Source organism: Bidens hawaiensis, unplaced genomic scaffold, assembly GCF_021521415.1.
Source record: "Bidens hawaiensis isolate Kalapana, Puna unplaced genomic scaffold, B.hawaiensis_p1.1 tig00019079_1, whole genome shotgun sequence".
Lineage (NCBI taxonomy): Eukaryota > Viridiplantae > Streptophyta > Magnoliopsida > Asterales > Asteraceae > Bidens > Bidens hawaiensis.
Genome location: NW_027492896.1, coordinates 315,475 through 387,563, shown reverse-complemented (window position 1 = coordinate 387,563; position 72,089 = coordinate 315,475). Strand labels below are relative to the sequence as shown.

Sequence of the window (72,089 nt, the reverse complement as noted above, 5' to 3'; positions counted from 1 at the left end):
TATTTATAGTTGATCCATATTATCTTCTTTCTTTTGTTTTAAGTATCAAACAAACCAATTGATCAAGTTAAGCGTTTGTCTGTTTGAAGGGCATATTTTTAATCCAATCATTCAAAAGTGATGATAGATACACTTGATACATACGCCCCCACCAGGATGACTATAAGTTAAAGAAAGATTTTCTTGGAAAAAACTTATATTAGTATGTTTTCGAAGATGGTGCATGAATGGAATAATTTCATATCTTTATATTTCGTTTTCAGAGTCTCAAAAGTTATCCTTTTGTTTCACTAATTGGAGACAAAAGGGCGTAGTTATCTACAAATCTTTGGAGTGAGGGTTAGGGTTACTAGATAGAAAATTTGGCTTTCACGTTACACGTTATAGCATCGATCAAGATTGATTTAAGACAGACTGTTAGGACCTCATGATCTTTATATATATTTGTCTTCTAGCACAACCAAGACACATGCACACACTTTGTTTTATTTATGTGCATGTGTATGTGTTTTTTTCCAAATTACGTTTTGTTCATTATAACCTAATTATGTTACACACCATAAATTATATCCGAGGAAGGTAATGTACAAAATAATCTTAATATGATAACGTAGGAAACACTACCAATCTATCAAAAATGAGAACGTAGAAAACAATATCAACTACGATACCAATCTATATAAGTAATTCTTTATAATTACAAAGAAAAAAACATAACAAAAGAAATTTTATAATATATAATAAAATATAAATCAACAAATACTTATAACGTCTCATAATTGGAAATCATCAAATACGAACAAAAGGTAACAGCAAACAATTATAAAAACAAACCTACTAATAACAACAAATTAGTTCTCCCTATTTTCATGTTAAGAATAAAATGTGTTTGATCCGAAAACTATATATAATAGCACAAGGAAAAAAAACATATTGTAACACTCTCATGAATATTTATAAAATGTGATATTAGGTATTTCTTGCAGAGATTCCTAGATATATGCTAATATATATAATGTTCAAGCAGATCTTATTATATAAAGTGATTTCCAGTCTTTCTAGGCAAATAACTATAATAATATTCTCTATGATCAAGACATGATCTTGACAGTATTGGAAAATCAAGACCCATGTTATCAAAACCGATATAAAATGGTACATATATATAGTTTTTAACCGGTAAGATACCAATAATCTTGATAATATCTAAGAATTAGATTTATGCATATTTCGGTTTCTGTTCATCTCTGTATTAACATGGATTTGCTTTTAGGCACATAAGCATATTCACCGACTACCGTTATATATATGCATATGAAGTTATTCGGTTGGTGAGCGTCTGTGAGAGACAAATTCAAATGGTTTATAAAAAATTTGTCAAAAAGCTAAAAAATATTGGGAATCTTGTGGTGTCTTTAGATAAATTGTATTTGTTTGAATGAGTACTTTAATTATAGTGTTATTATATTGTTAATCATTTTTCGTAACCACAAATAAATAAACGACTTTTTTTATGTTTTTCAATGTTAAAAAGACTTACAATACAATACTCACATACATGTAATTTCAACTTATTTTATTTTATTTTTAAAATAATGTTCAACAATTATTATTTTGGCATGTCCGTATTAAACACCCAAAGACAAGAACTCATGGGAAGTAAAATAAAATTGTTTTTAAATAAAATTAAATGTATATATCCAATTATTGTTGGTAAAATAGTCGTTATGGTTCAGAAACATAGTGTATTTAAAATCTATGACAGATATTTCAAACAATTTAAAAATATTTACAATCTCTATGAAATAAAATGAATGATATCTCATGTGTGTCCAAAAAATAAATTTATATAGTGAATAATTATTAGCCGACAATTTTAGTCGCTTTTGTTGGGGCCAAAAGATGGAACCCTCAAGTTTTGGTTAGCAAATCAAGAACACGGGATCAATCATTCGTTTATCTGATTGGAAAAACATGTACATAACTAATTAATAAAGAAGATAACTATACGTGTATATTATACAGGTATATACGTAAGGTGTGTTCTATATAGAAATCATATATAAAACACAATCGACATTTATTCGCACTTTTTGTTATATATGATCAAAGAAAGAATGAAAGTGAATTATGCGGTTACATAACCACAGTACAACATGTACAAATATTTATATAATTCTTACCATATCTTACCATAGTTTATTTAAAACTAGTTTTTAATCACTAGCATATTTGAAGAATTAATTGTAGACAATTAATTTAGTTAAAAAGGGAAATAAAAGGTGCTAACCGAAATTGTTTGCTATGAGGCAACTTCTGCTTGTTCTTTTTGTTGTCAACTCCTGTAATTTCAACATCATCCACATTGAACAACAAGGAAGGATCGGATGGAAGCTCCATGTGTCTCTTGGTCCATGCTGCCACAAAAACCGACGCGATTTGGGTTAACGGGCTACCCACCAGCTTCTTGAACCGATATCTTTTTGTGCCGGACAAGAAGACCAACCACCCGATAACAATGGCACACGCAATGATCCCATACCCCCAAGGCCTACCCAAATGGTCCTGGATATAAACCAGGATCGTAACCGCCCCAAGTGACCCAATACTTATGAAGAAAAAAAACCAAGTGAAAAATGCGGCCATTTGGGTTTTTTCTTCCTTATCTGTCTCGTCAAACTGGTCTGACCCGAAACCCGAAACACTAGATTTGAGTCCACCCGTCCCAAGTGCTGTCAGGTAGAGTGCAAGATAAAGAAAGGTCACTTGTGTCATGGTGGCCTCGGCGCAGCTATCGCTGTCGGGCGTGCACTTTGGTGGTTTTAGGCTTGGAATCGCGGTTGAGATGGCCAAGATCATCACACCCTGATAATTTTTACAAAATGATTAAAGTTTAAAACTTCTTTTTTTATTTGTAACCAAGAAACATGTTACCGAAAAACTCATGGGGCCCACCAATACCATGCTAACCAATAGGATCAAATGAACCAGTGGAAACAATATTCGAACCTAAGACTTCTCACAAATAGAGAGGAATCAGGTGTTTACGACTGTGCTACCCTTTAAAACTTAATTAAAGGTCAAAGCTAAGAACACCGTGGACCTAATTCAACCAATTAGCCTTTTATATTATTCTTTTAATTAACAAGATACTAAGTAACTAGTTAAGGAAAGATATTGTAATATATTTTTATTTTAATATCCAACAATGTACAAAATATACTACTTACTGTTGCTTGAACAGCAGCGAATAAGGCAATGGTTAGATACCTATAGAAATCATAAGAAAAGAATTGTATTTACAAAGAATTCAACACATAAAAAAAAAGAATACATAAATACATGAGATTAGATTATTACCGGCCAAGGAAAGTATCGGCAACAAAACCGCCAAGAAGGCATAACATGAAAGAGGTACCCATAAAATTGGTGACAGTATTCGCGGAACTAGCATTTCCAAAATGCATAGTTCCAGTCAGATACGTCACCAAATTCACAGCGATACCCAAAGTCGCTAGCCTTTCACATGCTTCCACTCCTAAAATTAGATTCACGTATACTTCGAATGAGATTATCTAATCCTTAATTATACGAAACCACAAGACACCGTTTAAAGTGTTTATAATGCAAGTAATGAATACATAATTTGATAAAGATAGGAAGGGTGATGAACCTAAAATCATGGCGGCAGTGATCCAGCCGCCGGTGGTCGCACAGTGAACAGGCTGACCCTTGTAGTCCCAGGCATCCGGTAGAGTTTTTTGCACTTGTAATTCAGGGAGAGCCATATATGTTGTGATATATAAAATAAAAGAAGAAGCAAAGAGTAGTTTATTAAGCCTAGATGGGGGGACAGATCAAAGACTTTGGGTGGTATGGATATATGCTTAAGATTCCATGGATTTTAGACAAGGCCTTGGTGCCTTTTATAGCCGTTACTATGTGATACCGTGATTAGTTATTTTCTCAATAATTATGATAACACGTACTCTTAACTTACTTTTAGGGCGCGTTCGTTTCACGAACTCTTTTTAAAAGATTTGGATTTGGATTTAGAATTAGAATTGGAATTGAATGGAATGTTTGAGAATCCCTATCATGTGTTTGGTTGGTTAATATATATTGGAATTGGAATCTTCTTCATTCTCGAGGATTTTTTTTTTTTGAAGAACGAGGGCAACGAAGGAAACGTTTTAGTTTTTTTACATTTTTCGTTTTTGATTTATATTTTGAGTTGAGTTTTGATTTTTTTTATTTATTTTTTTGATTTTTTTTTTGAAAAACCCCTCAAAAAAAATTCAAAAAAATAAATAAATCAATCAAAACTCAAAATATAAATCAAAAACGAAAAATGTAAAAAAACTAAAACGTTTCCTTCGTTGCCCTCGTTCTTCAAAAAAAAAAAAAAAAACCGGCCCTAAACCTGTTTTGACCCGTTCCAACCTTGACCCATTCCGTACCGGACCCGTTCTGACCCGAACATTTTAACCGTAACCCATTCCGACCGAACCAAAACAACCCTTTTTTTAGTTGGCCCATTCTGACCCTAACCCGTTTCGACCCATAACCCATTTCGACCCAACCCAACCCATTTGCCACTCCTAGTGATTAGGGTTAATAAAACAATCCTTTATTTTCCATAACAATCCTCATAAAATAGGTGGGATTTTAAAATCTCATGAAATATGGGATTTGATGGGATTTAGTTTACATTCTCATTCTTTCATTTAATGTAACGAGCATATCAATTCATGGGATTTAAAATCTCATTCTTTAGAATTCCTTTCAAATTCCTGAAACAAACGGGACCTTAAAATTAACAAACTCCTACACGACAGGAAAATTGTATTTTGCAAGGAGAGAGTGTATGTCCATCTTAATATTCAACATCAAAGAAAATGAGAATTAAAGAAATACTAATCGCTTTTATAATTAAATCTCAAATGCGAATACAAAAAATAAAAAGAATTAATTAACTATCTCTTTGTTTAAACCTAAGGTTATAGAAGCATGTGTATTACAAAGGTTAAATAAATGCTTTTTTTAAAATATTTATTTTAAATAACATATCATATAATACTCAAAGACGTTTTTTAAAAAGTTAAAGAATAGGACTTATGGTGTGATAATATGATATACCAAAGTAAAGAAAAAATAATTATTATTAATAGAAAATAGATGCGGGAAATTAAAATATAAAAGTCGACACGTGCCATCCAATATTTAGTAGAAAAGAGAAACGGGAATGCCAAATTTTAGGTGGCCTATAAAGCTTAAACGTGTCCATCATAATTTCTATTTATTAGAAATAGAATTAGATATCTCTCATTACTCTATGTTTCCACTTATTATCAACCATAGTTCAAAGAATTTTCACATATCCTTTACGGTAGAAACCATTAGTAATCCGTCGATGAAGATTTATTAAGAAATTGAGAATGATTTATCGATGAATCAACGTATTATATTACTGATGGATCACCAATAAATTATTCATCAACGGATCGCCAACAACTAACACAGGCTTGATATTGAACAGGTCTTTCACTGACGAGTTAGTCCGTCAGCAACAACTGTTTTTATTAATAAAAATGTTGATTTCTTAAATCTAAAATAAAATGTTCTAAATATATATATAAAATTCAGTAAGTTAAAAGAAATGGTTTCAATAATCATAATATGTAATAATATACAAAATATGTTCATAGAATCTAAACATGTCTCGCTAATTAAAGAGAGAGAACGAAGAAGGTGCTCGGTTGATGGTAGTCCTGAGTCTTGACAGATGTTGGCGTATAAAAACGTTAAACCACTCATTTAGGTGGCCTCAAATGGCCTTTTTTTTCTCAAAATGATTCCACTTGGCTTTTAGCTCACGTTCATGTGCCTATTGATCCTTGTGTATCACCATAGTTTTCTCTATAAAGGCATAATTTTTCAAACAACAAACATTATGCAAATAATTAGTAACATTTTATTTTCAAGATAATTCCACTTAGCTTCTAGCTTGTGTTCAAGTGCCTACTGATCCTTGTGCCTCACCGTATTTCTCCATAGAGACATTAAACCTGAAACAACAAACATTGTGCAAATAATTAGTAGTTTGATGGAGATAAGCGATTGTACTTACCTTTTCTAAAATATACCGCGACCATCGTGAGTGTAAGATCTCATAGTATTGCAACTTGCACAATCACCGGTATTGACATATGGGGATAATGAGTTGTCCCAAAACCAAACAGGTGGAAGTTCAACAGCTTCCCTCCCGCAACGATGGATTGTTGCATGTGCGTGTTCAGCTCAATATCAGTGTAGGTTTCTTCAAGTAGTTGGACATACAAAACTGAGTTCGAGACAAGATAAGCTCGCTTGTTACCTGGCTCAATTAATTTAACGCCTAAATTTAATTTTAATATATTTTATAATATATTAATTATAGTTTTGTAGTTAATAAGTTTTAAAAACAAATGATTTGACTCTAACCATTTTAGCTCGTTGAGATAAATGAGTAGAGCCAAGTTGGCTTGTTTAAATTCGAGCATCATCTTGAGCTCAACCTGGCTCAACCCGACTTGTATTACATCCCTAACTATCACGTGCTATTTTGGCTACACCGGCCAAGCCAGGCTTTATGAACCATCACCTTGAGTTGTGGTGACCATAATCTATTCCAGATGAAAATCTTCCTCATTTTGGCTCTCATCCACACAATCATCAATGTACAGAGGATCGGAGTCGTTGTCACTACGCGCATGAAAGATGGGAGTCCTGCCGTCGGTGCTAACTCTTTATGACCGACATTTGAATACATGGCCCGCTATTACGATGAACTTACATAAAGTGAATCAAATTATAGTAAAAGGTGTGATAACTTTATGCCAAAACTCTTTTTAGAATTATTGTAGCATTGTTTTTATGTGACATCAACAATGCACCTAAAAATAATGCATGTTGAAGGACAAAATCAGTTGACTTATAGCGTGTTTCAGTGTTTGTATGCTTGCTTTTAAATGCATAAATGTCCTAAGTGGGTCTAAAAACGCATCCATGGGCCTGCCTATGAATTTTGATATTTGACTTTGTTGTCAATTTGATTCCTACAACCCTTTTGCTGTCCCACACATTTTAAAGGAAGATAGTAGGATATACTATTATAAGAATATTGAATACATATAATTGATGAAGAAAGATCTTTTAATTGGGGTTTTCTAGAGATATCGGGAGGTTTTGCTAATGCAAAAAACCCTTCTTATACGGGATGTATAGGGCTATACGGGGCCCTATACGCCCGGTATAGCGCTATACGGAGGCCTACACGGGTGGGGTATAGCACTATACGGACGTATAGGTGTGTTTGGTGTCCCTAGTGAGACCCTTTTTATGTTGTACAATTTCAATTTGTACACAAGTTACTGGATTAAAGTATCAACAAATACAAAAAGTAAAGTTAAAATAAAGATATTTATAGGTTCATTTGGGTTGACTCAAATTAGACAACGGGTTAATTTGGTTCTGCTAAAATTAAACGCCGTGTCAATTTTGGTTTATCTAAGTTAGACAAGGGTCAAAACGGGCTACTATTATAATTTATAAATGTAGTTCACTTCTATTAAATGAGTCCAAATGGGTTATCATTACTCATGATCGTTATTTGTACAAAAGGGTACCTCCATTGCGGTCAACGGTGACACCAACGCAACCGCCATTGCTTCCGCTCCACATCCAATGACGTCCACCATCCGTACCATTGTTGCCACCTCCACCACCACTGCTACCCCTGAAATATATAGCTAGTTAGATATGTTGACTTCGTGGCAACCACCCCGGCTTCCACCATCACTGCTACCCCCTGAAACTATTTTATAATATAAATTGTTTCTTTTGCTACATATATGATGTGCAAGACTAACGGAACTAGCTACTTGAGCATGAGGTTTAACTGCTTTAAGAAGCCTGGACTTAATTAGGCTTCTATACACTCATAGAGGATATGAACATGGCTTGTGTCAAGTAAGAACAATAGAGTATGCTCTTACTATAATTAATTAAAAAGGTTTTAGGGACACCGACACATAATGCATTAAGATGTAAATTCATTCTTTAAAGCCTTTTCATTCATGCATAAGTTAATTTTTATGTTTATGACTAGATTAAGTAAGTCAAGGATTGATAAAGTTGGTGTTTTAGCATCGTCATGCAATTTTAGTTAATTGCTTAAGACCAAAGGAAAATCCGATTATACAATGATTCGAGTTAGAAAGGTTCAGAGTACACACCTATGAACCTCAAGGTTTCTAAGGGGTGAAAGTTCCCTAGGCCATGCACGGGGGCATCGCCTTGTCGTATCAGGGCAACACCCATGTGTAAGGGGCAAAGCCCAGTCAACATGGAAGAAAATTGTTTACCTTATTCAAAAGTTATTAAAAGGATGCTTGTGGCTTGCATGGTTGATAAAAGGTTGCATGAAAATAATTAATAGTTGAACTAATTATTAATATTGGTCGCCAGTGATAACCGAGGTCACCAAAAAACAGAATCTAACCAAGTGATAAATTTTGATATCAGAATCTAATGACTTACAAAACATCTATTAACCGTCACAGTTTAACCTAAATAACAAATTTTGGTATCAGAATCTAATGACTTACAAATCCACCACATAATCAACCAAGTGCTTCGTACAGAAAACACACATAACATCAAAACACTTCAACATAAACACAAAGTTCCCAACACAGCCCAAATGTTACCTTTGCAACCGTGGCGGCAATGCGATCAATACAAGGTTCATGAAATGTAGTTGCGTGATCCAGTCAGATTCTTCGAACGGGTAGATGAAATGCCACTAGAATACGAGCCGTTTTGAGATGGGCTTAGCCGCTTATATTTGAGTTCAGTTGTTCTGATACAAGAGTGATAGGTTCACATCATGAAAATGGACCTTGTTAACGTACCAACCCACACAACATAGCCCACTTTCGGATACTCTTCTTTGGTTAATATCGGATTGATTATAACCTTTTTAAACGTTGGTATAATTTGTGGCCTATAAAATGAAGATATGATAGATATGTGGCCATGTGGGTAGTACGAATGAAATCTAATTCAAACGATGAAAACACATAGATGATAACGCTAGGAATCTTTGTTTATCGCGTCTAATAAAATATACCTTTTAATTTAATTTTGTTTTCATGCGTGCTTGTATGTTCTTGTCTTTTGATATAATCCAATTTTAACTAACCTTTGATCTCATTCGTCAGTGTCTGTGTAGCATAGATTAATTTCTAACAGCCCCGTTTTTACCCTTCGCGCACCCAAATCATAACCTTATCATCCATCAAGCATAAACAAAACACATTGCTGCCCTTAAATTCTAAATCGTAACCTTAATAATTTGCTTGAATTTGTAGACTATACTTTGATTAAAACAATATACAAATCGGAATAAAATCAAACAAAATGCATGAAACCTTAACAAAATAAAAACCCTAACGAAAATTACAATGTTTGTTTTGAGTGCCAATTTAGATACGAGGTTGGGAATTCACATGAGATGAGGGGACTAAAGGGTAAATTTATGAGATGGGAATTCATTGTGTGACGATATTGATGTTACTTTCATGGAAGCTCGCGAGAGAAGATGAACAAGCGGCATTGTTGTAAAAGTAGGTATTCAAGGTCGAGTACTCCCCGAGTACTCGCTACAAGGTATGACGTCGAAGAGAGTTTCTTCAAGTCCGTCTAGTCACTGAGAATCGATCAAATGTGGTCAATCCCAGCCAGAATCACATCTAGTTGATTAACTTGGGCCAATTTTGACTTAAAAAAGAATATATAATTCATAGTTCTATAATGTTATAAAAAAATATCACTTTTTTCGGTTAATGATTAGCAAATTTTAGAATAATTTAGTATTTAAAAATATATATTCACTTATTTATATCGATATTCACTTATTTTGTTATAAATATTAGCATACTTATGATATTTAACATATATTTAATATCCAAAAATTAATTTCTTTATATTCACCATTTCCGAGTACCCTCCGAGTACTTCCTGAGTACTCCGAGTACACCCAACTCCCTAGCCGGCTACCTAGGGTCCGCCTAACGACTTTTACAACCTTAACAAGCGGTGTTGGATTTAGTCTGTCGATGGATTTAGTCTGTCGATGGTTTGAAGCCTGACCAAAGGAGGGGATTTTAGCCACTACTTGTAGTCTATCATAAAAATTTAATCTAGCATCTATACTTATATCAAAATCACATAATAAATATATAAATAAAACACATGTCACATAGTACATCAGACATATCAACTCATATGCCCAATTGGGCTTGCACTTCCAAAATAGTCTTAGCAGACTCTTGAAGCTGTTTTGCCTCTTCATCAGTAAGATGCACATTGGTCACTCCCAACACACCACTCCTCCCTAACTGTGAGGGCAGGCTAAGAAACAGCTCGCCACCATCAATGCCATGGAACCCTTTAGCCAACACCGAAATTGGGTGGATGCTACGTTGGTCCCTTAGAATGGCTCGAGCCAAGCTAGCCACCGAGTACCCAATGGCCCAAGACGTGTAACCTTTCAAGCCTATTACCTCATAGGCACCGTCCACAACTTCTTTGTGAATTTTCTCGAGTGTTTGCTTCTCGTATGCAATTTGTTGCCTCTCTAAGAAGCTAAGTATCGGAACACCTCCAACACTTATGCTTGACCACAATGCCACCGATGAGTCACCGTGTTCCCCAACAATGTAGGCCTAAAACCATAAGTTACGTAAACAAATACATCAAGTAAAATATCAGTCATTACAAGAGTTAGAAAGGATAACATAAGGACAAACTAGAGGTGCACAAACTGGGTGTTTTCAGGAACCGCAACCGGATATGAACCGGTTCCGGGTATAGTCGCGTATTTGACCGGGTTTTCCGGGTTTTTTCGGTTAGGGTTGGGTCAGGTTTTGACCGAGTATTGATGGAACCGGTTCTAGCATGTCCCGTTCCGGGTAGAGTTCCAGGTTGAGGGGTACAAAACCAGTTTTAAACCCAAACCGGTTGACCGGTTTGGTCAATGGCTGGTCAAAACCGGTTTGACTCAAACAGGTTCGGGTTATAAACTGGTTTAGACACAAGATAGGCTGGCCTGGCCACGTCAGTTCCGTCCGGTTTAAAAACCAATTTGGTATATCTTAAAGGGAACCGCCTAAAACTGGCGGTTTGGGTCGGTTTGGGTGAAACCGGTTTTAAACCCAAACCGGTTTTATTACACACCTCTAGTTCCGGGGAGAAACCCAAAACCTAGTCTATATCCGCAGGTAGGGTCGGGTCGAGTTTTCACCTCCTGGATAAACTTTTTCTCTATCCTGTGCTATGATATGACTGCATTATCAATATCTTTTATTTTTGTTTCAAAATCTCAATTTCTTAATTTTTTTCATTAAAATTATAAATTCATTTTGAACATAAAATATTTTCATATATTAAATATTTTATTTGATTATTCCTAATATATTATTTTATTTATGACATCACAGTTCAATCTAACCAATCCCATCCGTTCACTGACTAATAATAATAGCAATTATTAATTAACAAAATGAGAGACCAATTGACTAACCTGCACATCCTGAGCATTCAGATCAAGATGATCCGCAATAAGAAACCTAAACCTTGACGAATCCAAGTTCGTACCCGACCCAATAACCCGATTCGATGGAAACCCAGACAGCTTCCACGCAACATACGTCAACACATCAACCGGGTTCGACACAACCAGCAATATCCCCTCCGGCGACTTCTCCGCCAAGGGTGGGACCACCTTCTTAAACAGAGCCAGGTTCCTATGCAGCAGGTTCAGCCTGGACTCCCCTGGGATCTGGCGGGCCCCAGCAGTCACAATGACGAGATCAGATCCCACGGTGTTGGAGTAGTCAACGGACGCGCTGATCTTGGTACGAGGGAGGAAGGCGGCGGCGTGTTGGAGGTCGAGCATCTCGCCTCGGAGCTTGTCGGCGTTGACGTCGACGAGTGCGATCTCGTCGGCGATGGCTTGGGTGAGGATGGTCTGGGCGATGGCCATGCCGACGTTGCCGACGCCGACCACTGTGATCTTGGTGTTCCGGCTGGTGAGTGGCGGTGGGGTGGAGCCTTGGATGGGCTTGAAGAAGGATTTGGATATGTCGAGGCCGTCTGGGCCTAAGGTTGAAGATGAAGAGGTTTTATGCATTTTCTCTTGTCTTGAAATTGTTTGATTTCTGTACTGTAATTTGTTGGGTTGAATGGTTGATGGACTCCATTTATACCGTTGGATAATTATTTGGGTTTTCTAGAGACACTCCACTTTTACTAAAAACACCCTTCAATACGGGGCGTGTAAGGCCAGTATAATCCCTATACAGCTCTATACGGGATGTATTGGGGGTTGTATGGGTGTCTGTAGAACTTAAATTAAAAGTGGTTTTTAAACTTATAATAATAGTAAACTTGTAAAAGTTTAATTGAAGAATAAGTTAGGTGTTGTTTGTTTTTTAAGACAAAAACTGTCTGTAATCTGATTTCATATCTGCAACTAAAGATGTGGTCTGAAGGTCTGCAATATGAAAATATAATATTGTTTGTTTTATAAACTGAGTATCGTCTGCATAAGCTGAAAATTAATTACCTATCATACATATCGCATTAGATAGAAGTCATTTAATGTCTGTTGACTAGTAAAATAGTTGGTGGTGGGCGGTGGACGGTGGTGGCGGCGGATGGTAGGTGGTAGTGGGTGGTGGTTGTGGACGATGGTTGTGGCCAACGGGTGGGTGGTGTTGGTGATGGACGGTGGTGGCGGGTGGTGGTGGTGGCGGACGATGGGTGGTGGCGGTGGACGGTGGGTGGTGGCGGTGGACGGTGGTGGTGGCGGACGGTGGGTGGTGGTGGTGGTGGTGGATGGTGGTGGTGGCGGACGGTGGGTGGTGGTGGTGTTGGACATTAGGTGTTGGTAGGATGTTAAGAAGTGTGAAGATGTGTGAAGAAGTTAAACAATAGCTTTTTTTTAACACCATAAAAGCAGTTTGCAGTTCTTATTTTAAAAAAAACACAAACAGTCTTCAGAAGCTTATGTCTGCGCGCCCGCAGACATAAGCCTCCTGCAGATGTTTTAAGTAAAAACAAACACCACCTTAGTGTATAGACCAGGACGAATGATTAGGTAAAATGGAGACATGAGAATACGGGGCACTCGTGACTATTGCATGGTGATATGTAAAGAAAGTACGACCAGATATGCATATGGTACAAATCTATTATATATATAAACGAATCCTTTAAAAACCTTTCTGGTTGGTCTTTAAATTTTCTCAAGACATCATATTACTATAATTGTAAATTGAGGGTTCTCATGCATTTGACCCGAATTCATGGGTATAGGTCTCACCAAACTCAGATAGCTCTTAAACGGGTTGTAACATCTTATTAAATTAAAAATTAATCTTACCAAATATTTGATATGAAAATCTTATGAAATAGGAATATACTAAAAATTAATGTCTGATTTTTTTAAAAGTTATTATTTATGATTAAGAAACAACTTTATAGTAAAAAAAATAAGCGGGTCACGGGTCACTAAATCCAAATAGCTTTTAAACGGGTTATTACATATCATTTATTTGTGAAACATTTTCATCATCAAACCCTAAGTATATTATTAACTTTCTTACAATAAAGAAAATTAAAATCCAAAACATAAATATTAGAAAACGAAAAATGTAAACAACCCTCGTAATACGGGGCGGATCATGGGTCTCACCAAACCCATATATCTTTTAAACGGGTTATAACATCTCATTTATTTGTGAAATTCTTTCATCATCAAACCCTAAGTGTATTATTAACTTCCTTATAATAAATAAAATTTAAATAAAAAACATATAAATACTAGAAACGAACGATAAAAACAACTCTGTAATACGAGGGATTAAATCTAGTGACTATTATATTTGTACAAGAAGGTTATTCTATAGGGAAAATCCCCAAAATAGCCCATCTACAAAATGAGATTCCAACATTGTCTCATAAACTTAATATTTCCAAAAATGGCTCTGTCTAACTCATCTTTGACCATGTATTAGGAAATCTAATGTATCTTTGACGACATGTTAGCATACCACGTCGTCAAAGACGCGTTGTCCTAACACATGGTTAAAGACGCTAACACGTCGTCAAAAACGCGTTAGATTTCCTAACACATGGTTAAAGATGAGTTAGACCTCCAAACACATAGTCAAAGATATGCTAGCATCAAACGCGTAGTCGAAGATATGTTAGCTTTTTTTTTATTTTTTTAATATTATATTTTTATAACTAGTTTTGCTTATTTTGTTTTTCTTTTATAACTTTTAATATATAAAATTTTATATTATTTCGAATATACCGACGAGAAATGTTTACTTTTATCTACGGACCGACATAAATTTTATTTAAAACCGAGCGGGGTCAAATTTTAGTGAATATTTCGATATTAATTTGGCACGGCTCGAGTTTGAGTTAGTTTATGTCGGTCAGTAGGTAAAGGTAAGCATGTCTCGTCGGTATATTCGAAATAATATAAAACTTTTATATATTAAAAGTTATAAAAGAAAAACAAATATAAGTTAAACTAGTTATAAAAATATAATATTAAAAATAAACAAACAAAAAAAAGCTAACATATCTTCGACTTCGCGTTTGATGCTAACATATATTTGACTACGTGTTTGGAAGCCTAACTATTCTTTAACCATGTATTAGGAAATCTAACGTGCATTTGACGACGTGTTAGCATCTTTAACCATGTGTTAGGAAATCCAACGCGTCTTTGACGACGTGTTATGCTAACATGTCGTCAAAGACGCGTTAGATTTTCTAATACATGGTCAAAGATGAGTTAGAGCATTCTCAGCCCATTCCCATAAAATATGTGAGGAGGATTTGTAAATTATATGGTATGGTTATGAGTGGTTGTGAGTAGAGGACAGATAAATGTTATATGAGAAAGTTAAATTTGAGGATTCACTATTCATACCCTATAATTTTTTAATATTTTTGAAAAGTGAATGTGAGTGGAGGAAAGAGAAAAGATAATGATAAAGATATAAAAGTTACTGTATTATTTAATTAAACAGAAGTGAGAAAAAAAGTAATTTGTAGTGTAATTATATGATATATATGGATATAGGGTAGGGAATGGGTTGGGAATGCTCTTAGAAAGTGCCATTTTTAAAAATATTAAGTTTATAGGATAAAGTTGGAATCTCATTTTGTAGATGAGCTATTTTTGGGATATTCCCCATTCTATAACCTGTGCTGCTATGCATTATCGAATAGAATAGAACATGTGTGCTTGGGAATAGAATTTGCGTTGGATTGCCACCCAGTGAGTGTTTCCTTTTTAAACAAGTGAGTGTTTCCTTTTTAAACAAGCTAATTATTTGTATTTGTTGATAATAAATTTAGTCTTTTGGGTTTTGTTTTGGAGCCGTAACCCGATACCGATCGAATTCATATCCATTTGTAGCCGCACCACTTATGTTTTAGCAATCAACTAAATGTCATTTTAAATATGTATTTTTTATCATAAGATATATAATAATACGAATATCAATGCCATTAGCCCAACATAACAAGCCGTGTGTGTCTACCTAGTTTAAATATAAGAATCACATGTATAAGAATCACATATATGACATAGAATCAGAGATTAATGACGAAAAACTTTATTAACAAACTAGAACTTTAATAAAGTCTATGGGTTCGGGTTGAAATATATTATTGCTAGATCATAAAAGCCGGCCCAAAAGTCTACATAGACCCACATTTTTTAAGCTGTTTTGAGAATACCAATTTCTTGTTAGGAATACACGAAACAAGCATCCTTTATTCCTTAACCAAAACAATGTGCGCCCAAATACCATTTCACAAAACCAATTATAATAATAAAAAAATTATAAATAATAGAAGTTATGAACAGATTCACTGATATTGCTTGAGCTAATCAAATTAAATTTGAGTTGCATATTGAAAGAACAAGATGCAATCTTACCTAGTTTAATGATGATTATGTTTAGGCATTTAAACGGTGTTAATCATATGCATGTAATTTTTACTCATTTTTGTGCGTTAAATACACATTTTATTGTGCGTTAAATACACATTTTATGGTTTATTGTGCATCACCCGATCGTGTCCAGTACAATCTCCGGTCAAAATGTTTGCATCTTTCATAACCAAATAAAACATATAAAGACTAACTTCATACTCTTAGTGGATACAATACCATACTTATCCTAGTTAATTAACTATCTTGGTTATTTCGGTTTTTGCGTGACTTAATGACGGTCATCATTGCACGTCGATGTATCCAAATATTCTTTTTCGTAAAGCTTATCGACACCTTTACAAAATTTATAAATAAGTTCCGGTGAAGTTTTCTTAGACATCTTCAAAAACTAAGCCAATGAGTCGGTGGTGGTTCGTATGCTATTTGACAAATTGCGGATATACACTTTTGTAGATGAGTAAAACCTATTCCACCTCTCACATCTTATGCTAACATGAAAAACCATCTTTCTTTCTCAAATCATTAACTATAAGTAGGAAACTAGGAATAGTTATTCATTCATTTGAACCACTCCAGAGGCGGATCTATTTTGCGAATGGGTGGTTGCCCGGAACCATCCGAGTTTTAAAATAATAGTGTATTGATATATAGAAAATATCAGATGAACCACTTTATAAATTATGAAGGAATCACCCTATTTGCACTACAAGCTCTGGACTAGCTGGTAAATTGCTAGTTTTGTAAACGGAATGTCGTGGGTTTGATTCTATGCAGCAAGCTTATTTTTAAATCTTTTTTTTTAATTCAGCCTTATATCAATTTAGGGTTTTATAAAACACACACCTTCACAGTGATGGTCTCTCTCCCTTCCTCATATTTACCCACCCTTGCTATTCTTCCTAGAATCCTCCTATTGTAAAAGTAAGTTTAGATTCATCTGTTAAATGTTTAATTGTTCTTGATGTTGTTAATTGTTAAGTTATTTGTTAAATTTTAGTTTTAATTTGTTTGTTTGTTAGTTTTTAATTTGTTAGTTTGTAATGAACTTTGCCCAAACCATCGAACCGACCCATGATTTTTTATACCCGATTCTATGAAATTGAAGCATATAAAGTAGTGCACCTCCTGAAAAAAATTCACGAATATGCCACTGAACCAGTCACCCATATGGCATTCTCGGCAAGAGTACGTAGTCACCCACGATGATCATGTGCAGTTTGAACATCTATGTTTAAATGGGCTTTTCTTGTTCTCTTAAGCGGATTGTCAACGTCTAAAATTTGGATTCCAACTACCAGGGGTGTTCAAGAAATCCGAAAAAAACCAAAACCGAAATACACCGATACGAATTCTTATTCGGATATTCGGATCGGATCAATCTGAATATCCAAATAACTAATTCGGATTCAGATATGGAATTTTAAAAAATTCGGATTTTTCGGATATCTGTTTGATCCGAATAAAAAACATGTTTTTACTGGTATTTTCCGGTTTGGTATATTTATTAGACTATTATTTGAAGTTTGAACTTTAAATTTGTGTTCAAGAGATTCGTATTTTCCGGTTTGCATATTTATTGTGATTCTAAACTATTAAATGTTAGGAACAAAATATTAGAAAATTTTTTAAGGTTTATTTCGGATCATTCGGATAATTTCGGATTATTTGGATATTATCCGAATCTGATCCGAATTGAATTCGGATAGATTCGGATCGGATATGAATATTCCTAATTCGGATCGATAGGATTTCGGATAGGGTCTTAAAGTTTTCAAATCCGAATAACCCGAACCGAATAAACCGAATAATCCGTTATCCAATCCTGTGAACACCCCTACTAGCTACACTCGTAATATAAAAAATGTCTCGATATCGCCCGAGGATGATGAAGCCATCCTTCAGTATGACCGGAAACCTTCAAGCCAAGCTGGATATCCGACGCACACACCTGGCCTCAGAGAAAAATAATAATTTATATTATTTTATTTACCCAGTTTTAAAATGTAAATAGAAATATGAGGTCTCTTGTAGAGTACCGTTACCTAAAAGTTGGGAAGCCACGGTAGTGCGATGTGTGGTGAGATGTACCCGCTTGACGCATCTTGCCCAAATCACCACCCCGCTTGGCTTGAGACGTGTATAACAGCTAACCTCACTAGCAATGCGGGACAAGAAAAAACGATAGAATTTGATTAGATAAAAACAAATTTAGGGTTTGTGATCATTGTGAACCAAAATTGTGCAAAACATGATGCATATTCATCCCAACCAAACCATTTATCTAGCACTACCTAAACAAAACCAATCTGGTCGCTTGTCAGTTTACCTTCGCTTCTTTTTGCACCGATGCTAGTAAAACATCGAATATGTTCTTTATCCCAGACGACCATCACGAATTGCATATTTTTTTCACCTGTCAATCACAACGAATCTTCACATTTCACGAAGAATCAGTCATTGACAGATATTTGTTCCGTGGTTCTTATAAAATTTAAAAAAGTAACCGTTATGATTGTTTTGCGTGTACTTTTTTACTAGTCATTTATCAAAACTGTTCTAATTTGAATCAAGTCGGCATTATAAAAAGGTCCGTTTTGGTTGGTGCCCATTTCAGTAAGAACCCATTCTGGCTAAACATAAATCATAATATTTCCTGGTATCCCACTCAATCGGCCCTCCCCTCCCCCCCCCCCCCCCCCCCCCCAAAAAAAAAAAAAACTTTTTGAGTTATAATTAAAACTTGCTTTGTTTTCGAAATGCAACACACGGATTATCAAATGTATCATACTACTTAGACTGTCTCCAACAGGTGAGAGCCCGCCCTCATCCTGCCTGCCCATCAGTTCTCCACCTCCTCTACAACGTGCGCCAAGGCCATGACCGACCTCTTCCTCTCACAATAACAATGTCTCTCATCCACCTGCGTGCCCTTAGCTACATGCGGGGGCAACTTGTCATGCCAAGTCCGACCAGGCGGCCGATTTGGAGACAGTTTAAGAACTTACAATGGTTTTAAGTATATCTCAAACTTATATGGTTTATTTATATACCACTAACAATAATACTTGCCGGGTTTCATGTTTTGACCCACTTATGGTCCAAACCACTTGTAAATGTTTGAAAACAAAATACATTATCAGACTCAAATATGGTTCACACGGAAAACAAAAACATTTATATGGATATATGGTTAGTTTTATAATTTATATCAAGTTTAGCTTTCAACCCAAACCCGTTTGAAACCGAGTTGGGAGAATCACATATTATATAATATGTTGAACTCTGTTCCAATCCGTTCCGATTCGGTATGATGTTCCTTTAGTTTGCGCTAGGGGTGCAAACGAGCCGAGCCGAGCTCGAGCTCGACCAGGCTTGAGCTCGGCTCGTTTAACATACATTGAGCTCTAGCTTGAGCTCGGCTCGTTTCGAGCTTTATTTTCAAAACTCGAGCTCGGCTCGTGAGTGGATTTTGAAGCTCAAGCTCAGCTTGTTTACTATTGATCATTAATTTTTTTTATATAATTACAATTAATTTTATATTTTTTTTCTATTATAATTTATGTATAAAATAATATAGATTATTTAGTTATTTTTATTTATTTTTTCATAACATTATATATATTAATTAATAATTATTAAATATATATTTAAAAATATATATATAAATGGCAGGCTCGTTTAGGCTCGTGAGCCGGCTCGGGCTCGTTCATTAAACGAGCTTATTTTGAGGCTCAAGCTCGGGCTCGTTTATTAAATGAGCTTATTTTGAGGCTCAAGCTAGGGCTCGGGCTAGATTAAGCTCGGCTCGATCGAGCTTTTTAACGAGCCTATCTCGAGTAGCTCGCGAGCAGCTCGGCTCATTCGCACCCCTAGTTTGCGCAATCTAGTTTCTTTCGTTGACTTGAACCGAATTGGCTATAAAGTCGATCCGATTTGGCCCAAAAACGGGTTTTGTGCACCTCTACTCAACAGTATAAAAATAGACTTGATGGTTTATAATCTGGTGTTGAACTTGACATAAAGAAGAATCACATCTAACAATTAATAAAACCCAAACAAACAATCAAAACCCTGATTCAAATCAACATTAAGCATAAACAGAACACGAGTTCAAGTAACTAGTAATTAAAACCTGAAACAAATTGAAACCTTAATCATCATATATTCTTATAATATACCACTCCGATCATCATCATCCTTGGTCGTCTTGGGTTTGCGATAATTCTGTTCATATTGCTTTGCCATGGCGACACCCGTCTTGTAAAGAGTGTTGATGTTGGGAACGTCGTAGTTCTGAGCAACGAAGACCCCACAAGCTGCACCCAACAAGAACGAAAAGCTACTTCTGATTATACCCATACCTTATTTCGTATCGACAATCCAAATCACTTACCAAAATTGAAATTGATTTGAGGTAAAATTTAATATTATTATGCGGGTTTATTATATATATTCATCATGGCTTATTCCGCAAGTTCATCGATTGGTTGGTGATTGTGATGCTGGATTGCTCATCGTGATGCACAAGTCAATGAAATGACGAATTTACCCCTATGCTCTGCAAATATACACCTTTTGGTCCTTTGATGTTTTGTTTTTAAAGAAAACAAAGAGAGATTTCAAAAATGAGTCAAATGACACTCCAATTTCAACTTCGCATTTAGATCTAGCTCTGTGTAAGTTAAACGACTCAAGTTTAATGATCTTTTTAAAATATCCATTTTCATGATGAGATGAAAAGGTTTAATGAAAAAGATGAGCCTAGTTAAACGAGTCTAGTTGAGCTCGGGCTTGGCTCGTTTGCACCTATAGTAAGAGAAGAAAAATAAACCTCGGTTCTAATAAGCAGAAGTTTTTTTACCCCATCAATTTGGGGAAATGGCATATTTTGCCCAGAAACTAACTGGGTTAGTTTTCGTTAGAAAAATGCTTGGTGGAGGTCAATGTGGTGAAGTTGGGATTAACATATGAAATTTCTTAAGTTTAGATTATTGTCAACCAAAAGGTCAAAGTTTAGATTATTAAAAACCAATATTCCTTTAAAAAATAACCAAATAGATGGGTTGTAAATGATTTTTTTTTATTATCTATTATTTATTTTTATTTTTTTACATTCTAGTATAAGTTTTATTAAAATGGAGTTGTATTAGAAGTAATCTTTGCCGATCTTAAATATTGTAATCGATCTTAAATATTGTAATCAACATCAATTGATCTTAAATATTCTGAATCCAATAGAGCTTTGTCCTTCAATGTTACTACTTATGGCATTCAACTTTTTCCATATTTTCTTTTCTTTCTATTTGTTTATAAAATCTTAAAATATTTTTTCATTTTACAAATCTTTAGGTAAATAAATAACTATCAAACAGAAACATAGATGTTATACGGGAGCAAAGAACTTTTGTTCCTAAGGGATAAATATGCAACGACATATCTCCTCACCGACGAAAGATGGCGATTTTTGTAATGATTCAATAGAGAATGAAGTGACCAGTCGAATCTTTCGTGCCACAAATTTCATGACAGTAAATCTCACACACATAAACCAAATACTTGTTTAAGGATGTTGTATTTTGGTTGGTTAATGTCACCGTCAACTATGTATTCTATTGTGACACACACACTCATCATCTTTTCAAGATTCTGGTTATTTAAAGTTTAAACTTATTTTCAACCACATGATACATACTACATAGCATGCATAACATAATCTTAAACATATATAAACAAAACATTTAAAATCTCTTTAGTTGCTCCTTCATTCTCTTAAGCTACCAGATTGCTTTATATCTAAATGAAGGTTTATCATGCATTTGACCTAAATTTGCAGGTATAGGTCTCACCAAATCTAGATAACCCTTAAACGGGTTATAACATCTCATTATATTAAAAATTTATCTCACCAAATATTTGATATGAAAATCCTATAAAATAGGGATATACGAAAAATTAATATCTATTTTTTTAAATATATTATTTATAATTAAGAAACAGTTCTATAGTAAAAGAATAAGCGGGGTCACGAGTCTCACCAAACGAAGATAAGTTTTAAACGGGTTATAACATTTCATTTACTTGTGAAACATTTCATCATCAAACCCTAAGTATATTATTAACTTTTTTACAATAAAAAAATTAAAATCTAAAAAATATATAAATATTAGAAACGAAAAATAAAAGCACACCGTAATACGGGGGATAAAACCTATTAAATAAATAAAACATAGGAGACGTAATTGTTCATGTAGGTATATAAAATTTAAATAGGGAAATTGATATATTACTTGATACATAAAAGTATAAAACAATAGATCGTGGTTCTTTTAATTCACCGGCTTCGGAAAATCTTCAAAATTCGAAATTGATAACTACTTAGCTTAAGTAAGGACATGGCCAATGCTTATATTTTCAAGCAATCAACAATTTGTGTGTTTGCCTCATCAAAGCAGATTACATGAAAGATGCTAAAGTTGGGGAATGGTTATTATTCACGTTGAAATAATGAAATCCGTGCCCTAGCTAGAATCTTAGATGATAGAATTCGGTTACTTTCACTACTCATGAGTCTTCTGTTTATATGATTCAAATATAACATTGCTAACTCTCGTATAAGCTTCGTGTCCATTGTTATACAATCCAAATGCCACCCGGATGAAGCATCCTATTGGACATTTGTCGGTGGACGTTCGAAAATCCGAGCACCATTGGATGAGTGTGATGGACCAATCACACTCACAAACATTTATTTAATATAGTAAGTTAAATATTATTGTCGTTGATCTAGATTTCATAATTTAAGTATATAACCAGTTTCATGTTGGGTCGTTAGTGTTATTAAAAACACTGAACGTATTTAAAGTGATGGGCTCGTAACACATTGCATCCTTTAAATTAACCGGTGTTAAAATTTATGAATACGTACGTTAAATGACCACTTTATCCTAATCTATTAAACCATGTGTAGTCAAAACTTGTTACCCTTGCACGTTTGACGCCACATGGCGTCTGGTCAGCTTTGTAGAGTTTTGCAAAAAAGTAGCATAGTCAAAACCAATGTTTTCATAACCGGATCGGATAGCGAACCAGACAAGCAACCGGTTCCCCGGTTTAAAAAATGTTAAAATAAAAGAATATTTTTTTCCCATAGAGTAACCGGTATTCCGATCGGACTGGTGAGCCGGTTCTTTTAAGAAACGAGTGAACTGCATGAACCGGACCGGTCAAGGGACCGAATCCCGGCTCGGCCGGTCAAACATTGGTCAAAACTATGCGGCAATCATTACACAATTATTATTTTTTTAATTCTTTATTATGAATAAAAAACTTTGATTGGCTAAACCCTCCCCCCTACAACATTATCTACACAACGTTCGCAACCAAAACTCTAGCCAAAACGCACCAGGGTGGTGTTCTTTGGTGTTTTGGCCCTAAACGAAGCCCGCAACATCTCGACTACGCACAGTCTTATACACTTTCAATTAATTAAAACAGCAAAACTAAACCGGGCCCCAAGGTATATAAAAAACAATATTTTTTAAAAATTAAATTAGAACTATTTGTTGGAACAGTGTGCCCAAGTAACGATATTTTAACGACACTGTCATAGAAGTAAGATAAATGGTTACACACTTACACCGATAGAAACAGCACATTTATGGATTGTTCAATAGAAACGATCTTACACGAAACATAAAGAGTGGTGACGATTATTGAGAATAAGCAAGTCCAGTCGGTGATTATTAGTTTTGAAATTAATAAAAGTAAAAATGCTTTGAATGAACAATAATATTGAATAAGAAGTTATTTAATCATTTCATTTATTAATGGATCATAACAATGAATAATTAAGTGTTATTTAGTTACCGATCCATATGGTTTTGAATGCTTAATTAAGTGTTGGGATTGATAAGTTTTAATGTGCAATATTATATTTCATTTATTAAAAAAATTAAGTGTTAATTATATAAAGATCAAAATATAAATAATTAATAGTTATTTGTTTTGTGTAACTAAATTCTTTATTTAATTTTCTGATTAGGATTAGTCCAATTTCTAAATGTTAACTCGTGGGTTCAATTTCTAAATTGCACTAATTTTGACGTTATTTTACTAATCTCGTGAAAATAACGTTAAAAGTGGCGGAAGGTTAATCAGGCATCATGTGGTGGCGCTGATAGCTGAAAGACAAGGGTACACACACCAATCGGCCGATGCCCCGGTGGTTGAGTGTTATATGCTTTATGTCCAAGACTTGATGCAAAACTACTATCGAGCCGGGGTCTCACCGGAAGCAGCATCTCTATTCCTTCGGGGTAAAGGTAACGCTGTCTACATCTTACCCTCCTCATACCCTACCATAGTTTTGCTATCGGTGGGATTTACTGAGTACGATGATGATGAACTCGTGGGTTCAATGGTTAATGCCTAAATGTTAACACTGTATGGAGCTAATTCTTAGGCCCAATGTCAAAACAATATCTAAGTTACGGTTGTTTATGAGCCGAACCGAACCGAGCGAAGGCTTGCTCGTTGCTTGGCTCGTTTACAACCGAACCAAACCGAACGGCTGAAATTCAAACCGAGCGAAAAACGAAACGAGCCAAAATCAAACTGAGCATTTTTCAATCGAACATCGAGCGATTTCGAGCATTTTTTATTTCTTTTTCACTTTAAAGATTTCATAAGAAACAAGTTTGAAAGCTGTAAATAATATATTTTGTAAACAAATTAATAGTTTTTAGATAAACGTATAATAAGTTGTAAATTTTTAGGAGAAAGAAGTTTGAAGTGAGATATAATGAACATGTAAACAAACTTTTAGTATTTTGAAAACTTGAATCGAGCTAATAAAATTATAAAATTGACGGAATATGAAAAATTTAAAAGGGTTTAAAAATTGTATACTTATATTTTATGTGTGTTGTCTATATATTTATATATTTGTTCATATATAATTATATATAAAATAATTTAAAAATATTCAAGCCGAACCGAGCAGACCTTTGCTCGTTGCTTGGCTCGTTTACAAACCGAACCAAGCAGAGCGGCTCGTTTACAATCGAGCGAAAAAACGATGCGAGCATTTTTCGAGCGAGCAGCAAGTGAGTTCGAGCGTCGAGCGGTTTGGACAGCTCTAATCTAAGTGTTAAGCCTTGGCCCAAGATTTTATACTTTACTAAAAAAAGGAAAGAACGATCGAAAGAAGCGGCACACACAGAGCTGCAAAAGGCGATCTCCATCGCTGGACATCATTTAGCCCAAATTCGGCTAGAGTTCCGATCAACAACCACTGGTTTAAGACATTAGGCATGAAATACCTCCAAAAACTTGTCACTTGACCAGTTAGTTTTAAAAAATAATGAAAACTCGTAGAGAATAACTTTAGGTATTTAAGATTTTCATTGTATATTTTTAATTACGTTTGACGTACTTTTATTTATTATTATTAAATTTAGTCTGATTATCCCTTTTTCATAAGACCTCGCCCAGAACCCAAAAGAGTTATTTTTAACGATAAACAAACGATCTTTAAAACTTTCCGTCCTTGTGAACAAAAATTTCTAGGTCAGCCAGCTGACGTGACGTGCAATGGACGTTTGAAAATGGTGATGCTATTATGTTATTTATAAAACAAAAGAAAAAACAAACATTTTCTTAATTTTTACCATGTCATTTTCGGTCCTGTGAGTGAAGAAAAAGAAGTGTAATTTAGTAGTACTTTTTATTTTAACGATGTACACAGGATATCCATTGGCAGAAAACAAGAAGGGACACCATAGGGGACACCTACAACAGGATAGAAGCAGTGACCAAGTGAAAGGCCAAGACCACCACACCTACACTTTCAATTTCTAGAGACAGAAACACACAGTAGAGATTTTTATCTTGAAGCAGAAAGATGGAGCTCAAATAGTGACATGAAGATAAAAGGTGCGTGTCACTAATTTGGTCATATATTTAACACTTTCATGACTTCAAATCTGAAGCAAACATCAAAACATAGAAAAAAACTTTCATCTTTTGGCTAAAAAGACAAGATTTCTTGAAATTTGTTCTTGGTTTCCTTTTTATTTTATTATTATTTTTTTTTGGGTTTGATGGGCTTTGTTTCTTGCTTATTTATTGAGCTAATCTCAAAGCTTCAAATCTCTAAACCCCACAAAATTATATCATTTTTAGAGTTAAAATAATCAAGAATCTTGTAAGTTTTTTTCATTACTCTTGCACTTGTTAAATTCTTATTTTTGTTGGTTTACTTTAAATAAACTGAACACATTTTGAACACATCTGAAACCACAAAATCTACAAACCTAATAAAACATTTTTGCCCTAAAAGTAATCAAGATTTCTTGAAAGCTGTTCTTGTTCATATATTGCTGTTGTTTTCTTATATTTTTTATTTTTATTTTTATTGAAATTAAAACCCATCTAAAAGCTCCAAATCTTGAAAACCCCCATCAACTTTTTCATTTTTGGACAGAAAAAAAAACAAGATTTTTGTAAACTTGTGTCTGTTTAAACAAGAAGCAAAATTTTATATAAAAAAATCATTTTTTTTTTGTTTTTAAATAAAAAGTCTAATTATTTTGTTAATTGTTTTGAAATCTTTACAGGGTTTGAATTTATTTGATAGGAAAAAAAAACAAGATATTTGTGAACTTGTGTCTGTTAAAACAAGAAGCTAAATTTTATATAAAAATAAATCATTTTTTTTTGTTTTTAAATAAAAAAGTGTAATTATTTTGTTAATTGTTTTGAAATCTCCATAGGGTTTGAATATATTTGATTCATGATGAACAGATGAGAGGCATAGTTGCAGGCTTTCAATCTTCTTTAGACTCAAATAATAACTGGAAAGAAGTGAGTAATAATAATAATGAACCCATATCAGTTCTTGACACTCGCCGGAGCCCCAGTCCTTCCACCTCCACCTCCACCCCCTCCTCCTCCGTGGGCGGCGGCGGCGGCAGTAACACCACCCCACCAATGCTAACTGTTAATGAGTGGCCGGAATTACAACCAATTCCGGCGGAATTTGAACTCCAACAGCCGAGATTTGGTGGTGGAGTGGAAGACTGGGAAAGTTTCCGGTGGATCTCCGGCCACTTTGATGATGCAGATGCATCTTTAAGCTTACAACAGCTTTTGCAAATTGACCAAAATGCACCTCCCAGCCTCGCCGCAGCGTTTGAAGCTCCTCCGGCTGTAAAATTTAACCTCCAAAACAAATTTCCACTGCTACCGCCGCCGCCTCCGGCGCAATTCCACCACCACAACCTCCCGAAAGCTTTGGGTTTTCGCAAAGATTCGATTTTGAACCCGGGTTTTCGAAAAGTTTCGATTTTGAATCAAGATCACGAATTACCGCTTGAACCATCTCCGGTGGCGGTAATAAAACAAGAACTAGAACTACCACACATCGACCCACCGCCACCGCCACCACACCACCAGCAGCTTATCTGTGAACACCTGTTTGCAGCGGCCGAGCTAATGCTCGCAGGAAACCGCTCACACGCGCAAGGGATATTGGCGCGGCTCAATCACCACTTCACTTTGGGCCCGACTCTGAACAAACCGTTCCAGCGGGCAGCTTTTTATTTCAAAGAAGCAATGCAAATGCAAACACAATCAAACCTTAACCCGAACCGAATAACCACACCCGTTAATGGTATGTTCAAGATGGGAGCTTATAAAATGTTTTCAGAAGTTTCCCCAATTATTCAGTTTATCAACTTCACTTCAAATCAAACACTTCTTGAAGCTCTTGGAGACGTTACCGACATTCACATTATCGATTTTGATATCGCGTTCGGTGCGCAATGGGCGTCGTTTATTCAAGAACTTCCATTAAAAAACAATGGTTGCTCACTAAAGATTACCGCATTCGCTTCACCTTCGACGCACCACCCGTTAGAACTCGGGCTCATGCATGAAAACTTATCACAACTCGCGCAATCTTTCAAGCTTGAAGTTGTGAACTTTGATTCATTCGATCCGCGATGGTTTACGGTTTCCGAAACCGAAACTATCGTGGTGCATTTCCCGATTTGGTCGGTTTCCACTCGGTTATCGTCAATTCCATCAATTCTCCATTTCGTGAAGCAACTCAGACCGAGAATAGTGGTGTCGGTTGATCGGGGGTGTGAAAGGACGGATTTACCCTTCCCGGTTACCTTCTTCAGGGTCTTCAGTACTATGAAGTTTTGTTCGACTCCATTGACCCTGCTAATGAAGTTTCGGATGCGTTAAACAAGATCGAATGTTATCTTTTCCGGTCTCAAATTGAACAGATGGTGTCGGGTAAGCTTCAGTTTCCAGAGCCAATGCCTCATTGGAGGTCGCTGTTTGCAGCCGGAGGGTACTCGTGTGTCAAGTTTAGTAACTTTGCTGAAACGCAAGCCGAATGTGTGCTGAAGAGGATGCGGGTTCAGGGGTTTCGCGTTGAAAAGAGGCAGAAAGCGCTTGTTCTTTGCTGGCAGGATCGCGACCTGATGACGGTTTCAGCTTGGAAGTGTTGAATATGAAGATGAAGTTTGAAGTCTATATATCATGAACCTGTAGAATAAATGTTTGAAGTAATGTCCTTTGCTTTGCTTGGCTGTTTGAATTTGTAAACTTTGGTTTATTGTGACTGATCATATATCTATCTATTCTTGACTGTTTATTAACAATTAACAAGAAGTTAATAAAAAAGTTGTAATATAATGAGTCAACGTATAATGACTCACCTGAATATGATATGGGAAATCCATTCATCCAAATGAGTAACATTTTATAAGGTACAAAGTCAAAGGGGCTGGTGGTTGTAATATAATGTTTTTTTATAGGTGTATCGACTATATCTTTTTTATCGTTGTCGGTTTCAACTAACGAATTGGTTGTTGATGGTCCTACTTTTAATGTATTTGTTTCAAATGGCCCGCGACTGAGAGAAAACTACTTCTGTTTAGGGAAGATCAACGAAACCGGTTCCTGGACCCGAACCGATTCCTACCCGATTTTTGTAGGAACCGGACCCTATCTGATTCAACCCGATGATCCGTGACCGGTTCTTGCATTTCTGAGTGGGGGCGGGTAGGAACCGGAACCGAACCAGAACCGAACCATCCGGAACCGGTTCCTAACCGGTTCTAGCCGTTGGATCGAATATAGCCGTCGAAAATCGTTTTTTTGGCCGTTTTTTGACCGTTGGGGTCAAAAATAGCCGTTTTTTTGGCTCCACCAAGCACCCCACTACTAGTATAAATAGGTATTTGGTGTCATGGGTTCATCACAACACTCAAAACGCAAACCCGAACGCAAAAAAATACAAAAAAACGCTATTACAACGTTTTGAGTTCTCTAAGCTCTTGTTTTCTCTTCTTCTATATTCATATTTGTTGTTATGGCCGCCTCACAATCATCGGTTGGTCAAGGTTCCAACGCCGAACCAAGTTTCGTTCGTATTGTACCTCATAATCGTAATCAAGAGATTTGGTGCAATTGGGATTTGGTTGAATTGAGTGACCATTCATTGAAGGCTCGGTGCAAGTTTTGTGGGATTTATTTAAACCACTTTCGAATTCAAATTTGAAGAAACACATCGAAAAACCGTATTGCAAGGCGTTGAAAAAGAACGTCGATTCGCAACAAACGCAAATGGATAGTGAAGGCGGAATATTTACATACCAAATTGATCGAGTTCAAGATCGTATGGCGAAGTTTGTGATTCAAGAAGCTTTGCCGTTTAGCCACTTCGACAACCCTCGCTTAACCGCCATGATTCGAGATACGCTTCAACCACAATACACTCACGTAAGTCGTCATACTCTTAAACGTTATTGTTTAAAATTGTGGAAGAAGGCCAAAGAGGTACTAATTGCATATTTTGAAAATATAAATACGGGAATAAACTTAACTAGTGATGTTTGGTCGGCTCCACATGGTCTACCCGAATCTTATCTTTGTGTCACCGCTCATTGGGTCAACCCGTCATCGTGGGAAATGATGAAACGCACCATTGCTTTCGAACTCTTTGAGTTTGTTTGAAATTTTAGATTATGATATAAAAACTTATAAACTATAAAATAAAATATTTTCAATGGCATTTGATAACGCGTCGAATAATACATCGGCGGTTGATAAATTAAAATTAAAATATACGCCGATTTGCAATGGTGTATTTTTTCACTCAAGGTGTGTTGCACATATCATTAATTTAATCGTGCAAGACGGACTTGCTTCGGATGAGGTTACATCGGTTATAAACGATTTTAGACTAATGATACATGAAGTTTTTAAGAAAAGTAAAAAAAGACAAATGGAATATAGAAAATTTTGTAAAGATACGGGAAGAAAAGCTTTGGGAGCTAATTGGGATGTACCTCATCGATGGAATTCCACTTGCATAATGGTTCAAAGTGCTTTGAAACAAAGAGAAACTTTACAAATGTTTCATTCTAGTCTTGCCGAGAATGATTTGGCAATCCCCTTTTCAAATGAGAAATGCGAAATTATCAATGACTTATCGACTTTTCTTGAAGTTTTTAAAACATCAATTACGAAACTATCGGGAGCGTATTATCCGACAAGTCCCTTGGTTCTTTCGGAGTTATTTTTAATCGTTAACAATCTTAAAGAATTTGAAAATAAAAGTCCAATGTTTTCAAATATCATATTACCAATGAAGTTTAAATTAAAAAAATACTTTCTTGAATTGCCACCGGTTTTTACTTGCGCCGCCGCTTTAAACCCAATGTTAAATGTTACGAAGGTTGAATGTGTGATAGACGAAATTTTTTCAGCCTTAGATATGCATGAAGTTGACCCAAACTTTTCAACAGAGGCAAAAAATGATTTTAACTTGAATTTTAAATTTATGTATGACTTTTATTTAAATAAATATGGGTCAAACATACGCATGCCTATGCCGGGGGGGGGGGGGGTCTTCATCAAGTTCAAGTGCTACTAGAGTACGAGATCCCATGATTAGCCTTATGAACACCGTTCGCAACGTAACGGCTAAAAAACAAAGGGGTAACACCCCTTCAAGCGAACTAGGAAGGTATAGTGCAAATGATTAATCTACCGGTTTATCCGAAGAGGAATATGGCACTTTTGATGTTTTGGCTTGGTGGAAGGTAAAGGAAACCGAGTTTCCGATTCTTGCCACCATGGCCCGTGATTTACTAATCGTCCAAGCTTCTACGGTAGCTTCGGAATCCGCGTTTTCTCTTAGTGGCAGGGTAATATCGATGAGAAGAACATGACTAAATTCGGAGTCGGTGGAGATGTGCATTTGCTTAAAGGATCACTTGGACTCAATCGATCGTATTCAACACGTAACCACTCTCGAAGATGAAACACCACTTGATGTTCGAGTGCACGACGAACAAGAAGGCATTTCTACAAGTAATTCCGAGGAAGAAGTCGCCGCTCAATAATTACGACGAACAAGAAGGCTTTTCTAGAAATAATATGTCACAACTTTATATTTATAAGTTTAATGTTTTGTTAGTTTGTTTTTGAAGATTTTAAAACATGTAACATTTTTTTTTTGAACTTCTTAAAGTAAATAAAATGAATTTTATGTTAATTGTTTTGTTTATTTTTCATGCTATACAAATACGAATCGTAGTTTAGAATCCAAATCGAAAACGAAAAACGAAAAAAAAAAAAATTTTAACACTGTAACCAGTTGGAACCGGTTACGGTACAGGAACCGGTTTAGGAACCGGTAAGAACCGGTTAGATAGGTTAGGGGTCCGAGGGTGGGAGAACCGGTTCGGTTCCCTAACCGGTTCGAGCCTGGAACCGGTTTAAAAGGGGGTTTTGAATATAGGAACCGGTTAGGAACCGGTTCCGGTTCCGGTTCCTAGTCCCAAACCGTTTTGAACATGCCTACTTCCGTTAGTTGTAGGTTGTCGGAAAAGCGCCTTTGGCTGAAAAACTCACATCTATTTTTCTAGAAAACTCAAACATTTTTGTCCAAACATCTTTGTAATCTTGAATGGGACCTTTAGGAACATTTTTCTAATAGAAGACCAAGTAATAATTATTAAGGTCGCCAGAAACCCAGAACCATCGGTTGGTAATGTTCAAGTGGTGGTAGTTGGTTGGTGGTGGCGATGCTCAAATGGTGTTCAAGTGGTGTTTTTCGGCAAAAATGTGATTTTTCAAGCTAAAAGCGTTTTTCCGGCGACTGCAAGTAACAGTGTTAGAATTCTCTTAGTCGCAGACCATTGGAAACAAATACGTTAAAAGATGAGGCCGTCAGACTACACGCTATAGGCGCCGAAGGAGGGGGGAAAGGGCGCCGAAGGAGGGGGGAACACCGCCGGAGGCCTAGGCTTCTTCTGGACGGTCACCGCGGAGGAGGGTGGGGTGGAGCCCCTCTTTCTCCATCTCTCACACACATGCATATATATATATATGGGTTAGGTTAGAACAAAGACCCACTTGAGTTGTGAAAACTTTAGAAACCCATTCTCAACCATATGTTTTTAATTAAAGATTAAATCTTATGGTCAACAATTAAAGTTAATAAAAAATGTTAAAGTTAATTTACACTCACTCTCATGAAAACATAAATAAACATTAGTAAAAAAATGTAAAAAAAATAGCAAAACAATTTTTTTTATGTTTTCGATGTTTTGTATTAAATGTAACAACATATATTACATGCAACAGAAAAAAAAACAATGTTACATAGGGTTTTCACAACTCAAGTAGGTTTTCATTATATATATATGTATATATATATAGGGATGCCCAAGAGGCTTTAAACCATAGCGGGGCGGGCTTCGAAGTCCTGTGACATTGACGTGATGATGACGTGGCACAGTGGAGGGGCTTCGATGCCCCCACCATAGTGGATAGCCTCAGCAGCCTATTCGTTAATTAGGACCGGCTGCAACCAAAAGATGATAACTGAGATTATTAAAAGTCAACATACCCTTTTACATATACACAGCTTTTTTCAACTTTTACATACTTTTCTATATATATTTTGTTTCAACTTTAAAATATTTAACATGTCTATAAACGTGTTAAAAAGGCCTATCGAGGAATAACCAATTTATTAAGGGATCGACATGATATATAAACACATTTGATTCACAATTAGCACATCCCTAACTGGCTATATGAGCTTTAAAATAAAAATAAAATAAGTTATACGATATTCATGTATGATATCTAGAAAATGTTGTACGAACACCAAGTGAAAAATATCATACAGTCCTTATGATAAAGATTTTAACTGAAAAGTTATAATCTTGTGTGAAGTTGAAGTACGTAATACGTTCAATATAACCTCAAAAATATGTTCGGTGTGAGATGGTGAAGGTATATTACTACGTTGTTGCACCTTTAATAAGGAAAGGTTAGAAAAATGTCACATGAACTTGTATATTGTGTGTTACCATCTTGTACCGTTGCATGAATCAACAACATAATAAAATACCCAATTGCTCTTTTTTCGTGTCATGATGTACACTAAATTGGATTTAAACAATCTAAAGTACAATAAGTTTAATTAGTTTACGACAAAAGTAGGGATTTATCATACTATTATATAAATATAAAAAATGGTTTTACTTGGCTTTAATTTAATTAAATTTTTTAATTAACTGTTGGAAACATGGGGTGATAATTTATGTACATATTTTTATATTAGTAAAATAAAAACATCGTGGTCGTTGTAAACAAACTTTTATATTAATCCTTGCCAAACAACCTTGATAATTGTTGCAGATTTGGACTAACTCTATATTTAATTACATGCTATCTACAATCATTAGACATGCTTTCATTTTAATAAGAATTATTAGTTGAAAAGTAAAAAAGAAACACATACAATTATCAAGGTGGTAAAAAAATAAACAAAATAAAATTATCAAGGTGGTACACTGGTACATAGCGACGTCTCTTTGCATAAGATAGGAGCATGATTAATGTGTGTGAGTTAGCCGTTTCAAAAAAGATAAACATAAACTATAGATTTGCGGTTTCAAATGAATCTTAACATCTATTGAGGTTTTATTGAATTGAGGGGACTTGTCTGAGTTTAAGCCAGAGAAGGCTGAAACCAAGACCTCATATGAAAGAGAGCTCAATGCTTTTCGTCTCTATTCGTATTCTCTGTGCTGTCTTACGTTTATAAGTTTGTTAGCATTTCTTAAATTGTAATTGGTATAATCTGAGTGCTTTATCATATAATTGAAGCTTTAAAAGGATTTGTAAGTCAACTGTTGGATTGCATCTTCATGGTAAAGGAAAGGGGTTGTCGGGTTAACTTAAATGTATCCCAATCTCGACCACCAAATCTACTTTTGCACTATTTCTTCTCGTTAGTGGTTACAAGTCTCTTCTTTCATTTCCTTACACCACTATCACTCTCTTGTACACATCCTTATTCTTCTCGTTACAATACCCATATGCCAATCCGGATGATCCACCATTTTTAGACCCAACACAATTTTCATATATGATCTTTAAATATTATACCCAAAACAATATTACCTTACGAAGTTTTACATCTTACATATTGGATTCATAACATGAAAGCATTGAACTATTTAAATGTCAAACATATCACCACCTTTCATCGCTCTCCAAATCAAGTTGTAGCCACCTTTTTATGTGTACAAGTGGGGCTAGTCAAGTGCTGCTTTTGTGACCAAGAAGACTAAGCCCACCCTCCAAAATCTTACAATCATTTAGTGGCAACATTAAAGGTAAAAGTTGGTCAAGTGGTTCAAATATGATAATATCTCCTTTAATTTACTATTCAAAAAAAGGAACTATAATTAACGAATTCACAAAACATATTTACAAAATATTGAAAAAGTACATTGTTGAAATCATATGCTTATACATTCTTTTATAGAATTTTAATTATTAGTTATTAATAGAGTTGACATTATAATTTCTTATGCGATGTTGATCTCATTTGGTTTGATTTATATCTCGACCTTGACTACTTGAGTTTGTTTGTATGCTACATGATGTGAGACAAATATAACATGGGTTGACTGAAGTTATCGAGATTCAAATATTCAATATTTTTAAAACATAACGTTACCTTTTTTTCCCGTTCTTCAACCTCTAAATCTCACTCTTACTTAAAATTCTCTTCAAATCACCCTCTCACTCCCAATCTCCTCCACCACTTGATTCACCTACATAACTATGAAAACACATAGTCAATATCTTTCTTTCTACCATCTTCTACGCCTGTCTCTCTATCTATATTCGGTGATGTGGCTGGTGGTGACAGAGGTGGATGTATCAGGCGGTGGCAATTGACATTGGTGGAGAGAGTAGAACAAAAGGAAGAGAGACATTGAGGGGCTGCGAACTATCCATGGAGTAGACATCCATGCTCTTTTAACTTCACATAGACCCTACATCACTTTCTTTACCCCATTTAACTCCACCTCACCTTAGGAAAATTGTTTAATCTCCTTTACCTCTCTTTATTCAATGCAAAATTGATTCTTTTATCATTGTATGCTTGTGTAAATAATTCTAAAGCCCATTAACATTTTAATCCACTTTGTATTTAACACCCTACGCGTTAAAGCATACCCCTAAGCTTAATTGAGGTTTACTACATCAATGATTTATTTTAAATTAATAGAAAGCTAATTTAATTAAAGAACAAAAAAAATTATAATTGTCTATTTTTTTTTCCTTTCCGAAGCTTCAAAAATTTTCCACTACAATCTAGGTTGCTGTCCAAGAAACACAAAAGTCAAAGTCAACAACTTCTTAATTGATTTATTTATTAACAAACAATTTGACTTCCAATCCAAACGATCTCTTCAATTTATTTTCTTGAGATGGGTTTAATTCTACGAAACTTCTCATTCATGGCGGGAACCTTATTCGGAATCTATATCGCCCAAAATTACTACGTTCCGGATGTTAAAACTCTAGTAAATGAAGCCTTAACCTCGGCCAAACAACTCGAGGAACGTTACCGGAAGCGTAATTAGGACCTCTGCCTTGATTTCAGGTTTTTTTTATCAAATATTATAAGATCTAATTATTAACAGGATTTGATTGCAGCCTGATTTAGGGATTCTAATGGTTATGTTGAATGGGTTCGAATGTTTTTTTTCATCCGCTTTTATTTTTGATTATTATACGGATATAATGTAACGCGCAGATGATGAAATTTAATCGAATATTAATGTTATTGTTTCATCGAAATTGATAATGTGTTTCATCCAATTTTTAAACCAAAACATTATTGATTGAGCTAGGTTGTGCAAAACCCAAAAAACTGAAAGCGAAGCCAAAACCGAAAACTTAAAAAATGTAACCGGGTGGTTTTTAAAAAACGCGAAACAAATTTTTCGGTTTTTGGCCTCGTTTATGCTCAAATTCAACCATATACTGGTGTTGGCATGTCTGGTTGTTTAGATCATAATATTGTCTTGATGTTATTGCAAGCCTAATCCATTTAGTCAAAGTGATGTTCTTCTCTATAGGGTTGGGTGGGGGGTTCTGATAGTAAATAGTGGAATATTTAGTCAAAGGCGCCCAAGACGCTTGTCTAGAATGTGACCCATGTTTGGAGCAACACCATAAAAGTAAGTGAACTATAATAGATGGGCATATGCTTTGATTTTTTTTACATTCATGTAAACTAGGGTTTTACCCGGCGCAACGTGCCGGGGCAAATTGGTAAATCCTAAGCGTTGTCAGTCCCAATGTTGAGGCGGTAAGTCGACGCGATGAGACTCAAGCATTGGTAAAACCCGGACGTTGTCGATACCGGACATAGAGGCGGTTAGTCTATGCAAATTCAGTGGCTCCAACTGTGTTCGTTATGATACCGAAAATAAAAAAAAATCAACATCCGTCCGGTTTTCTTTACGTTTTTTATGGTACCGGAACTAAAACAAAACGCAGTGAGTCTACGCAGATTCTGTCGGTTTCCGTCAGTTCGTTACGATACCGTTGTAAAGCTAAGTGTTAAAACTAAAAAAAAAAAATCAAATTAAGATATAAAAAAAGAAAATATTTAAACGGTGTTTATTCGGTCGGTAAAACCTGGGTGTTGGCAAAACCCGAGTGTTGTCGGTCCCCGGTGTTGGGGCGCTGAGTATACGTGAATTCGGTCAGGTTCGATTACGTTTTGATGGTACCAAAACTAAAACAAAAGGGTCGATAAAACCCGAGCGTTAACGGTGATTAGGATCAAGTGGAAAAAAACAAATAAAAAGCAAAGGTGGAAGGTGATGATTAGGACCGAATAAAGGAAACAAGGCTATTAGGGAGATTCCGAGATTCGAACTGGGGCAATCCACACGGTCAGAACCAAGCCTACAAACACCTTCAGTCCGCTTGAGAAAACGTAAAGTATATATACTAAAGTATATATACTTTAGTATATATACTGACCAACAAGTTACACAACACCTTCAGTCCGCTTGAGAAAACGTAAAGTATATATACTAAAACAAAAATGGTAACAATTGTGGCGCCAAAATCCTACTTTACATATATTAGAAGATAATATGGACTATGTATTGGGTGACAAACGCTATAGGCGGTTTTTCGACTCGCATTCCCTCATATGGAATCACAGCCGAAGCACTGATTTTTAACTTTTGACAGATTTTCTCTGTAACGATTTTGATTTCTTTAGTTTTGATTGTAAAAGTATGCAAACTATTATGCAAGATCATATATTGTTTTCCTAATAGGGATTGATATTATTTCAAGTATAGGCTGGAATATATTAATGATACATGTAAAAAGTTATATAACTTTTTTCTGAAAAGGATTGTTGTAATTTTGTTCTATTTTATATTCTTATTAAAGCATTCTCATCTCATACATCATCTTTAAATTTTAAAAAATTTACAAAAAACTAACTTTATCCCATCCATCTTTAAATTATAGCAACTTTTTATATATAAAAAGCTACTATTTATCATTCTTTACATTATTGTGATTGTATAAAAACGAGAAATATAATAAAATAATTGTTTGTGAATAAGATAAAGATAAAAATAGTGGATAGGTTGTGGCATATTTTTAAAAATGCGTATTAAATTTTGAAAAATATAACTTTTAGTTAAATTATAGAGTAAAAGATGATGGATGGAATGTGAATGCTATTCAAACCACCAATACGTTGAGTAGATATTCATTTCTTGAGCAACTTTGGATTCATTATGTTCGTATGATCGATAATTTACAAAATGTTTTGACACCCCTGATTATTCCAAAAAAAAAAAAAAGAAAAAAAAAACACATACATAATTAAGTTGGAAAAAGAAAAACCCCACAATACTTGAAAAGAGAATAGTTCAATTGAAAGATGAACTCATAATCTGTAACTTAAAACAAAACCAATGATAACAAGTAATTTGTAATTAATCAATAAAAACAACTAAACATAATGAAACTAAACTAGCAAAAGGCTAGCAACTCAGGATCATTTTGCAATAACTTCATATCTTCTTTCTCCAAACAAATGGCTGTTTCGATACGATTCCTATCAGGAGCCGCCATCAAAACCGTCACATTTTTAGTGTTCAACCAACAATCACTTTCACGGGTGTCTTAGGTATTTGCTGCATACAAGGCCACTACGTTGGTCAAATTACTCAATAGATTCATGTGCAAGAACCAATGGAGTAGGCAACATCAGACATTTATTTCAGACAATATATTTTGTTTATTGCACTCATGGAGTCATGCTACCATTTTAAATGACATGATTCGAAAAATGAACGGAAGGTCTCCAACACAAATTAAAAGTTCAAGAAAACAACAACTATATAACATTAGAAACTAGCAAAATGCTAGTAACTCAGGGTCGTTTTGCAGTATCTCCATGTCTTCTTTTTCCAAACACACGGATGCTTCGATGCCATTGTCATCAGGAGCCGCATAGAAAATCACCAAGTTCTTTATTGTTCCACCAAGAGTAAGTTTTACCGGCTTCCCCCACCCAAAATCAATATCGCTAGTAGGAAACCGATACAAGCTAGAATATATATAAGACTCGTCAAGTCTTTTCGACGTCTCTTGGGCAACTTCAGGTGGCATGGTTGCAGCTATTTCCAATGCAGCTTCAAAATTTGGTATAGATTGAAATGCTGCCTTCCCTTTCCTCATTTCACCAACGGTGAAATGAGGCGCGAGTTCACTTTGATTCTTAGTTGGGAAGTCTATCACGACGATTAGATTCCCAAGCGTCGTTCCAGGCAATTTCTCTACCATCATGCTTCTCAAATCCGTGGGAAAGGCCATGCCACTTGGCTTCAAAGTTCCTGAATTATTCTTGGCTGCAGCAGTCATTGCGCGGTTATGGATTAGCCATGACAGAACTTCTATCTTGGTAGGCTTCTCGATGGGTTGCCCCGCTTCTTTGGCGATGGCTATCACCTTGGCTTTCAGATCGTTTAACTTTCGGTCCGGGAAATAAAAACTCCTTGTCACACAACCATCTCGTGATCTTGCTTTTATGTAGCTTGGCAACTTACTATAATTCACACTTTGGCATGGAATAATATTGGGATTAATTAGTGACGTATCTTTCTTGGCGTTCACTGCGGCCCAATGGTTAATGAAATTTAACAAGCTTCGCGCGTCACCAACTTTGTGAGACAAAGTCGATGCAACCGCTACCCCTCCACAAGCAAATTTGTTCACTTGAACCGCTAACGGGCATGTGACACCTTCACTATCACCTCTAATGTGTGGGTCAAACCATAACAAGTCATTTGGAAAGAGTGGATGAAGATCTTCGTGATTTGATCGTTGTAGGAAATCCGAGAGGGAGCTGTCATTGCTTGCTTCAATATACTCGACCCCCTCGTCGTTGCAATCAACGAAAGTCGGGCGATATTTCTTCACCCTGCCAGCAAACGGATAGTATTGCGTTAGGGTCTTCGATAGCGAGTTCTTCAACTCGGGTGTTTTGTCATGGGAACTTTGATCAATATTCGGGTAGAATGCAACAACCGGGGTGTGTGTTTCTATCGCCACTTGATCTAACACCGAGAGATTGTATGTTCGGTTGCGAGAAGGGGTCGGGGAAGAGGGTTTGATGATCTCTCTGGAGACAATTGTGTGAAGCTGTCTTCGACCAAATCTTAAAAGCTTGGTCAACATTTTGCTCAAATAGGATAGTGACTACAGTGGTGGTGTATTTGTTCTTATAGATATGATTTGCATGCCCTAAACAAATATATATATATATCATGTAGAAGCATCCCAAGTTTGACTCCAAAGTAGCAAACAATGCTATTACCACATGGTGGTTGGGATCATCGAATGACAATAAGCTAATTTTAACATTGATTATTATATTAAAAAGTGTTATAATTAAGTTTTATTATATGCTAAACTTTATATAATACACATGGCCAGAATATGCATATACGTATATTTACTTTAATATTTATTGTTTGGGTCATCTATTTAATCCAAAGTGAACTTACGAAGTGTTTTATTTATTATTTGGAGTTACCTTGCGGGATACGATAGAATTCTATATATTTTGAAATATTCTAACTTATTAAAGCACGTGTCAAAGTCATTTATGATACCAGGTAGCATGAAACAAAATTTTGTACAAGAACTCTCTTCATCGCATTTTTGCGTCAATCTTTTCACCTCAACGTCACATGTTTTTTTAAGATATTGATGGTCGTCAGAGAGGACTGTAATCACTAAGGTTGGCGGTGATAGTTAAATTGAGAGAGGATGAAGAGAGAGATGAAGTGGCGTTAGATGGAACTTGGAAGAAGATTAAGCGGTTGAGTACTCTTTTCTTATAAGGTATATTGGTTTTTAATGGTCCCAACTATTACATTTTGTTCGCTGCTGGTCCCAACTAATGAATTGGCTACTGATGGTCTCAACTTTTAAAGTATTTGTTTCTAATGGTCCGCGACTAACAGAATCCTAACGCCGTTAGTTTCAAGTCGCCGGGAAAACGTTTTTGGCCGGAAAATTCAAATTTCTTGCCAGAAAACACCACCTGAACACCGCAACCACCACCAATTGACTCACAGCTAACCAACTACCACCACTTGAGCACCATCAACCGATTCCGACGATGGTTCTAAGGTTTCCGACGACCTCCATAATTGAGGCTTTTACTAGAAAAGGGTTCCTAAAGGTCCGATACGAAGTTAACAAGATGTTTGGGACGAAAATGTTGAGTTTTCGGGAAAAAAATTGAGTTTTCCGGCCAAAACCGTTTTTTCGGCGACCTGAAACTAACGACGTTAGGATTCTGTTAGTCGCGGACGGCTAGGAACAAATACTTTAAAAGTTAGGACCATTAGTAGCCAATTCATTAGTTGGGACCAGTAGTGACCAAAAGATAATAGTTGGGATCATTAAAAACCAATATACCTTTAGATAATCGTTTTGATAAATACTTTTTTAAGACCATGTGTCGTGGTGGAGTGGGGATGCCACTCCCTGTCATATCACTCAACTTTAACATGTTAAATCGTTACACTTGATGCAATGTGAGCGCAAAACTAGAATTTGCCCTTTTGGCTTCAGACTAATCATACTATCTTTTTCGAAAAGAGTGGAACCCACAACCAAATTCAACCAATCATATAATCTTACTCATATTTTAATTAGTTTTAATAATAATAATATTTTTTTCACTTAAATTGTAACACACTTTTGAGTAGTGAATACTCTCCCTTTACGTGACGGTGACAGTGACACTGAGAGTGGCTGACATAACTTTTTGTTATGTACAAGCCCATTCACCACATAGCCTAATTGCACCAATTTTAAAAATTGTTTTTTTCAAGTACACTATTTTGGTAAAATAGCTCAATGTGCCCACTAAAGTCATGTTTACTCGTATAAACTAAGTTTTTTTGAAGAATGAATATAATAGTGATTTAGTGAGTGAAGTTAAAATCCTTTGTGATATGAGATGTCTACTGTCTATACTGATTTTGACTTTTCAAGCCCGACTTACTAACCACCATTAAGGAGGAAACCAATCACTATGAAAGCACCCCCTTGAGTCAGGTTTTGAATGCTAGACCACAAAGATCCTAAGTTTTAACCATGACTTCCATACCATTAGACCACAGGCGAATTACAATTAACATATATATGTATTTCTGTGATGATTATTTATTTGTCGGCCTCTGGGATAATATTGATTAATTATAATTTGCCCAACTAGATTGACTTTGGTCAGTGATTAATGTATTTTATGCATGACTGGGTTGGGTTTGGTTTGGTTTACTTAGTTTATGTATCCGTGATGAGCGTGCAAATTTTTTTTTAACAAAAGCGTTATTCTATCACTTAGAAGTTAGTAAACAACTACCTCAAATATTCTACTTTTATAGTTTTATTTACGTTATATTGATCACTAAAAATGAATCAGAAGTCAGAACTTACACATGAAAAATGAATCATTCTAACTTCTTGTCCCTCTACACACTTTTAAATAAAATTTTATTTGTAGCATGAAACATAACAATGCGTAAATATTCCCCATGATCTGATAGCATGAAACATTACACTTTATAGACGCCGACTATGTACGCTGTGCGAGTCTGGGCTGAATTAAACAACGCGACACAAACATATAGAAATCATAGCATTGATCAACTTGTTCAATTCCTTTATAAACAAATAAATAAATATAATCTGATTCTTATATTTTAAAGTGATCTCAAACCACTGTCATAATCTTGATGTTATAAAGTTGTTTATTTGGCCCACCCCACAGGTAAGGGTATGCGAGTACCATAGGGCATAGGATATATAGAAACATAAATATATTCAAATGGCTGAATAAATTAAAATCGGATCATAAGACTATGTGTTGTAGATATGGTTAGTTAATATAAAATGATGTCACATCACCTGCTACGTAGGAAATGCGACAGTAAGTTACTAACTCACCAAACTTGTACAATTGGGGGGGGGGGGGGGGGCGGTTAGTACGTTAATTGAAATGATGGTGATGCTTGGACTAGTAAAAAACACTCTTAAATCGTAATGATGGTGATGCTAGGTGATTGTAGGTGCCCCCAAATGTTTTTGCATCAAGACACTAATTCATATTCTGAGAGTAACCATAACTTTTATTCTATAAGCATAGGTAAAATTGTCCCTGTTCCGTTGTAAACATATGCTTATTTTGACAAACACATTACGAATAAGTTGTTTCGTCCTTGTACCGAAGCTGCGATGCATTACCATCAAAGTTTCCCATAGGTGAAGATTTAGTTTGTAACTTTCGGTGCAATTGACATTCTGGTTCAATGACATTGGGTGATAGTTAAGACTTGAGATCTTTCACTACTAGAAAACTAGCATTTGTGACCACATTTTCGATTGCAAACGGTTGCAATTACCCTGCTGCGACCATTTTGCATCAAAAGCGCGGTGGGAAAAACGTATGTCGCAATTGCTATAATGCAACAAATTTGCGACTGCCATTACATTTTGACCAAATTTGACGACAATTGCCTCCGTCGCAAATTTTAAGACCAATACTGTGGTCGCAAATACTGAGACCACTGTTGCGGTCGCAACTAAGTTAGATTGGCATTTTCGGTAGCAAATTTGCTACGGTTTTTTCTGGTAGTAAATTTTGATGGCAATTGCTCAATTTTCTAGCATTGTTTGAGGTCTCAGGTTCGAAACTTGAATCAAGGGGCTTTTCCGTGGGTTTCCCCCTTGATGGCGTTCCTTGGTGAGTCAAGCCTGAAGTGTCAGAATCAGTAAAAACGGCTTGCATCTCGCCTCAGAAATTCTCACTTGGGTATTTGGGGTAGTTCCAAACACTATTTAAAAAGTTTGTAACTTTAGGTGAAGAAAACCAAGAGAAGACGGACGATGGTTGTTAGAACAACTTAAATAGTTAAACTTGGTGTGAGCTTTTAAAATAATATCAAAAGTTTATCAACTTGTCAAAATTTTGTTCACAAGAAACACATCAGAGAGAAAATAGTTTTTTCAACTTTTTATTTCTTTTTAATTCGTGTGATTGTTTAATTATTTATTAGTTTTTTTAAAAGGGATTATTTATTAGTTATTACTTGTTTCCATTCTATATGCATCAATGATTCGACGTACTTTATATACTGATAGAATGTTAAGAGATCTTGGAAAAAATTGACAACTAAATGATTTAAAGATTAGAAGCTAGTAAAGAACTGAACAACATTAGAAAATGTATGAACTTTGAATGTTTGACTTACTAAAAAACACAAATTCAAGCTTCTTTCTTGCATCTTTCACATCATGTATTCGATTAGTGAGACTACTTATTCGTATTTAGTTCACAGGAGCGACAATAACGCGGTATAGCACTGATAACGTTATCAACTTTGATTAGTTACTAGCTTATACTGTCTTCATCACATAGAGTATACATATCTTATTTCACTCTCCTATTATTAAACGCCTTGTCATTTAGAAGAATGGTGTATTCATTTTATTTTATTTCAATGCTTCGATGGCTTGACCTTTGGGTGCCTGCTGGTACAGAAAGTCAGAAAGGGTAAGAAAAATCCACGCATGGCCTTGTGGGAGTTGACGTAAATTTCAATATAACTTTATATATTTATACTGGAAAGCTGTTCTAAAGGTAAAAGATGAAAACATCTTTATCGAACCACAACGCCTCTATATCATGAACAAACCAAGACATGGAATCTAATCAATAAACCACCCTCAATGTGACAACTGAGTGGCTAACAACACTAAAGCAAGCCCAATGGATTAAAATTTTGGAGCAAATAGAGTTTATTGCTCGCCTAGAGGACAGTTGTTTGCACTTTGCAGCCAAATGTTGACTTGAAACCAAATCATGCGTATGTTGACCACATGTTAAATATCTAATGGCACATGCATCATGTTCAAAAGGGCCTGCTGGGCTTGTCTTTTGCCATAAAAGAACCGATAAATATGAAGCTTAAATTGAATGAATTGTTTACTATTTGAATTATTTTTGGTTATTTACTGAGTTTGAGCTAGAATATAATAAATCTAAAGTTTAGTATATATAGAAGGTTCTGCAATTTTTTTCTTTAGAACGACGACTTTCTTGTATTTAGGCTATCGCACCCTCCAAATTTGGAAAGCCCTGATGCCCCATTCTGGCCAGACTATGTTGTCTTAACCGGGCCCACGCTGGCTTCAGAGTTTGGCTTGGGCGTTCCCCCGTGAAGCCATACCGCCGGCTGCCAATTGACAGCCTTGTGCCACCACAAGAGTAGAACTCTCTGGCGTAACACATGGTAGGACGAAAACCCGAGTGGGCTCAGGATTCGAACCGACAACCTTTGCACAAGGCCTAGCTCAAATCCATCATTGCCAATATCCACCCAAATATGACACAAGTGGGATCGAACTTGAGTGGGCTCAGGATTCGAACTGACAACCTTTTGCAATTAGTTTTATTGTATTAAGCTTATTCTCTCCAAAATCCTTGTGTAAATAACCAAAAATAATTGGTTTCCTTTCACTCTCTAGTTATTATAATTATTATATTATAATAAAGCAGTGATCTTTATCTAGTGGTTTGACTGATTATGTGATAACTTCACTATGATCAAATATAGAATAGAAAAGCAAATATTATGATGACTATTTCAGTGAAAAATCAAAGAATAAAAGAAGACCTGGTGAGAGCATCAAGAACAACAACAGCAATGCCTCGATTATCAGTCTTGCCTGACTTCTGTTGATTATCTCCTTTTGCGGTTATGTCGTCGTAAAATGCCCGAGCAGCCAACTTCACCAATCTAATTGATTCATGAATATGTAAGCAAATGAATTACATAACTCCTAATTAATAAGAGCGTAAATAATTAGGGATTTTGTTTACTTGTTGAATGGCTCGATACTCATGCTAATAGGATCAAGTAGCTAGGGTTTTGACCGTTGAATCCGGTGATATGTTGAAATAAATAGATAATTAGTTCCGGCACCGATCTGGCGACTCACCACCGTCCACTGGAAACAACGAATCGGCCACGGAAGGAAGCGGAAAGGAAATTGTGAGGTTTATCTCTATTTAAAGAGGCCAAATTTGGGTTGCCTTTTGGCCCATATGAACACCCGAACTATATTTTAACACTGGTATATATTCTTTTGAGAAATGTTGGAAAACTTACCAACCTATGATAGGTGGGGTTAAGTTACAGGGTGAACGACTAAACGAAGTCATTGATGGGTGACCGAGGATAATACCTATAAAATATTTCTGATAAAATCGTAAAAATTTAACCTACTAAACGAAATAACAGGGTGAGCGGGACATACTCGCCCCCTCAAAAGTTGTGTTCCTAATTCGATTCTTTTTTTATAGTTATTTTATATGAATAAGTATTGTTTGTGTTAAAAAGAAACTAAATAAAAGTTGAAAGAAGACTATGTAGGTAAAAGATGAGCATTTTCATGAAAGGACGGTTAGAATTGGAATGGAAAAAACTTAAGTAGTGCAAGGTGGATGAAAGGCGGCAAAAGAGGGGTGGGGGGTGTTGGGGGACACTTCTATACTCTACACCTTAAAATTAGTTGCTACGCTTATTTCTTTTACTAAACGGAACTTGAATTTTTTTTACAAACCTTATACATGCTTTAAGCCTTGAAGGGGTTTCTTTAGAATAGTTTGGACTATGTTTTTTATGGAAAGAACTTCTTAATGACTTGTAGTACGATAGTCATAGCGTGGACTATGCTTTTTAGATCAACTACAACTATACAAGTAAAGGAACAGTGTTAACTTTGTCACAAAAGTTTGTCTTTCATTACTCGGCGTTGACATGGTAGTAATCATTTGTTTAGAGAGAAAGGGGTAATTGTAGTATTACCATTGGAGGGACTATATATACAATGTGATTTGATTTATTAATGACCGACAGTATATCAACATCACAAGTCGTTAGGTCACGTGCATGTGTTGTGTTGCATTTAAAAAAATACTATAAGCAACATGTATAGTAATCCCTATGTCGCACAACATATGCATACACATTGCGCTAATGAGGATCAACACACATGCGTACACAAAAATTTTACACTCTATGCCTCAAAAATAACAAATTTAAAGTACATATAGCACGAGGTGTCACGAATTTGTGACATTGGTGCTAATGGTATCACCAAACACGCAACAGCAACATAAACCTTTAAAAAAATCATATGTAAAAATGAATATGCCATAATAAAAAGAGATTCATGCATGAACAAGTAGTACCTAATGCAACACCACTAGTACATCTATTTCATATAAATACTACACAGTAGCGGAAGAATCCCATTCCCACGGCGCCTTGTTTGAAATTTAAATTCAAATTCAAATAAATACGTTTTCATTTCAAAACCCTCGGTGCCTGCCTAGCAGTTCACGGTTCACCTGGCTGAACAGCTCATATTTAGCATTCGCAATGTCGGTGAGTGATTGTATTTTTGTTCAATTCCTATACATCTGCTTAACTTGAAAAAACCTAATCAAAGTTAAGTGAAGAAGATATATTGTAATTCAGAGCTTGACGTTCAGCACATTACTCGTTAAGTTATAATGCATCTTGTGCTCGTTGTCACTTATGAGAGCTCAAGCTCGAGCTTCGCCCCTCTTCTTCTAAAGCTCAAGTTGGGCTTGTGAGTCAGTTTTCAAGCTCGGGTTTGGCTGTTTATTATTTATTAATTACTTTATATACTTTTTTAATTATTTTTATATATTTTAAGAAAAATTTAAAACAGCCTAAGCTCAAGCTTGTGTAGTACCTTGAAGGCTTAAACAAGCCAAAGCTTGGCTGTGCAGTATGAAGTTAATGCATAGAAGTCCAAAAGAGAGAAAACCTAAAAATAAACAAGGCTCGAGCTCTGGCTTGATAACCACATGATTTTGGGGACATTCATCCAAAACAAGAGAAATTGACGACTCTGTCAACTATTCATCCAGATTAATTAAATGCACTAAAATGTAGCATGCTTTGATTAATAAACCACAATAATTAATTACACTCTGTGTTAGATGATTTTAACTGTATGTATTATGAAACCACATGTGCAGGCAAAAACCGTCGAAGTTAGCAATCTTTCTTTAAAGGCTTCACTAACAGATGTAAGCGAGTTCTTTTCGTTTTCAGGCGACATTGTGTATGTTGAGGTCCAAAGGTTGATATGGTAATTTCCACATTCGTGTTTTTTTTATACTGTTAACGCTAAATATAAGCTTTGCTTGCAGTAATGATGATTGCTCCCAAAACGCGTTTGTCACCTTCACAGACTCGCAAGGTGCAGATACTGCTGTTCTCCTTTCTGTAAGTATCTAACTTCTAGCTCGGAAGAGGATATTCACCTTTACATGAATACAATAAAGTTTAGATTTCAACATGTTAATCAGGGAGCAACAATAGTTGATATGACTGTCACTGTAACCCTTGCACCGGAGTACAACCTTCCACCAGAAGCTGCAACGACTCTTCCTGTAAGAAAGCCCCTTTTCTAAATGCTTACAATTTTCATTTCCATACGTTATTAACAAGGGTGTCAAACATATCGGGTTGGTTAGTTGGCTGGTTGAATTGGTTAACTCGAACAGAACTCGTATTTTTATTCGTGTAAAAACATCGAACATGACCTGATTAATCATGTAACTCGAACATGACCTGATTAATCCGTTTATCTAAATGGGTCAAACAGGTTGGCGGGCCAGGCTGCTAATTTGTTAATCATGTTGTACATAATGGGTTAAATGGGTTAGTGGGTCAACTTGTTTAAGTAAACGAGTAAAAAAAAGTCGACTTGAACATTACCCGTTTGATTGAAAAATGGGTTAACAGGTCGACATGTTTTACTAACTGGTTAGCGGGTCGATAGTCAAACGAGTTTAACGGTCGACCTGCTTAGTTAGACGGGTTACATGTCCCATTCAATTAAACAGGTCAATCTGAATGCTACTTGGTGGGCTGTAAAGAAAAAAGGGTTAAACAGGTTAGCTGGTTGACCTGTTTAATTAAACAAGCACGACCTGTTTTTTTTAAACAATTGGTTAAATAGGTTAGTAGGTCGACCTGTTTAATTAAACAGGTTAAACCACGTCAACCTGAACACCACTCATTTATTAAGCGGGTTAAATATGAATATATCACAACCCAAAACCTTAATATTTTCGTGCCGTATCAAAAATTGCCACCGGTACATAAACTCATCAAAAAGCTCATTACAGCCACGTGGAAGGAACACTTACACTCCTGCTAAAGTTAAGCCGGAATCCACTTTGAGCAATATGTTTGCGAAGGGTGTTGTTTTGGGTAAAGATGCAGTCACTAAAGCCAAGTCCTTTGACCAGAAACATGGACTTACTCAAAAAGTCAACACGGGCACGTCCATGGTCACCGAAAAAGTCAAAGATATCAACCAGAAGCTTCAGATTTCCAAGAACACCAAGTCAGCATTTGCAGCCGCTGAACAAACAGTTAGTAAAGCCGGTTCTGCTATTATGACAAACAAGTATGTTGTTACTAGTGTGTCATGGGTAACTAGTGTAGTTAATAAAGTGGTCAAAACTGCATCGCAATCAGGTCAACAGACAGAGGAGAAAACGGGTAAGGGCGAAAATGGAAATAAACAAAACGTTTATTCAATGGAGTCACCCAAAGGCTTGGGTCAAACCGAGCCCAAACCTGCATTGGTTCAAGGTTTGAGTCAAACCGTTTGTTAATCTAGACTGACTCTGTGTCTGTTCTTGTTAAAGTATTGGTCTTCAAATTATTTGGCAAGACCTTATTATGTTTATTTAAACTCAGGTTATGCACTATTGAGACATTGATAGTCTTGAATCTTGTATGTGTTTAACTAGTTTGTTTATGTTTTGTTTATTGGTCAAGATTTAAAGTGATCAAAATGCTTATATGAACAACTTTGTTTCAACATGATCATGTGTTTTCATCAAATAGGAACATTGAGGGCTATGTTTAGTAAAGCTTGAACTTGAAATCGTTTATTAAATGAATTTATTTTTAGGTCCGAGATCGGCCTCAAGCTTGGTTAAGCTCGGCTCAACTCAAACTTTTAACAAGTTGATTTCCAGTAACTCACAACTTGCCTTGTTTACACTATTTTTATGTGTATAATATGTTTCAACCTACAATTACTGTTAATAAAGTTAGTGAATTTAAAAAGTTTTAGAATATACAAATATGTTTAGTATGCTAATACATGTTTTATTGGAAGTTTTAATAAGTCTTTTACTGTTGTAGTTTTCTATTTTCATTCTTAGTATGATGTTACACTGAATGAAGTCATTAGTCATTACCATTGAATGGTAACACCCCAATTATCCAAAGACTATGTTCAAGTTATGACAACATTTTAATAAAAAGACATATGTACTTGTACCAGTGGTGACAACCCTTTAATAAAACGACGTATGTCCTCGTCATGACAACACTTTAATAAAGGGACTTGTTTTTGAGTTAGGGTACCCATAGGATAAAACACCAGACGGTATTAAGGATATAAAATATAAATCTTGATTAGTAAACCTTTAGAATACTATGTGACCAACGAAACATTTGTCAAAACCAGATAAGATAAACAAACAATGTCAACTAAACCAGTTAATAATACATGCAAACCCCTAACGCCAAAAGAGGTTGATCTCCTTGCATTAAGAGATTGGGGCATAGAAAGACAACTATGGTCTTCCACAAATAGACAATAACACAAAACGAGTAAGTATGAGAGCCCACCCAAGGCGAGCGTTACAAAAAAAAATCAACAACTAAGGTAGCATCAGTAACACCCTCACCTCTCTCATTTAATACATTACAACTCTCATAGTCTCATATACACATGCTTATTCGCACGCCAATCGTTGGCCATATGAAAATCTTTGATATGTCTGTGACGAGACTTAACGATCTTCTATTTTGTAGATATCCTCTCCCCCTCATGTCGTGATGTGCCACTCTTTGTGCTACGACTCGGGCCTTCGCAAGTCTCTAGGCTTGGATTCATATAGTAACAAGAATCTTTACAAATTACTAAATAAACCTTGTTATAGTAGTTTATAAATCCGCTATATATTTTGTTACTGAAAATCGATTGATCCTGTAGATTTTGAAATGATATATCACTGGAGTCGTCAACCCCATCTTACTTCAATTAATTAACTTGTTATTAACCTTGTTGGCTACGGTTTATTTTTTCCTTTCCTAGCCTCTTTTGGGCTTATTTTTTTAGGGTGAACGTTATGTTTATTGCACACCATTGTCATTCTAGGTTTATGAAAACACTTAATTCTAGGTTTGTCATAGTTAAGCATGTCACTTGGTTTTAGCCACCTATAAAATTTTACAATAACTTAATAATATTAAAACTTGAAAGACTTGGTAAAATATTAAAGTTCAACGAGATTATTACATAAAATAAAAATCAAGTGTAAAACTTAAGGTGGCATCAAACATCCAATATTCAAATTATTGACCGTTTGTACAACCATTTGATTTCAAGACTTGAATGATCTCTTTAGGGTCCCATGTCCCCTAAAGGCTCCACTCGTGAATGATGTAGATTGGTTTTAGTTTCAATCTTGAATGATTTCTACCATTCAGATTTCATGACGAGTACCCGTCACATAATGGTGATTTTGAGCATTTGTAGCGCGCCACCATCCGGACACTTCCTCGTCTGCCATCTCTCTCCTCTATCCCCTCATAAAACCGAATGAACCCACGTGTATATTTTGATAAACACGCTCTCATTTCCCCTATGTTTCACCTAGATGCCATCGAAAATTCGGGCATCAAAAGCAACCCAATACATTTATTTCCAAAAACAGTATGCTCGACTAGTTTTTTAAAACATGGTATCGGATTGGATTAAAATTCAGTTGTGTGATGACTAAAATCCGAAACTCTGAAGGAGCCAGATTTGTTTGGAAAAACACATTTCAAATGAACAAAATGTTTCCTTTATTCGATCAAAAGGACATTTTCATCTTTTCCCCTTTTATTTGTATACTTATTGCCTATCATGTTTGGGATTGAGTTTGAAAAATACTTATTGGCTTTTTCAAAAAGCCAGGATTTAAAGCTTTTGAAAAAGTGCTTTTTAACCCTTTCAAAAAGCTAAAATAGGGAAGATTTTTATGATTGTCAAACATATTTTAATATATTAGCTTTTTGAAAACACCAATAAGTAAATAAGCATTTTTCAAACTCAATCCCAAACATGCTCGCAATAAGGTAAACAGTGGAAGCAATTATTATGCAGTCGGAGTAGACCCAATGTGTCTGATATCCATTCATGTTAGTTTTTCTCAACTGAAATAGGAACTCAATTTTATAGTAGTAAAAATGGACACAAAAAATAATTATATTTAAAGATATAATCAAGGGACGGTTGCAATCTTTCATACATCATTGATTGTCCCAAAATAAGCAACCAATTATTATGGTAATTTAGCTAAATAATATATCTAATTACATCTGGGGCGTCAGCCACAATAATTGTCCACAAATTTACCAAAATAGCCTCATTCTTCACCACCAAACGCTCCTATACTTGTAATTTCCACCTGTACTCCACTTATTCTAGCACCGACATTCTTAAATCTCTCCGAATCGCCGTAGACCCACCACCGACATCATTACCTAATTCAATTAAACCCACAAATTATTATTATTATTATTATTATTATTATTATTATATAATTAAAAACCAACAAATGTTAATAAAATGTTGAATCTGCTAATAAGTTTATCAAACCCACTTCATTTTATTATTAGCAATAGCAAGGTATAATTACAAGAAAATGAAATCAGTTACAAGCTATTAATCCGGAATATTAAATATATAATAAAAATTAATCAAACATATTCAAACTATCTTAATATAAACGAGAATTACATATTTTAAATATTGAATTTATATGATATAAACTTTTTGAAGGAAAACCGTTAATGTCATGGTACAACGTAGTACAATATAGCATAATATAACATAGTACAGTACTGAGCAATCACAAAATACTGGATAATTAATAAATAATAATCCGTAGACACACTACACCTGGCTCTTAGGCTGAGGGGTGTGGGGGGCTTTAATGGGGGCTTTAGTGGGGGCTCCAACCAATAATATTATGACGTGTGGCAGAGAGAGAAACTGGATAAGGGGGTTGTTGGAGCCCTGGCCCCTGGTGTGGAGGGGCTCCAGCAGGGGCTCCAGCGAAATTTTTTTTTTTTAATTTTTTATAAATATATTCAAACGACGTATTATTAAAAAAACACACATTAATAAAAAAACACATTAATATCTAAAATTCAAATTACAAAAAAAACATACTAAAAATTAAACAAACAATAATACTTAATAATAACACTAATCTAATACAAGATCATCGGAATCAGACGAGTACCACGACATTTTTTTGTGTTAGTTTTGAGAGGATTTTAGGAGGAAAGGTGTATAATTGTGAAATGAAGTATATTTTATAAAGGTATATATTTATAGTTTAAAAAAATATTTTTTTTAATTTAATATGAGCTCAACGGCTCTTTTCCGTATAGAAAATATATTTTTTTTTGTTTTTTTCGGCTACCTCAAAAGGTGTGCTCCTATCTCTCTTCTCCCGCTAACCAGCTCACGCTTGCATTGTTTTTCGCGTTAGCGCCCCGTTAGCGCCCCCGTTAGCGCCCCGGTGGTGTGGTGTTAGCGCCTGGGGGCGCGAGCGGAGGGGCTCTAGCGCCCCCGTTGAAGCCCCACACCCCTCAGCCTTAAGTCTTTAACATTAGATTATATAAAAATTTACCTGTATTGGAAGGATCGTGAGAGAACAGGTAGAGGATAAGGAAGCAGAAGAACGTGAGGATCGGAATCAGGTGGACAAGTCTCGTATTTATCGATTTCTGTTGACTAGGTTTTTGTGGTTTGCTTTCTTCGTTGTCGGTGGAGGACGATGTTAATTTGTCTTCTGAGATTATTATGTTGTTGGTGTTGATATTGTCGTTGTTGATAGCTCCGGTGCCGGAGAAGAGGCATTGAAGCTTGGAAGCCGGTGACCCGAGTGACTGTCGGTGCATATTTACGGTAATATATATTCTAGTGAGAAAAGTGAAAGTATGTTCATTTTTATAGGCCTCATGAAGCTTTCAATTTTACACAAGCTACCCTTAAGAAAAACATTTGACAAAAGTTAATTTTATTTTGCTTAAAAATTCTTGAAACGATTAAGAAACACCTTATATGATTATCGCAGTTTTCTACTTAAAATTGACGTTGTATTAAATAAACATCTAACAAGTTAAAAGGATTTTGATATATTTTTTGTTTCTCTCATGATATATGCGGTTATCTTTCTACTTCTAGCGTAATCTTTAACAAGTTTAGGTTATGTAATTTTGTTTTAGTTTTAATGGTTTTTACTTTTTAGTTTTAATGGTATTTTTTTGTAATCAATGTATCCAAACTAAGGTTATTTTGGTTTAGTTTTAATGGTTTTTACTTTTTAGGCTAACTGTTTCTCAAGGTTTATTTGACCATTGTAACTGAAAACAAGCCAGACCGATCCAAACATTATTTGTTTTGCTTCAGTTTGGTTTCAAAATTTCAGTCTATTGAACCATAACAAGTAAAACCTAAATATAATTGAAATAATAATAAGATAATGTTTAAAACTAAAAAGAACAATCCATATATGTATTGTTAAATAATCATCAGGGTTGTCTCTAAAAATCGTTAAAAATTTTTGGGCTGGAGGTGAAAAAGATTTCGGGCCTTCACAAAAAGGGGTTTTTTATAGGATTTAAATAATTAAATTTTTATATGGACTTACTTGGTTATTATTTAGGTTGTGCAAAAAATTTTTGTTTATGTAAAAAGGCTTAAATGAGTTGAGTAACTGGAGTTAAACATTAAAAATACATATTTTTTTCATAAAAATATATACAAAAGTTTTTTTAAAAAATTTCGGGCCTAAAGGGGTGATCGGGCTGGGTGTTATTCACTTAGAAATTAGGGGTTATTCTATCTTATATTATTAAAGCAAGTTAATCACATATTAATCATAATAATCATCAAGGAAGAATGAAGTGGATTCTTGATTCTGATGGTAACACGCCTTTACATACTGATTTTCTCGTCTAAAACTTATCTCATTGTTCACCTATTTTATATGCTTTAGTTTAAAAAGAAATAGTTTAAAACCATCATTAAATGATTATTATCTCCGATTAATTTAAAACAAAGATTCATTATTAAAAATCATTCGTGTCCACAGATCGATACTTGGTTCTTACAAATACTATTCTACATATACGATAGGTATACTTGTCTATTTGTGTGTGGTTTAGTCTTAGTAGAATCATTTTTATAAATTTAAAATACAATCTTGTGTGAAAACCGACCAACATATTTTACCCATCACTCATGCACGACATCATGTTTCCATTTGTTCGTTTGAAAAGTATAGCTTCTTTTTTCACTGAACGGGGCTAGCGGCGACTGGTGAAATTTTATTTTCACTGAACGGGACTATCAAGGATTCATGAGATTATCAAGGAGAGGAGTCCCTCGTTCTAATCTTTTTTTCTCGTTGTGGTTTTCATTTGTTCGTTTGGGCTTCCATTTGTTCATTTGAAAAGTGTCTATTTTGTTTTCACATAACGGGGCTAGCAACGACTGGTGGACTTTTGTTTTTATCGAACGGGGCTATATGAGACTCGTAGGATGATTAAGGAGGTGAGTCCCTCATTCCAGTTTACTTTTACTTGCCGTGGTTTTCATTTATTCGTTTGGGCTTTCATTTGTTCGTTTGAAAAGTGTTGGTTATTGTTTCACTAAACTTGGATAGTTGCGATTAGTGGACTTTTGCTTTCACTGAACGTGGCTATCAAGGACTTGTGGTATGATTAAGGAGGTGAATCCCTCATTCTAGTTTTATTTTACTCGTTTTGGTTTCTATTTGATCGTTTGGCCTTCTATTTGTTCGTTTGATAAGTATCGATTTTGTTTTTACTGTACGGGGCGAGCAGTGACTCGTGGGCTTTTGTTATCATTGAATGAGGTTATCAAGGGCTCGTGTGATGATTAAGGATGTGACTTTCTCATTTTAGTCTTTTTTTACTCATTGTGGTTTACATTTGTTCTTTTGGGCTTTCATTTGTTCGCTTGATAAATATCGCTTCTATTTTCACTGAACGAGATTAGTAATGACTGGTGGGATTTTGTTTTCACTGAATGAGGCTATCTAAGACTCGTGGAATCACTATGGATGTGAGTCCCTCATTATAGTATTTTTTTTTTCTTAACACAAGTAAATCATAAAAGTTACCTAGCCCAAAATATTTTGACATAGTTCGGCTTTTTGTCCGGTTTTGAGTATAAACTCTAAATAATCCGTTTGGTACCGTTGGAAAAGTTCTAAATCATTTAGCCAAAAATACTTACAATTGCCTATGTACTTACCATGAGGTGATCCAATGGTGAAAGGCTATTGCCAGCTGGCCCGACCAAGCAGTACAGAGCCTTCAAGCACCTCAACGTTATCTCTAGTTTCTGGGAAAACCCATCCGCCCGAAGGCCTGTTGGTAGTAAAACCCAAACGCCATCAAGATCAATTTCTTCAGAAAAATCTATGTCTTTTTTAATTAAACCACTTATACCACCCAAAATGTTATACTTGAAGATTAAACATGAGTCGCTATTAAGAAACCATACTTTCTAGCCTCACACCAAAGTACATTTATTATACTTTTTAAAAGGGGAATGGATGATCATTTGTCAAAAACCAATTTTGAAACGTTTTATTGTTGCCTTGGGGAAAAAGAAAACAGGCATCTATTCTTGAACAACAAGACAAAGCAAGGATATTATGATATTAATCTTCTTAAATTACAGATCGTGAATCCAATGTTATCAACATTCAACAATGGTGCTATGGGAAATCACATTAGCCACCGCCTATTTCTTAGGTCTGAAGAGAACCTACAGGCATACTCTTCGCATTCAGCGTCGTCTCGTCAGCCCTAATCATCCCAAAATCCGTCAATTCCTTCACAGGTATCCAATTATCTTCACAAATCTCACTAATTGATCGTTCATATCGCCAATTTCAAACACAAACAATCAATTACGATTTATCTGATTTTATTATTATTATATTATGCAGTAAAACCAGAACAGTATTTGACGTAACAGTGAAGGTTCACCGTGAGATACAAAAGCGAGATATTAAATTTGGCCGGAATTTGGGGAATTGGATTCTCCGGTGGCTGGATAGGATGAAGCCAGCGGCTCAGATTCAAGCAGCTGGTTCTAAGCAATACACTGACACAATTAGAGTACCGAACAAGCTGTGGAGTGGTTATTCTGGTCCTCGGATAACGGCACCGGGGGTTTGGTATCAGGAGTCGAGAAGACGGTTGGTTAACTCGTCAAGGAACCTTTTGGTTACGGCGTACCCGACTGTTTCAAAGCTGTTGAGGCGACGTGAGCCGGTTATGAATAATATTCAGTATAGACGGTTGGTGTCTGGTACTAATCGTCTAGGGAATGGAGTGATTCGGAATGATATAATGCAATGGTTGAGATATGGGTAAAGTTTTTTTTTTGGTTTTGGGGGGGTATGGCGCGGGGAGGTTGCTTTGTAATGAATCACTTTTTAGTGTTTGAATCGTGTTTTAGCGAATAATGTTGTTAGGAATTTCGAGGAATTGGTGTGGTTGCAAAGATAACGGTGAAGAGGTATGTACCCGCCTCAACATCGAGCGGGGCGGGTCAACCCACAAGATATATACAAGACATTAGAAATCAAAGATATTATCAAGGCACAAAGCCAAAACTTATGCGCACAGCGCATATCGCATATGCTCATGCATCACATGCTTGCACATATCACATATGCTCAAGCATCACATATGCTCATGCATCACATATGCTCGCGCGTATCACATGCTCACGCATCATATATGCTTATGCATATCACATCGTGCGTGGCGCATCCGCGCGCGGCGCATATCACATACTCGCGCATCATACATGCCCACCCATATCACAGTTGCGCATGGCGCAGCTGCGCGTGGGGCATCCGCGCGTGACGCGTATTACATGCTTGTGTGTATCACATCTGCGCATGAAATATCTGCGCGTGAGAATAAAGAGAAGACCTCGCGCATCCTCAGGATGGGCGCATATCACACATGCACATAATCAACCTCGTCCTTATCCAAATCAGGATTAGGGCAACCTTGATTGTGCACGTCAGACAACCTTCCAGAAGGCATCTTTTTAAGGAATAAGGATATGCTGTTGTTGACAGCTGCTAAATGAGAGGTGGACAGCTCAGCATGACTCATGGGTTACCACGTGATTATAACCAATGAAAAAGCACCAGGTGTCTCCAAGGACACGTGGCGCAAATCGATTGGAGGAGACCAACAAAACCCTAATTTGGTCCCAGCTCAATCAGTGGAAACCCTAGCACTATAAATACAGCATCAACTCCACAAGGAAAGATACACAAACACACAGTCACACAATCATACAGTATTCAGCTATTAAGCAATACTCTCCAGATTCCCTTACTCTCACATTATTATCTTCTCCTACATATACTTATTCTCACGCCGGAGGGTTACCCCAAAGAGGACCCCTCTGTCCCTTTCTGAGGGGTAAGTTAACGGCGTTGTTCATTTTGTAGGTGGAAGAACACAGATCCAGAAGAACCATCGGTGAAATAGTACAATCAAAACCCGAGGAAAGTAGATCTGCTACCAGTGAGTAGATCCACGTTTCTTCATTGGCGCCATCCGTGGGACAAACGGCAATCAGATCTCATCAGATCTACATAAAAAAAATCAATCACCATGGTTTCTGGCGTTCGTAACGCTGATCAAGCTCTGGAGGATATTGAACGTGAGGGTGTCAATGAGGGACAACGGTTTCTGAGGGTGCCGCGTGATTCTACGCGCACCACCAGTAACCGTCCCTTCATCACAACCCCTCACGGCCAGACTGAAACTCCTCCAGACGATCTCACGTTACAAAATCTTGCCGGCGCGAAACTGAAAGGACCAATGGGTCCAGAAGAAGAAACAAATGATCCGAATGAATGGCTCATAAACGAGCAGCGGCGTCTAATGGAAAAGTACAATGAAATGGTCAAACAGAAAAAGCTAGCCGACCAAACACAAAGGCAAGCGTTTGATAAGCAGACTACAAAAAAGCCGCGCGCGCCGGAAGACGGACATTCTGTTCACACTGCACACACTGAGTTCAGTGATGAAGAAGTGCATAGCATGAGGAAGACGCGAGATACTCATGCAGGAGGCTCACAACTCCGCGCGCCTGTGAACATGGCGCCTGGAGCCAGAGCAGATCTGGATCTGCACATGCCGTACAACCCGCCAGTGAGGGGGCAAGTGGACGTAACCACGCCGTACAGGCCGGCCATCTTAGTGAAGCACTCAAAATTTACTGAGCGCATCGCTAAGGCCCCCATCCAGCACTAGACCAAGATGCCAAGTGGTCTGGGCAAATATGATGGCACAACAGATCCAGATGACTTTTTGCAAGGTTTCTATAACACGGGAAACCTAGAGAGCTGGACGATGCCAACATGGTGTCACATGTTTGCCCGCTGCCTTACGGGCGCGGCGCGTGTCTGGTTCGAGAGCTTGCCGACTGGGCAAATTGATGGGTTCGAGGAACTATTGGAAAAGTTCCAAGCCCACTTCGTACAGCAGCGCAGACACACGCGCGATCCTGATGACATCATGCACTGCGTGCGCAGGAATGATGAAACGATTGAGGACTACATCACTCGTTTCAATCAGGAGTCTCTGGCAATCGGGGGTATAACTGAGCAACTCCTGCGCGTGGCTTTTATACAAGGCGCGCGCAGTGATCAACTCCGCCGAGCTCTCGTAAGCAGAGATGGTATGCCCACCACTTGGGCAAAACTAATGGAAGCATCGCGAGTCTTCGCGAGAAATGAAAAACAGATTGCCCAAGATAGGGCAAGAGAAAGAGCGCATCAGGCTGAATCACCGCGCAGCAAAGAGAAGAGGGCCAAACAGAACTCTGTATGGTCCAGGTTGCAACCAACAAGTTTTTCTTCCGCAGAAAAGCAAACGCAACCAAGCTCACCCCAGCCCCAAAAAGATGTTCGTAATCGCGGGGAGGGTGACAAGAGGGAGGGCGGCAGAGATCCTAGCAGACCTCTGCCAAGAATATGGACTCCCCTCAAATAAACACCTTCACAGGTGTTAAGTACTGAGAATGTCCAATTCAAGCCCCCCAAGCAACTACACTACAAGGGACCGCAAAACAGTGGCAAATATTGTGAATTTCACAGGTCCCCGGGCCACAACACCGACGCATGCCATCATTTAAAGGATGCGATCGAGAAGGATGTAAAATCAGGCAGGCTGGCTCACTTGGTGAAAAACCCAAGAATAGAGGATGAGCAACCGGAAGGAGCCTCTGCCAGCAAGAAATACAAAAGAATCTGTGTGGCTGAGGGGGGACGACAAGGGCAGACGTCAAAAAAGAGAAGCGCGCATATCCACGGAGATTGGCGCGAGCAGCAAGTTATCTTCCCAAGAATCAGGGGAGGCCCTTCAATCAGCAGCCCTCTCGTCATCACCACACACATTGCTCATTACGAATTGTCAAAGGTCCTGGTGGACACTGGAAGTGAATCTGACATTATGTATGAGCAATGTTTCAGAAAGTTAGACCCGGCAGACCAAGCGCGGCTCGAGATGGTGAACGCACCAATCTGTGGTGTTTCAAATGAAATCATCCATCCCCTAGGTCAAATTCAGTTTGAACTAACTATGGGGGATGATGAGCACAAGCGAGCCGAAGTTGTCAACTTCTTGGTCTTGCCCACCACGTCATGCCACAATATGATCCTGGGTAGGGGAACGATTGCCCAATTTAATGCTGTACCGTCGCCAGCGCACGGCGCATTGGGATTCCCTACACCAACAGGCGTAACATTTGTTTACCGCGATCATTTGTGCGCAGTGACAAGTACGCCGCGGGAAGGGAGAATGAAACTTCCAATGGCGGACAATGCGCCAGAGAAGTGGATTTTAAACCCAAAATTCCCAGAGCAAACGGTCACAATTGGCGCTACCATTTCAGACGAAACGAGATTGAGAATGAAAAGGTTGCTCACAAAATACACGTCGGTCTTCGCGTGGCAACACTCCGATATGACTGGGGTCCCGCGAGACTTGGCGCAACATTCTCTTAACACGTTCAAGTCGGTGGAGCCAATTGCTCAGAAAAAGAGAATCATGGGGGATGAAACGGCGAAGGCCATGAATGAGCAAGTTGAGGACCTGTTGCGCGCAAACATCATCCGCCCGATCCGATACCAGACGTGGGTAGCCAATCCTGTGATGGTAAAGAAAAGCAACGGGTCATGGAGGATGTGTATTGACTTCAAGGACCTCAACAAAGCATGTCCGAAAGACTGTTACCCCCTCCCAAACATCGACGCAAAGGTGGACTCCGTGGCGCCATTCAAGCTCAAATGTTTCCTGGATGCCTACAAAGGCTATCACCAGATTCAAATGGCACCACAAGACGAAGACAAGACTGCCTTCAGAACCGACAAGGGTGTTTTTTGTTACACAAAAATGCCCTTTGGTTTAAAGAATGCGGGCGCCACTTATCAGAGACTTATGGATTCGGTTTTCAGTGAACAAATCGGAAGAAATCTAGAAGTCTACGTTGATGATTTGGTGATCAAGAGCAGGGAGGAGAGACAAATGCTCAAAGACATCGAGGAAACTCTTCAGCGCTTAACGGAAGTCAACATGAAGCTCAACCCGAGCAAATGTACTTTCGGCGCGGAAGAGGGGAAATTTCTTGGTGTAATGGTCACTAAGGATGGTTTCAAGGTGAACCATGAAAAGGTGGAAGCCATCCTTGACATGCCTTTACCATCCACCATGAAAGAGGTTCAGAAGCTGAATGGTAGATTGGTGTCAATCAACAGGTTCCTAGCGAACCACGCCAGCAAATCTACTCCATTCGTTAACACCTTGAGGAACTGCTTGAAGAAGAGCCAATTCAAGTGGACGCCTGAGGCTGAGCAAGCTTTCAGTGAGATAAAAGAATGTCTCATAAAGCTGCCCGCGCTCACAGCTCCACTTCCTGGCGAAACCCTTACATTGTACTTGTCAGCTGGAGACCGCGCCATCGGCGCAGTATTATTGGTGGATCGCAAGGGGATCCAAACGCCAATATACTATGTGAGTCGGGTGCTGACAGACCCTGAGACGCGCTATTCCATCATGGAAAAGTTAGTTTTGTCACTAACACACGCGTCGCGAAAGCTTCATAGATACTTCAATGGTCATCCTATTGAAGTTCTGACAGGTTACAACATCCAGCAAGTCTTGCGACGCCCCACGCTCTCCGGAAGGCTGACAAAGTGGGCACTGGAATTAGGTGAACACACGATCACCTATAAGCCCCGTCCAGCAATAAAGGGTCAAGTTTTAGCGGATTTCATCACGGAAATCCCAGAGGGAAAGATTGAAGAAGCTCAGCGCGAGGTAGACCCTCCGCGAGCAAATGATGAAGAAGATGTTTGGAGGCTATTCACTGATGGAGCCTCCAACAGCGAAGGGTCCGGCGCAGGCCTCAAACTGGTGGACCCTGATAATCATGAATATACTTATGCTATTAGGTTGGACTTCAAGAGTACCAACAATGAGGCTGAGTATGAAGCCCTGCTGGCTGGTCTGCGCATTGCGCGCAAGTTTGGGGTTAAAAGGCTAGAGGCCCATGTTGATTCTTACTTGGTAGCTGCACAGGTCAATGGCCTTTATGATGCCAAGGAGAACACCATGCCTCTATATCTAGAGCAGGCAAAAAAGCTCGTTGAGCAGTTTGACTTCTTCAAAATCATACACATCTCGCGCAGCGAAAACAAGTCCGCTGACGCGTTGAGTAAGATGGCATCAACTAATTTTGATCACTTTGGCAAAGATGTCAGGGTGGAAGTGATGAGCAACCCGTCAGTGCAAACGCAATCTGTCCTTGTAATTCATACAACTCCTTCATCCTGGATAACTCCAATAATGGAATTCCTGAAGGAGGGGAAGTTACCGGACGATCGCGCACAGGCGAGAAAGATAAGACACAAGGCGCAGAACTATGAACTACTTGATGGTACATTATATCGACGCTCTTATCTTGGACCGCTCATGAAATGCCTGTATGCTGAAGAAGCAAGCTATGTGATTAGGGAGATTCACGAAGGAATCTGCGGAATACACGCTGGCCCGCGCATGGTGGTTGCCAAGGCAATGAGCTCAGGCTACTATTGGCCAGGCATGTACTTGGATGCGCTAAAAGAAATCCAAAAATGCAAGGCATGTCAGAGCTACGCGCCAAACACCATGCGGCCAAAGAACAACTTGATTCCAGTGACCTCCGCATGGCCTTTCCACAAATGGGCCATTGATATTGTGGGGCCCCTGCCGCAAGCGCAAGGGCGAGTGAAATTTTTGGTAGTGGCGGTAGACTATTTCACAAAATGGGTTGAGGCCAAGCCACTAGCAAAAATCACAGCTGAGGCGATGAAGCAATTTATCTGGAGCCACATCATTTGCCGTTTTGGCCTTCCTATGGAAATTGTGAGCGACAATGGCAAACAATTCACTGACAGGAAGATATCCAGCTGGCTCAAAGAATTGCACATCAACCAAATCTTCACTTCGGTCTACCACCCTCAGGGGAATGGCCAAGTGGAGCGCGCGATTCAAAGTTTGTTAAATGGGCTGAAGAAAAGGTTGGAGGGAGAATCCCATTCTTGGGTCGAAGAGTTACCTAATGTCCTGTGGGCGCACAGGACATTAAGCAAAACTAGCAATGGCGAATCCCCGTTCAGCCTAACCTATGGGACAGAGGCTATGATCCCAGCAGAAATTGGATGCCCATCCCATAGGGTACTCATGATGAGCAAGACTGATAACGAGCGCGAAAGAAGATTGGACCTCAACTTGCTTGAAGGGCGCAGAGAAGCGGCTATCATCAATGAAGCCAAATACAAGAAAAAGCTGGAAAAATATTATAATCAGCGCGTTAAAGAATGCCACTTCAAGAAAAATGATTTTGTCCTTCGAAACAATGAAGCTAGCCGCGCAATACCCCCAGGAAAAATGTCCCCCAATTGGGAAGGACCTTATCAAATCTCAGAAGAATTGGGGAAAGGCGCGTACACTTTAAAAGATTTGAATGGAAAAAAGATACCGCGCGCGTGGAACGCAGCACAGCTTAGAAAATGCTTCATGTAAAAATTCAAATATGTAATCAAGGCTTTTAAGCCATCATGAATGATGATTCGCGCTATCTTTCAATATTTGTTCTATTACCTTTGCATACATGTTTCACACTTCCTTTATTAATTTGGAGCAATATGACAACACTATATTGACTTCAAAACAAAATAAAACGAAGTAAAACATACATGCGCGAGCCTTAGCTCAAACGTGTTAACGAGTCTTAACTCTAAAACGTCAGGGCCTTAGCCCAAACCTACGAGCCTTAGCTCAAACACGTTAACGAGTCTTAACTCTAAAAACGTCAGGGCCTTAGCCCAAAACAAAGAGCCTTAGCTCAAAACATTCACAAACATCCATCTTAAATCCCGCGCAGCCTGATCATAAAAATCCCTAAACACAACTAAGGCAAAGTACGTGCCAAATCATAGTTGTTAAGGTCTCAGGTCGAGGTCGCGCGCGGAATCATAGTGGATATCTGAGTAACACATGCTGACATGTAATGGCTAAAACTCATAATTCCATATAAAAAACGCGCGACAACGACGCGCAAAAAAGGAATAGTGAAAAGTCATCGCGCGTGTCAGCATAAACAAGATACTGCGAAACCACTTACAAAATAGGACTATGGTTAAGTAAATAATTTCCTTACAACCTTGTTCTTATTTTAACGTGCAAGCATATCTTATATCTATACAAGCAAACATGAAGAGATGAATGGAAATGCGCAAGATGTGAAAAAGGGAAAACAAATTTCATTCCATAGCATTGAAATTTACAAGTGTGATGAGTTACAAATTACAAGTATAACAAAAAACAAAAAAAAAATTAGAAAGATGAAGGGCTTCTCAAGTCTCCACGTCGACGTCAGCCACTTCATCACCCTCATTATCTCCCGCAGCATCTGGCGCGGCCCGCTCCTCATCTCCAAACTGACCATAGTCAAGTTCTTCCTCCTCAATGGAGTCTTCTATCACGACGGTGTCAGGAGCAGATTCTTTCGCCGCGCCAGAGCCGCTGGCAGGGGCAACATCCCCCGCGCCACCATCATCGCCACCAGCCCCCTCGCATTCATCGAGCAACTTCTTTAGCGCGCCGAGGTCGGGCTGGTCAGCAAGCGCAGCTATCTGCAAATCATTAGAAAAGTATTGGGTACAAAACACTTGGAAAATTAATCAAGAAAAACTCATTAAGGTCAAGATACATGCACAAGGATGGGGATGGGAGTATTCATATACTTCTCCCCCACCGCGGCCATGTCCGCGCAGGCCGCGTCGCTCTTGTAAGGGTACTCGGATGGGTTCTTCTTCAACATGCCATATTCATAGCCATCCGTAAACCCTTCAGCTCGACCCACCAAGCGCGCGGCAGCATTGCAGTCCATCACAAGGGCCTGAAACTCGCCAGAATATTTCATCGCCAAAGCGCAACGAGTCATGCCCTGTGACACCAGCCATTGGCGATCCTGCGCGAGGCCAACAACAGACGTCTCGAGGGCAGGAACCTGGGAGTTTAATAACTCGACAGTTTCCTTGGTCTTTTTTAGCTCCTCTTTATCAGACGCTGCTGCCGCCAAAATTTTTTCTTTCTCCGCCTGCGCAGCATCAAGTGCTTCCTGGCTAGACGCTGCCGTCGCCAAGGCCTCATCTCTATCGGCCTGCGCGGCCGCCAACTCCTTCTTCAGGCGCGCGACCTCACTCTCCAGTGATGATTTCTCAGTGATACTCTGGACGATAGCTTGGTCACGCGCCTCCGCCTCCAGTTCCAAGTCACGCACTTTCCGCGCGTACTTGGCAACTTCGGCCTCCACCACCTGCTGCTTCTCCCGCGCAGCTTGGAGCTCATGCCCGCGCTTAATAAAGGCGGTGTTGGCACTTGCTCGGTTTTCGCTGAGCTCCGCCTGGAGTTTCTCAGCTCGTGCGCGAGCATCAGAAAGGTTCCAGGCAGCCACCTTAGCCTCTTGCTGGGCTTCCACAAGAGCATCGCGTACTTTAATATAATCACGATGAAGCTCTTGAGAGGCAGCAAAGAAAGCCGACCCAGCGAAAATGTGATCGTTGAGCAAGTCAGCGCGGGTGCGCCCCTCCTGATACCTCCTTTCAGTAGGAGGCAAGGCATGAGCCCAGAAGTCCTCGCATACACCCATGGATTGGAAGGAACTGTCTTCGTTAATATTCCATCTCGGGCGGTAAACGTGGTCACCTTCCTGCAAAACAAAAAAAATGTTCTAAGTCATAAAAACATACTTATATGGAAGTACGCGCAGCGGAGCAACAAATTAAAACATACCTGCGGGGATGAAGCAGAAAAGTCAGCGCCAGCCTCACCAGAAGTCTGCGCTGCGAAGTCTTGTGGCATCGCAGGGCTGGCACGGACTCCGAAGGAGTCTTCAGCTTGAGCTCCCTCATCCTCCTCATCTTCTTCAATCGGCCTCTTCTCCTGCGACCTGGAGGGCTCCAAACCAGTCTCGCGGAGAGGGCTGCGCGTAGGAGGAGGCGAGGGAGGTCTCGACGCCGCCAGTTCGGTGCGCAATACGGCTTCCTGCTCCTTTGTAATCCCAATAAGGGGAGACTCAGCACTAGCAGGAGCAGGAGCAGAACCAGCGGCGCCGGCAACGGCGCCAGGAGTGTCACCAGCAGCTTCTACGCCAGCTACAACTCCTATGAACAAATCAACAACAAAAATGGTTTATGATTTGATCAAAACAAAAAATTCAGAAGACAATGGCGCAAAACATACCTTCGCGCAATTCTGTTCGCGCAGCGAACATCGCCATAAAGTTCATTCTACCCTTTTCTGAGGGTAGAACAGGGGACTTCGAAGCAGCCCCCGGCGCAGCCTCAGCACCTTGTTGCGCCTGCGGCTGATCTGCTACCGTCGCCGGTCCTGCAAACATTCAAATGCGAAAAGATTTAATAATAATTCAATCAGAATCGCCCTCATTGAACCATTATGGGTAAGCAAAGTATACCTTTCGCAGGCGCGACACTGCTTCTCTCTTCAGCCGCGCGGAGGGAGGAGGTCACTCCACCATACCTCAAGTGGACAGGAGGTCTGCCCACTTTCACAGGCAGGGAAGCTAAAGAAACCTTGGTGGTAAACACCTGGGTTTCCTCAGGTCCCTTCGTTTGAGCATGGGGATGAGCGACAGGGGTGTCATCTTTCTTCTGTTTCTTACTGCCCCCTGCGCCAGATTTCCCCTTAGCTTTGCGCTTTAGTAGGGGCGCCTCCTCTTCCTCCTCCTCCTCTTCCGCGAGCTCCAGCTCGTAGTTTTCGAGCGCATCTGCAAATACAAGCAACAGAACTGTTAATAAACTTTGGTATTCTAAAGGAATAAGCATAAGTGCGAAGGCTTACCAGGCGCGTCGCTATCAAAGTCAAATTCCAGATCCACAGGGATGAACATGTCATCGAAGCGATCTGGGAAGCCCACCTCCCCAGCGCCCAGCGGGACGGAGCCACCCTCCACTTGATCGTCGTATGCGGCGTGGAAAAACTCCTTGGTTACTGCGCAAAAACAAGACAAATAATATCAGCAAAGGCAAATTTTATTAGCGCGGAAATAAAGCAATTGTAAGGCCCCGTTACCGGTAACCCTACTTTCGTGTTGGATTTACTCATAAACACAGTTCTAAATATCAGAGTTAATTAAAAACTTTACGCGGAATATAAAACTTTCATAAAACATTACATATCAATTCATAATCATGTATTAAAACATTCCTCTTGTCTTTCAAAATCAAAACATAACTTATAAAACATATCAGCTCTTCAGATGCCAGGCTTTAGTCTTCTGCCATGTGTCCTCCACTCAAGCCAGCCGTCTCATCCTACTCACCTGCGTGCATACTAAAAGTCAGCTACGCTGAGTGAGTTCTAGTTAATCATACAATACCATACAATACCTTATTACATACATACGTACTTAACCTCACAACTTTCTTTCATACACACATAAGTACTCATACCTTCACTCTTACTTATATACTTTCTTTCTTACTTACATACTTTCTTTACATTCATAATCATACGTTTTAAAGAGCCTTTCGCCCTATAACCTCACAGATATTATAAGGGTCTGGTCCCTAACATCACAGATATTATAAGGGTCTGGTCCCTATCCTCACAGATATTGTAAGGGTCTGGTCCCTAACATCACAGATATTATAAGGGTCTGGTCCCTAACATCACAGATATTATAAGGGTCTGGTCCCTAACATCACAGATATTATAAGGGTCTGGTCCCTTGCTTTCGAATATTAGTAGGGTTCAGTTCCCTCTTCGTTACCATACAACCATGCATCATACCTCGAGTATCATTAGGGCTCGGTACCCTTTTCGTAACCATACAACCATACAACCGTCATTTCCTTCTTTTATTAACTTTATTACGTTCATACACATAAACATTCATATCATACTTGCCATATTTATAACGTTACAACCTGACAGTACGTGCAATATCCGAAGATCGTTCACGAACCATCAAGAAATCATTCATACATATCACATATATCACATATGGCTTTATAACGTTACAACCTGACAGTACGTGCAATATCCGAAGATCGTTCACGAACCATCAAGCAATCATTCATACATATCACATATATCACATATGGCATACACTTATCACTTAGGATAAATGTATTAACAACACATCAAGTATGCACACAGCCCCGAAAACATAACAAGGAATGGGGCTAGAAACTCACCTGGATCCTGTTACGCTCGCCGTTGATCGTAATTCCTTTCTTTAACTGGGCTCGGCTAACTGTATAATATTTACACATATCAATTAACTACTACTACTCTTTTTGTATTTCTATCTATATATGACCCACAACGAACGGGGGTCCGGGGGCAGCGCCCCTGGCAGCGGGGTTCTAGGGGCGGCAGCCCCTAGCGGGGTCCAAGGGGCAGAGCCCCTGGCTGGGGTTAAGCTGCCAGGTCAGCTTGGAAAAATTTTATTTTCGATAACTGCCTTAACACATTTTTCATTAGGTTTTTAATTTATTTTATAAACGAACTTCACTTCAGGCGAAGTTAAACCTTAGGCGAACTTGGCTTCAGGCGAAGTTATACCTTAGGCGAACTTGGCTTCAGGCGAAGTTGTACCTTAGGCGAACTTGGCTTCAGGCGAAGTTATACCTTAGGCGAACTTGGCTTCAGGCGAAGTTAAACCTTAGGCGAACTTGGCTTCAGGCGAAGTTATACCTTAGGCGAACTTGGCTTCAGGCGAAGTTATACCTTAGGCGAACTTGGCTTCAGGCGAAGTTATACCTTAGGCGAACTTGGCTTCAGGCGAAGTTAAACCTTAGGCGAAGTTACGCTTGAAGGCGAAGTTACGCTTGAAGGCGAAGTTCATCAGGCGAACTTAATCTTGCAGGCGAAGTTATCGCGCTGCAGATCTGTTTGCCCATAACTCCTTCGTTTCTTAGCCAAATAACTCGATTTTGGTACCCACGGAATCGTATGATCGGCGCCTACAAATCCCAACCATCAAATCGGCCTAAAATCGACGTTTTAGGGGTCCGATTTGGGCAGTTTGGGTTTCGGGTTCGGTTAACCCATCAAATCCTAACCATTTTCAGTAATATAAGCTTTGGTGGATTTGTTCTTACCTTACCAACTCAGATCTATCAACAAAATCTCGGGTTTCGGCTTCGAATCTTGATCGGTTAGAATGTGTGTGTTTTGAGGAGTGTGTGGAGTGTGTGTGGAGTTTGGTGAGAAATGAGATATTTTGGGATTTTGGGGGTATTTATATCCCTGAAATCCCATTCTCATTTATCCTATCTCAATTAATCCAAGTCCATGACCCGCTCCTACCCGATATTAATAATTAAAAACGCGAAATCACTAACATAACTTTCTTTATTCAACATTATAAATTTTAGGATGTTACAGCAATGCGATAACTTACGCAAGCCGTCCACTTGGATGACAGGCTCCGCCGCGCTGTCGGCCCACAGCTTACTCATGCCGACCCCCACCAGCGCCTCCTCGCGAATTTTCTTGGCGGGGGATGGTTCGGCGGTCAGTTTCTTAACCCAGGCGCCGGTTGGGTTCTTAATAACATCCGCATCCGCGGGCGCAGAATCGATCGCGCGCATCGTCATGCGGATGGGGATTACACCAGCCCTGATGTAGAAGAACCTCTCAGACCAGTCATGAAGGCTCTTGAATGACACGGTGCTGCACTTAACCTTCTGACTGCGAGGAATAAAGGAGATCCAAGAATCTTGGATCTTGGGCTTGTAAAAAAATTGAAAGCGCCGAGGGGTGGGCTCCTCGCGCTGTGATTTGCACATGAACTCGAAATGAGTCATGCGCACAAGTCCAAACGGATGGACTTGGGATATATGTATCCCGAAAAACCGTAACACCGCGCCTACAAACCTTGTCATCGGAAGACGAAGGTTGCAGTGGGTGAAAAAATGGGTGTACAGTGAAATATAGCCGGGAGGCGGGTCCGCCGCCGTTTGCCCGGCCACAGGCAACATGCAGCCAAACACAGGGAGAAAACCCTGTGACGAGATGAGGCTGTCGAGATTGGCCTGCCTCAGTTTGCAGGGGATTTCATTCCACCTTTTCGTGGCCTTGGTCCTCCCTACTTCCTCCGATGTGGTCTCAACAACCCTCTTCCCCTTGCCCTTTTGCTTCAATGTCGACATCACCACAGATTTCACACGGCGTCTTCGAGAGGCAATAGAGGTGATTGAGGGGTTAGAGGAGTCTGAGCTATCAGACATACAATAACAACAGCAACAGATAACAGGGTACCTGGAAGCAATAAACAGAAAATCGGAAAGATGGAAGCTTTGGAGTACACAACAATGAAGATGAAGATAAAAATTTTTCCAAAGGGCCTGCTTTTATAGGCCCAGGAGAGAGAAAATTGGCAACTGATCGGATTTCACGCGCCCCCACTCGCAGGTGTAAGCCAACGCGGGCGCGGCACGTGTCCCTAACACTGTTGAGGGGACATAAAAACGTAACGGAACTGACACGAAGCAGAGACGCGCCCCCACTCGCAGGTGCAAACCAATGCGAGCGCGACACGTGTTCCAGACAGCTGTGCGAGGGGACATGAAAGGCAACTGTAGCACCTCGAGCACACGAAACGTCTGACACGTTTCCGGCGCACGTCACCACCAACCAACCACGTGTTTGGACCCTTCGTTTCAACCAAATGGATAGAACTTCGTGCAACGATGGAAACAACCAAGAAAACGACAAAACCCCATTAAAAAGACCAAATCAGTAAGTCTAATATCTATCTTACCGCGCTAGCGCGAGATAAGACACACATTAGACTGGGGGGGCTTGAAGAGGTATGTACCTGTAACATCTGCCCCGATCCGACCCGACCCAGGTACCCGTTTCTCTTATCCGATCTCTTTCTTTTATGATTTAATATATATTTATACCTATACTTTATTTTTAATAATAATAATATATTTTCCTTCCCGCCTAAGGTTGTCTGCGCAGCTCCACGCGCCAGACTCCTTACATGGAAGCCTGCGTGAAGACATCTTGTTCCTGCGATGCGTGAAGAGAACTCTTCTCGCAGCGCGCTAAGAATGCATGTTCTTCCCGCAATGCGCTAAGAATGTATGTTCTTCCCGCGATGCGCTTAGAATTCTAGTTCTTCACGCAGCACGCTAAGGATGTGATTCTTCCCGCAGTGCGCTAAGGATTGTTGTGCCAGCCTTCGC

General features: G+C 37.9%; 4 protein-coding genes and 2 pseudogenes across 5 annotated transcripts in view; 2 read left to right on the top strand and 4 right to left on the bottom strand.

Annotated features, from left to right (window-relative positions):
• LOC143557642 (protein NRT1/ PTR FAMILY 6.3-like) overlaps positions 1 to 3,893 on the bottom strand; it is a 5,526-nt pseudogene extending 1,633 nt beyond the window's left edge. The window contains exons 1-4 of the transcript XR_013139604.1: positions 3,674 to 3,893; positions 3,361 to 3,538; positions 3,231 to 3,270; positions 2,291 to 2,865 (exon numbers count right to left, since the gene is read on the bottom strand). The product of XR_013139604.1 is annotated as a protein NRT1/ PTR FAMILY 6.3-like (transcript). The remainder of the gene's footprint in view (positions 1 to 2,290; positions 2,866 to 3,230; positions 3,271 to 3,360; positions 3,539 to 3,673) is intronic.
• A 6,389-nt stretch (positions 3,894 to 10,282) lies between these two features.
• LOC143557641 (L-lactate dehydrogenase A-like) lies at positions 10,283 to 12,262 on the bottom strand. Its single transcript, XM_077046673.1, has 2 exons — positions 11,627 to 12,262; positions 10,283 to 10,769 (listed from the first exon to the last, which is right to left on the bottom strand). The coding sequence occupies exons 1-2, from the start codon at positions 12,233 to 12,235 to the stop codon at positions 10,326 to 10,328; spliced, it is 1,053 nt and encodes a 350-aa protein (XP_076902788.1). The 5' UTR covers positions 12,236 to 12,262; the 3' UTR covers positions 10,283 to 10,325.
• Positions 12,263 to 20,153: 7,891 nt separating this feature from the next.
• LOC143557656 (uncharacterized) lies at positions 20,154 to 20,449 on the bottom strand. The gene is made up of 2 exons (XM_077046683.1): positions 20,269 to 20,449; positions 20,154 to 20,161 (listed from the first exon to the last, which is right to left on the bottom strand). Exons 1-2 carry the CDS (start codon positions 20,447 to 20,449, stop codon positions 20,154 to 20,156), a joined length of 189 nt encoding a protein of 62 aa, XP_076902798.1.
• Positions 20,450 to 26,893: 6,444 nt separating this feature from the next.
• On the top strand, positions 26,894 to 28,611 carry LOC143557655 (scarecrow-like protein 6; annotated as a pseudogene).
• A 10,276-nt stretch (positions 28,612 to 38,887) lies between these two features.
• Positions 38,888 to 40,222, bottom strand: LOC143557639 (akuammiline synthase 1-like). The gene has a single exon (XM_077046671.1). It carries the CDS (start codon positions 40,211 to 40,213, stop codon positions 38,888 to 38,890), a length of 1,326 nt encoding a protein of 441 aa, XP_076902786.1. The 5' UTR covers positions 40,214 to 40,222.
• Positions 40,223 to 47,456: 7,234 nt separating this feature from the next.
• On the top strand, positions 47,457 to 49,937 carry LOC143557638 (binding partner of ACD11 1-like). Its single transcript, XM_077046670.1, has 5 exons — positions 47,457 to 47,505; positions 48,129 to 48,232; positions 48,303 to 48,378; positions 48,462 to 48,545; positions 49,287 to 49,937. The coding sequence occupies exons 1-5, from the start codon at positions 47,500 to 47,502 to the stop codon at positions 49,779 to 49,781; spliced, it is 765 nt and encodes a 254-aa protein (XP_076902785.1). The 5' UTR covers positions 47,457 to 47,499; the 3' UTR covers positions 49,782 to 49,937.
• The last annotated feature ends 22,152 nt before the right edge of the window (positions 49,938 to 72,089 follow it).

Excerpts from the sequence above, each read along its gene's own strand:
- LOC143557639 (XM_077046671.1), bottom strand. The coding sequence starts at position 40,213 with ATGTTGACCAAGCTTTTAAGATTTGGTCGAAGACAGCTTCACACAATT.
- LOC143557641 (XM_077046673.1), bottom strand. The coding sequence starts at position 12,235 with ATGCATAAAACCTCTTCATCTTCAACCTTAGGCCCAGACGGCCTCGAC. Across the intron at positions 10,770-11,626 it reads TGAATGCTCAGGATGTGCAG|GCCTACATTGTTGGGGAACA; the intron begins GTTAGTCAATTG and ends TTATGGTTTTAG.
- LOC143557656 (XM_077046683.1), bottom strand. The coding sequence starts at position 20,449 with ATGGGTATAATCAGAAGTAGCTTTTCGTTCTTGTTGGGTGCAGCTTGT.
- LOC143557638 (XM_077046670.1), top strand. Across the intron at positions 48,379-48,461 it reads ATACTGCTGTTCTCCTTTCT|GGAGCAACAATAGTTGATAT; the intron begins GTAAGTATCTAA and ends CATGTTAATCAG. Across the intron at positions 48,546-49,286 it reads AAGCTGCAACGACTCTTCCT|CCACGTGGAAGGAACACTTA; the intron begins GTAAGAAAGCCC and ends AGCTCATTACAG.